Here is a 62,193-nt window from a genome sequence, read left to right as displayed (position 1 = left end):
TTTTAATTTCTTTGCTGCAGTCCCCATCTGCAGTGATCTTGGAGCCCAGGAAAATAAAATCTGTCACTATCTCCATTTCTTCCCCTTCTATTTGCCAGGAATTGAGAGGGCCGGATGCCATGATCTTTGTTTTCTTGATGTTGAGTTTCAAGCCAACTTTTGCACTCTCCTCCTTCACCCGCATCAACAGGCTCTTTAGTTCCTCTTCACTTTCTGCCATTAGAGTCGTATCATCTGCATATCTGAGGTTGTTGATATTTCTCCCTGCAATCTTGATCCCAATTTGTGACTCCTCTAATCCCGCATTTCTCATGATGTGCTCTGCATACAAGTTAAATAGGCAAGGCGACAGTATACAGCCTTGCCGAACTCCTTTCTCAATTTTGAAACAGTCAGTGATTCCATGTTCAGTTCTCACTGTTGCTTCTTGACCTGCATATAAATTTCTCAAGAGACAAATAAGATGCTCTGGTATTCCCATCTCTTTAAGAACTTGCCACAATTTGTTGTGCTCCACACAATCAAAGGCTTTAGCATAGTCAATGAAGCAGAAGTAGACGTTCTTCTGGTACTCCCTAGCTTTTTCCATGATCCAGCGTATGTTGGCAATTTGATCTCTAGTTCCTCTGCCTCTTCGAAATCCTGCCTGTACTTCTGGAAGTTCTCGGTCCACATATTGCTGGAGCCTAGCTTGTAGGATTTTGAGCATAACTTTGCTAGCATGAGAAATTAGTGCAATGGTGCGGTAGTTTGAACATTCTTTGGCATTGCCCTTCTTTGGGATTGGAATGTAAACTGACCTTTTCCAATCCTGTGGCCATTGTTGAGTTTTCCAAATTTGCTGGCATATTGAGTGTAGCACTTTTACTGCATCGTCCTTTAAGATTTTGAATAGTTCAACTGGAATGCTGTCACTACCACTAGCTTTATTGTTGCTCAGACTTCCTAAGGCCCATTTGACTTCACATTCCAGGATGTCTGGCTCCAGGTCAGTAACTACCCCATTGTGGTCATCAGGGATGTTAAGCTCGCTCTTGTATAGTTCTTCTGTATAATTTTGCCACCTTTGTTTAATCTCTTCTGCTTCTGTGAGGTCCCTACCATTTTGGTCCCTTATCATACCCACCTTTGCATGAAACGTTCTCTTCATATCTCCAATTTTCTTGAAAAGATCTCTGGTCCTCCCCATTCTATTGTTTTCTTCTATTTGTTTGCACTGTTCATTTAAGAAGGCATTCTTATCTCTTCTAGCTTTTCTCTGGAATTCTGCATTCAATTGGGTGTATCTTTCTCTTTCTCCCTTGCCTTTCACTTCCCTTCTCTCCTTAGCTATTTGTAAAGCTTCCTCAGACAGCCATTTTGATTTCTTGCATTTCTTTTTCTTTGGGATGGTTTTAGTTGCTACCTCTTGTACAATGTTGCGAACCTCCGTCCATAGTTCTTCAGGCACTCTGTCTATCAGATCTAATTCCTTAAATCTATTTGTCACCTCTACTGTGTATTCGTCGGGGATATGATTTAGTTCATACCTGAGTGGCCTAGTGCTTTTCCCTACTTTCTTCAATTTAAGCCTAAATTTTGCAACAAGAAGCTCATGATCTGAACCACAATCAGCTCCTGGTCTTGTTTTTATTGACTGGATAGAACTTTTCCATCTTTGGCTGCAGAGCACATAGTCAATCTGATTTCTGTGTTGACCGTCTGGTGATGTCCATGTGTAGAGTCGTCTCTTGGGTTGCTGGAAAAGAGTGTTTGCTATGACCATTGTATTCTCTTGACAAAATTCTACCAGCCTGTGCCCTGCTTCATTTTGTACTCCAAGGCCAAACTTGCCTGTTATCCCGGTTATCTTTTGGCTTCCTACTTTAGCATTCCAATCCCCCATGATGATAAGCACATCATTTTTGGGCGTTGCTTCTAGAAGGTGTTGTAGGGCTTCATAGAACTGATCAACTTCATCCTCTTCAGCAGCAGTGGTTGGGGCGTAGACCTGGATCACTGTGATGTTGAATGGTTTGCCTTGGATTCGAACTGAGATCATTCTGTCATTTTGGGGATTGTATCCCAAGACTGCTTTTCCTACTCTCTTATTGATTATGAAGGCTACTCCATTTCTTCTGCGAGATTCTTGTCCACAGTAGTATACCTGATGGTCATCTGAATTAAATTCACCCATTCCTGTCCATTTTAGTTCACTGATTCCTAAAATGTCGATGTTCAGTCTTCTCATTTCTTGTTTAACCACGTCCAGCTTGCCTTGATTCATGGATCTGACGTTCCAGGTTCCTATGGAATAAAAATCTTTACAGCATCGGACTGTCTTTTCGCCACCAGTTACTTCCACAACTGAGCGTCCTTTCGGCTTTGGCCCAGCCGCTTCATTCATTCTGGCGCTACTCGTACTAGCCGTCTGCTCATCCCCAGTAGCATATTGGACACCTTCCGACCTGAGGGGCTCATCTTCCAGCGTCATATCGTTATGCCTATTGGAACTGTCCATAGAGTTTTCATGGCAAAGATACTGGAGTGGTTTGCCATTTCCTTCTCCATTGGATCACCTTTTGTCAGAGCTCTCAGCTATGACCTGTCCATCTTGGGTGGCCCTGCACAGTATAGCACATAGCTTCACTGAACTACGCAAGCCCCCTTGCCACAACAAGGCAGCGATCCTTGAAGGGGGAGACTTCAAGGACTACAGACTCAGAATTTGTGTGTCTTGAACAGCTGGAGATGGAAACGCTGGCAGGGAACATGAGAGGCAGCTTCAGGTCTCCCGTTTTTATGCAGTAGCCTGTTACCCTGACAATCCATGCCAAGGGAAAAAGGAGGAGAACCAGGCTGTACAGTATCCTTCGCTTTTTAATGTCATGATTATTTAAATTGGTTTAAGTTGGCAGCACTGTTCATAATTTTTCAAGAGGTCTATACCAGTGGTCCCCAACCTTTTTATCACCGGGGACCGGTCAATGCGTGACAATTTTACTGAGGCCAGGGGGGGTAGTCTTTTGCTGAGGGACGTCGCCGCCGCCTGAGCCCCTGCTACACTTGCTTTCCCGCTGGTGCCCCTGACTTCCCGCCACCCACTGGGGGGCGCTGCCAGCAGCAGCTGCGCAGTGCCATGCTGAGGGGAGCCCCAGCCATTGCGGCCTCTGGAGAGCACTAAAGGTGAGCCGGCAGCAGAGTGGTAGGGCAGCCCCCAAGGCAGCAACCGGGGAGGAGGATGAGGAGGAGCCATGGCCCAGTACCAACTGATCTCCGGACCATTACCGGTTGCGGGACCAGGGGTTAGAGACCTCTGGTCCATACAACAGAGTTGTCTTTTTGCGAAGTGCTCTTAGGAAACTTAACCAACCTGCAACTCCCCATGTCATCCAGAAGCCCAGAAGACCATGGTGCGAATATAACCTTTGGCCCTTTTTAAGAGAGCAGAAATTGCTTGGGGGCCTTAGAACGCCAAGAATGCCCCATAACCCACTCAGCTGCCACTCAGCAGCCTAACATCAAAGTATCCAAACAATTCTGATCCACTTCATGATCTGAAGAGTTCCTGTGATGTTCAAAATGCATTCTGCTCTATACTGATTAGCATTGCCATCCTAAACAGAGTAAGAATGAAACTCTGCTTTAAATGACACAGTTCGGGTTACCAGCCCTGGGATGGGAAATACCAGGAGATTGGGGGGGGGGGGGAAGTATGGGAAGTATGAGGGAAAGCTGGGACCTCAGTAGATATAACACCATTGAGTCCAAAGCAGCAATTTTATTTCATGGGAACTGATCTTGTTCATTTGGAGGTGAACTGGAATAACAGGAGATCTCCAGGTGCCACATGGAGGTTGGCAATCCTAATTTACCTAGATTGACTACATGAAGCTACCTAATACTGGTTCAGGCTCTTGGTCCATCGATGTCAGTGTTGTCTGACACTGGCAGAAGTTCTCTAGGATCTTATGCAGAGGTCACATCACCTACTGCTAGATCAAGGACCTTTGCATGTCAAGCAGATGTTCTACCACTGATCCACAGCCCTTTCCCATTTCATAGAATCATAGAGTTAGAAGGGACTTCCAGGGTCATTTAGCCCAACCTCCTGCACAATCCAGGAACTCACAACTACCTGCCCATGCACGGTGACCCCAATTTCATGCCCAAGTGATCCCTCCATCAAAAATCTCCAGAATTCAGCCTGACCTGGAAGAAATTCACCTACCCTCCCACAGTGGCAATCATCTATTCCCTGGGTATGCAAGGAAGGGCCATAAGAGACAAACTCTGGCACATCCCTTTCTGCCCATCCACTCATAAACTGCCTAAGTTCATAAAATCAGCATTTCTGTGAGATGACTAACTAGCCCAGTGGTTCTCAACTTTCCTAATGTTGCAACCCTTTAATAATTACGTAATTCAGCCCTCACTTTATCAATGTCACAATGTCACAAACTGTTACATTGTCACTTTCTGGACCCTGCAGTGGTCCTACCATGTCTCTATTCTTTTTCTTACTTTGACTATATCTAAACAACCCTTTCATGTTGTTATTAGCATTTCTTGCTAGCCTAATACTGAGGGGCTTTTCGCACGCCTTCAAAATCGCACAATGGTTGCCAATTGAAAACGCTACTGATTTGCCGTTATGCACAACGTCGTTGACAATCTGCCACACACCTGAAAACGATCTGCAAAAAGCGCTTCCTTGTAGCACTTTCAGGGAAATCCCCAAAAGTGGATTCACCCTCCGGAAAGCGATACACTCCTGCAACCAATCTGCAACACTAGCGAAAAAGACCTGTGCGTTAACATTGTTGCGGTTTCTACAAAGTCCCTCCCCCTGGTTCTCTCCTCTGATCTTCCGGTGAAGCGATCGCCATTTTTTTTTTCTCTGAGCGAGCGGGGATAAACGCACCAGCGAGCCTCTGTTTAGAGGCTTCCCCGGCTTCAGTCCCTCCCCTTCAGTCACTAAGCACAAACAAGAGAAGCCCGTTTGCTGATGTATTTTCCCTTTATTTGTTACACATTCATTCAGCCGAAAATTGGGCCGTGAGAGGGGGGGGGTTCACTCGGAGGGAGCGTGGCAACGAATAAATGACAGCTCAAACACACCAGGCAGCTGGATGGGTCTCTCCGTTGCAACGAATCAACATAGATTCGTTGCAATGGGTCTGTTTTTTTTTTTTTTAACTTTCTTAAAGGGAAAGGGGCTGTTTGGAAGCATGCTAACGGCTGCCCATTGGATTTTCAGCCGAAAATCAGGCCCGTGAGAGGGGAGGGGAGGGGGGGATTTTTTTTTTCACTCGGAGGGAGCGTGGCAACGAATAAATGACAGCTCAAACACACCAGGCAGCTGGATGGGTCTCTCCGTTGCAACGAATCAATACAGATTCGTTGCAATGGGTCTGGTTTTTTAAAAAAAAAACTTTCTAAAAGGGAAAGGGGCTGTTTGGGAGCATGCTAACGGCTGCCCATTGGCTGCTTGACGGCCAGGGGCGGGACGAGCTTGGCAAGAGCACTTCCTTTCTAGCGATTTTTGCCGAGACCGGAAGCCTGTGGGAAACGCTACAAAACGCAACTGGATTCCACTACAAAGGCAGGTATGCATAACGACGAATTCCACTATTTTAAATGGCGATTTTTCATTCAGCAACCAATTTGCTACAAAGATCCCGGTGCGAAAAGCCCCTGAGCTTTAGCTTTTCTAACACTCTCCCCAACAGCATTAGTTATTTGTTTATATTCCTCCTTGGTTATAAGGTCCCCCTTCCATTTCCTAATTGAATCTTTTTTATTATTCAGTTCTTTTGAAAGCTGTTTATGGAGCCATCCTGGTTTCTTTAGGTTTCCCCCAGTTTTCTTTCTCAAGGGAATTGTTAGAGACTATGCCTTCAGTATTTCACTTTTGAGAAACTACCAACCGTCTTGGACTTCCATCTCCTGAAGTTTTTCTGACCACAGGATTCTAACCAACATAATTTAAATGTTGTTAAAATTTGCTCTCCTGAAGTCCAGCCTGTACATGTAACTATGTACAGCTTTTCTCTTCCCCGAGATCATAAAGTCCAAAATCACATGGTCACTACTACCAAGCGCACCCAGAACTTTTACCTCATCAACCAGTTCTTCCCTATTGGTAAGAATAAAGTCTAAAATAGCAGACTCCCTTGTTTCGCCTTCCAGTTTCTGGGAAATGAAGTTGTCAGCAAGACAAGTCAAGAATTTATTGGACTTTTCATTTTTAGCAAAGCTGGTCTTCCAACAGATATCTGGGTAATTGAAATCTCCCATGACTACTAGGTCCTGTCTCTTTGAGAACTTTGTAATCTGGTCTAGGAGCATCTCATCCAAGTTAAGTTCCTCTGAGACCTCAGTTTGAGGAATCAAATCCAAGCAAAGTAAATGACTAAAGTAGGCTCTTTTATTCTAGTCTGTACTTTTTCATTCCACTTATAGTTTTGTTTTGTTTTTTAGTACAGCTTTAGTTTTCTGTCTTATGCACAATACTTTGTGTGGAAATTGCCACTGAAATTGTCTTATGCACAATACTTTGTGTGGAAATTGCCTCTGAAATTGCCACTGATTTCCATGCAACTGTCCTGATACAGCAAATGCTGTGTGCATACTGGAACAGGTCCTGACTGTTACTGGAACTGACAGGTACTGGAACTCTGTCTGACAAGGCCATGCCAAAAGAAGTGCAGTCTCATATCTCAGATCCATGAAACCTACTGGGTGATCTTGGGCCCATTACCTACTCTGAATTGTAAGTACAAAAGGGCAGCAGTGTGGGATTCACAGGGCACATTATATACCACTCTGAACTCCTTGCAACTGAGAGTGGTTGGCCCTAGGTCCCAGAAGAGTTTTAATTTTCCTTGTGTACATGGCTTGCCATTAGCCACAAGGTGGTACTGTTAGCTCATCTTTTTGGTTGTAGCAAGAAACTTATTGCAGCTGACTGTGGGTTACAGTTTTGTATCAGTAAATTTGCTTTTTGTTCCATGGCAACTGCATGGTTGGCAGGTGGGGGTGGAGTGGATTTCTTGCCTTTCATTGGTGTACATAAAAACAGAAAGAAAAAGCAAAGACATGCAGCCCAAATTATGCTGCAGCAGTCAGGCAACTGTGCCTTGGCAATCATCACACAGCTTTCCCACTGGAGGAGCATCAAGATGGGGTGCTAATCTGAGGGGTATTCCGCACAATGACCAATGTTGCTAAATGTTTGCAGTATGCAGAAACACTATATTTAATAGTGGAATTTCATCATTCCACACACCTTCAATTCTAGTGGAATATTGTAGTCCCAGTAGCGGTCTATTCATTCCCCACAGGTTTCCGGTCTTGCTGGAATCGCAACAAAGGAGGCGATATTTTTTCGCTCTTCTTCCCACCCCTGGCCATCAATCAAACAGAACAGCCAATGAACTGTTGTGTTTGTGCCCCCGAAAAGCCCCTTTCCCTTTAAAAACTGTTTGTTAAAAACCTGAAAACACCAGTAGCAACGAATATTTGTTCATTTAATGTCTCAGAAAGACCATTTCCACTGGCGTAGGAGCTGGCGCTTAATAGTTTACACGCTCTTCAAGTAAAAAAAATTACAGGCAGTGTCAAACAGGGGGCTGTGTTGTTCTCGGAAAATTTAAGGAAACTTGCAGAAGGGAGTTTTGTTTTACTGTTAAGCACTTCTGTGGTGGGGCTTCAGCCGATGAAGCCTCACTTATTCGTTGCTTTTGCAGTTTAAGGGGGGGGGGAAATGGCGATTGTGTATCCAGAAGCTCGGGGGCGAGAGCTAGGGAGGGACATTCTTTCTATTTTGAGAACACACATGTTTTTGCTGATGTGTTGCAGCTTGTGCTCAGAAGTGTAGCGTTTTTTTCAGGGGGAATCCACTTTTCTCGATTTCCACCTAAACACTATAAAATTCCGATTGTTGCTGGAGTTTGGCGGGAGTTTTGTGGTTTGTTTGCGACATCGTGCAGAACGTTAAATTAATAGTGTTTACAAAAGGTAAGACTTTGGCTACATTTAAGTTGTGCAGAATGGATCTGAGAGATCCCTGCGAGTGCTTCAGCTGCCCTATGTATCTGAGCCTGTTAAATACTCTCCACATTTCCCAGGGAAGGAGGAATATTTGTAGATTTTAGAAATTGTATACTAATTTGCAAATTGGGTCTGTAATGTTTCCATTCCTGAATTGCCTTCCCATACAGTAAACATTGTTGATTGTGGATGAGATATGCAACTCCTAGGTGACGGGAAGAGTCCTGAAGTCTATAGCAAAATGAAATGTTATTTTCTACAGCCTGCTGGCTGCTTTTAAATCCTAAAACGTAACTCTCGGTGTACTAGACAAAGTCGTGGAGGGGGGGGGATCTCGAGGGATACTGTGATAGGATATTGTGAGTCCCCAAAATTTTTTGGGAGTGTGTCGTAAGTCAGTAGCTTTTGGCTGGAAGCAACTAAATAGCAACGAGAATTTCAGGTATTGATACTTTTATTTCTAAGTTTCCTTTTCCGGTCAACTTCAAATGTCATATATTTTACTAAAACATCGCGGAACTCTTAAATGATACTTTTGTCAATGCGGGCTCTTTCGAATAAATATACTATTCGGTGGCTCGCTGAAAAGGGGAAAGCGGCACTTCGTGGGTCTGTGCAGGCAAGAGAAGTGGGAGTGGAGGCGGTGAGCAGTGCCCTAAACAAAGATGGCTACCGTGGAGCCAAGGGACTTCGAATCGGGTCACCTGTTGAAGCGGCAGGCAAATTGTCATTGGCTTCGAGCGAGCCTCTAGGCGTCAGCGTTGCCAATTACGGCCAATCCAGCCTTGGGGCTCGGGTGGCGGAGAGGAACGGGTTAATCCAGAGTCAAGGGCGGATTGGTCCCTCTTTCGAACGCGGCGGAGTCCGACTGCCGGGCCTTGTTACTCTCTTCGGCTCCTCCCCTCAGCTGCCCGGCATGGAGGGCCGGGGGGCCGGCTGGAGGGACGACGAGAGACCCTGCGCAGGAGAGGAGGTGGCGGAGGGAGCGCGAGGCGAGGCGGCGGCGGCGGCCGTTGCGGGGGCCGGGGGGGCGGCGCCGGAGTCGGACTGGTCCTTCATCGACTGCGACATGGAGGCGGTGTCGCTGCAGGATCTCCCCAGCGCGCTCATCGCCTGCAACCTGCCTCTGGGAGTCTTCTTCCTCGACGGCCCGTGCAGGGTGGGTGGCTCGGCGAGGCTTGGGAGGGGAGCGTTGATCCGCGCGGGCTGTCCGAAGGAAGGCAGCGGCTCCTTTTATGGAGTTGCCTCTCCGTAAGAATCGGTGTCCCGGGAGCCCCGTGGACGAGTGGCATGGTGGAGCAGTGGGCAGCAGCTATATGGTGCGTGCCTAGTTCGTGGTGCTGTTGGCGGGTTGAGGTTCCAGAATGGGCAGCCGTCTTCTGGAGTTGTGCAACCCGCGCCCGTCTTTTACATACGCGTTTTCGCTCTTGAAGCCTCTCGTTTAGCATCTAGGCTTACTAATAATGGCTGGTAGTTTTATTTGTGTGCTCTTAAAGCCAGAAATATCAGCCTCGAAACCTTTAAATGCACCTGCCCCTGCTCCTTGGTTGGACATTATACCATCCATTAGAAACCTCCTGGAGTAATTAATATTTTCTTGCTTTCTTGGTGTGGAATGAATGTATTAAAGGAGGACAGCTGGGCGGGACTATATGCCCAGGTTATCCTGACTATCCCAGGGCTGGCAGACCACTGTGGACTTTTTGTAAAAAAATTGTTCATACTGTGGAAGTGATGTGGACTTGCTCCGTTTGTCTGGGCCCTTGACCTGTATCGATGTTCCCTTAGCCTGAAGTAGTGAGAACACAGAGACGGGACAGAACATATCTGTTAGTTTAATATTAGTTTTTGTACACTCTGTCCAAAGCAAGTAGAGTGGACACAGCCGTTTGGGATTCTGATGTAAATTATAGACTGGTTATTGTTCGTGAGTCATTGTGTCCTCCAGAGCATCGTCTCCTGCGTGTGACTTATCATTTGGCCATCAGTCCTGGCAGATGAAGAGGCAGTTGTGTTGCATTTGAAAGACGCACTTAGATTCTCATTTCTTTAGGATCCATGGAAACAAAAAGCTGCAATGATGATGTCTCGGGTGTGAGATGCTACTAAGTAATGAGCACATCGGTGGTGTTATATACATAAGGATAGAACACATGCATGCTAATGGGGACAAGTGCTTCTTCATTCTTGTTTCCGTGTGCACAGTGCAACCAGTGTTTCTCTCTCTGCAACTGGATACTAGTTTGACCCACAAAGGGAAAATTGTGATGCCTAAAGCGCCTTAAAGTAAACTTGTTTTGCTTTTAGTCCTTTGATGTCCAGGTTCTTATTTCTGCAGCAGAAGCATAAACTGTATGGGCAAATTTACTAACACTTTTAAAAGGTAAAATAATGGTAATATATTTCTAGATATGAAGAGTTGTTGTAACATCTATCTTTTCAGTCTTTTCAATAATAATTTGGAGTTGCCATAACAGCTTTCTTATTAAACAACTTATTAGATTTCACAAGTACCCCTAATAACACAAATCTCTATTTTCAAAAATGTATTCTGTGCTGTTTTACTTTAAATTTTAATTAAAAAATCTGACCCCCTTAAATGACCTCATTATCTATAAAAGCTTTGTCAAAGGTTACATAAAACTATTGAAAGTTTAATTGCAGTCAGTTATAGAAACTGATTTAGGTGATCAGTTTGTAATGCAGATTTTACATGAGGGAGTCATACACAAATTTATAATTATTTATTTTATGATTTTGTTGTTGGAAAAATTCTTCCCTATCTAGTGTATCCCTTTAAGTTGGTAGCTGTGTTGTTCTGAAGTAACACAACCAAAATAGCACCTTTAAGACCTACAAAGATTTATTCGTGTGAGCTTCCTAGTGCATGCACTCTCCCTCAGACTATCATAACTGTATCATAACAACCATTATAACTGTGGAGGTATGACAAAAGCAAATAGTGGCAGATAGTAAACTGTATCATAATATCCAAATTAAGCCATAAAATTTGTTGCTAAAACAGCTAATCAGTCCGAGTTCAGTTGTAGTTCACAAAAACATTGGAGAAATAAAACTGTCCACAATAGTAATTAATGCTAGACACTTTCCCAGTTGTGAAAAGAAATAATTAAAAGAGACTAGTTACTGGCCCCATCCGTCTCCACCCAAGCCTTGAAGCATCCCTGCAAGTGACAAGCTGTGCTGACAAGTATCTTGTCCTGAGACCAGAGAGTTAATTCAAAATTACATTACATATTACTAACATCACATTGCAGTCAAATTATCCCAAATAAAATGAATTTAAAAGAAGAGGAGATTGTAAAAAATCTGGATACAAGAGTTGAATGAGGTTAACATGCATAGTGAGATAAAAAATCTATGTCCTTGTTCAGTCCTGGGTTTGCCATTGTTCTGAGTGTTGTTGTTGAATACTTATACTTGCGTGGCAAGTGGTTGTGCCTGCCAGTGTCTATTATCAACAGTGGTGAGTAGAGAGAAACAATTTTTGAAAATGTACCAAAGAAACCAGAAATTTTGGGGAAGGATGAAACATGCAAAGCTTTTTTCCCTATCAAACCATAATTGAAAGCTAAATCAGGATTTATAGCTTAGTATCTAAAATTGTGCTACATAGTATATTTATGGGAACCGAAGTAGAGTTACCCTGGTTTCGGGGAACTTTGAAAGGTAACTTCTATGTAGGATGGCACTGTACATTTTCATTTTCAACAAGTATATTTGTGAATATATCCAGCTCCTACAAGCCATATGTTTCGGTTCTGCAAACAGCCCTAACCCGTGGGAACTCTTAGCATGATCCCACCTCGGTTGCTTGGTGATGACGCTGGTGTCTACTGAACTGGCTGGGGCTGCGCCATTTCCTGATGCCTCTTGTGAAGTAGCCATGTCCTTGCCCTCCACATGGCAGTTTCAGATGTAGGGAGTCACTGATCAAAGTAGACCCCCAAAATTGTATCCTTGAGATTTATCATGATCTAATTTGATTGTCTTTGATTGTCTTATCTGACAGTTTTTATGCTGCATATCTGTTTCTAAGCACAAATCAAAATGCTGGTTCTCTTACCTTTAAGGCCCTAATTGGCTTAAGGCCAGGTTATTTGAAGACTTAGCTCATCCTTTCTTGTCCAGCCTGCCAATTAAGATCTGTCTATCAAGCTCTGCTCACCATGCAGACGTGTGCCACAGGTGGGTGCCAACCAGAGACAGGGCTGTTTCAGTAGTAGCACCTTACCTATGGAATATCATCCCCCACTTGAGGCTCTTCTGATGCCAACGCTACTCTCTTTTAGCTGCTAATTTAAAACATTGCTCCTTACCAAACTTTTAATTATGGCGTTTATCTTCTAACACCAGTTTTATAGAGTGGTTTTAGCCTGAAAACTGTAAACTTTGTTTTAAGTTGTTCAGTGCTTTTTTATTTTATGCAGTTTCTGGACATTCAGTGCTGAATTTTAATATATTTTAATCTTTTTTATTGTGCTTTATTCTGTGAGGTATCTTGGGAAGGTTTTCCATTCTTTATTGATTTTACTCTAACCCTAACCCTCAGAATATTGCTACACTCCTGCCAACAACCTGCAACACTTGCGGAAAAGACCTGTGCGTTCTAAATGTAGCGGCTGCAACAAAGTCCCCCCCCCCCCGGCGCTCTCCTCCGAACTTCCGGCGAAGCGATTGCCATTTTTTTTCCTTGGAGCGAGCGGGGAAAGCAACGAACCAGAGAGGCTTCTCTGGCTACAGTCCCTCCACAGAAGTGTTTTAAAGCTCCCCTAAGTCCCCAAGCACAACACAGCCCCCTGTTTGCAAGTTCCCTTTGTTTTTGGCCGAAAATCACGCCTGTGCGGGGGGGGGGAGGTTCACTCGGAGCATGGTAACGATGAATCGCCAGCTCACACGCCTGCTAGATGGGTCTCTACGTTAGGAAGAATCAAGGCATATTTGTTGCAACGTGTGTGTTATTTTTTTTTAACCTGTGCTTAAAGGGAATGGGGCTTTTGGGGAGCATGATAACAACTGCCCATTGGCTGATCGTTTGATTGATGGCCAGGGGTGGGAACAAGCACAGAAAAAATTGCTTCCTTTCTAGCGATTTTTGCGAAACCAGAAACCTGTGGGGAACTAATGAAACGCTACTGGATTCCACTACAAATGCAAGTATGCGGAACGCCAAGTTTCCACTATTTAAAATAGCGTTTCCGCTTTGTGAAACCAATTAGCAACATTGGTCCTTGTGCGGAAAGGCCCTGGGAGTGGAGCCTGAGGAGGGTGGAGTTTGGTGTAAGTAGCTCAGCAGAGATGTGATGCCATATAGTCTGCCTCTGCCCTTTGAAACTGCCATTTTCTGTTCCATGTAAACTGACAGGCAGTTGTGATTCTGAGAGAACTCCAACTCCTGCTTGGAGGTTGGCAACCCTAAATATAAATGACATGGCACATATAATAATGCAATAATTCAAAGATGCCTAAAATTTTCAGATGTTGTTAGAATCCTCTTCACTTTATTAAATGTGCCCTTCTGAACTCTTTACTACATACCTATTTTCTCTGTAAAAATGCTGCTTTATTATCATTAGCTGTCACATATATTTAGAAATGAAATCTTGCCAGAATCAGCCACAAGGGGGTGCAGTAGCATCACAGTTCTTTCTGCCTTTTCTTGAAACAGGTGGATTTTAAAACTCCGCTTATACCAAATTTAACATTTTGCTATGGCTGAATTTCCCCTCCATAGATATGTATAAACAAAGAAACCTTTTCTCACTCCAATCTCAAGCAGTGAAGAGTAGCATGGGGGGGGGGGGACAATTGTTTTTGCTAAAGACAGGTGGTGTATTCATCCAGCTTACCTCTAGAGCAGGTCTTCTCAACCCTGTGGTTTCCTGATGGCCCTGGAAGGGCTTCCCAGATGAGTGGGAGTTAATTTTTAATTTATTTTTTAAACATCAGGTGATAGGATCACATATAATCATTTTGACCTCCCTCCCCCTCCCAAAATGGCCAGTGATGGGCTTGGAGGAAATGGGAAGGGGAGGGGCCCCATGTATTCTGTACAACTGCGCCACTTCTGGGGTTCCTTGAAGCCTGAAGAATGTTTCAGTGGTTTCTCAATGGTAAAAATGTAGGGAAAAGCTGCTCTAGAGATTGACCAGGTAGGACAGCTTTCCTTTAAACAGCAACCCCCAAGGTCATTAGGCATAAGGTTTCAAAAGAAGAATTTATATTTTGGGAATCATCTGTTCAGATCTAGCATTCCCCTTGCATTTCTGTCATGTTATCAGATAACTAACAGGAGTTTTCAGAAAGTATTAGCTAATGAAACAACGCCATATATAATGCACAACTTCCAGTGTAGTTGTGTTTCAGTGCTATCCTAATAGCAGTCACTGGATTTAAAATGGTGTAACTCTATTTAGAATGGCAGTGTTAGTGTTGTGACAACTTAAAATACAAGTATATTGTTGCTCAAGGTTTTTGGAGATTAGACTGAGCCAAGTGTTCATTACATCAGATTCAGGTACGGTACATACCTGTAGAAGTGGGCCCTAGCCTTTACAGTGTCATTCCACAATAAATGTATCAGTCACCATGATATTGTTTTAATGTACAAATCTGAAGAATTCTGTGGTAATATTGTTTTACAAATGAAGAACGGATGTAGCAAGAGGCTTTATGCATTGGTAGTTAAACAGTTTCTTTAAAATATATTTTGCTTGAAAATTTTAAGACAATAAGATAAAAGTTCAGAAAAAGAGAACTGATAAAAAGAAAAAGAATGAAAAATAAAGTTAAATGATAATTAAACTTTTCAGTTTCTCAATAACAAAAACATACAATTACCAAGTAGCCCAAACTAATAAACTAATATTATTTATGTATACTAAAATTATTGCAAAGTTATAATGATCTTTGTTCTCTAAAATTCTCTCCGTTATCATCAGATCCAATCTAAGAAAATATTTTCTTTTTTTCCTTAGTCCTCAAAACCTCAAAATACAAAATCTTGTATTCCTTTCATGCAAAAAGTCAATGAGCTTCCAGTTTACAATGAGTGGAGTTATTATCTTTTATCAAAGAAGTTAGTTTAGCCATCTCTGCAAGTTTCAGACATCTTAAACAGCTAGTCCTCTACTGTAGGAATTTTCAGAGTTTTCCAGTTCTGAGCATATAGCTGTTATATTTATATATGGCTATTTTCAAGCTGTTTATCAGTCCTTCCAAAAAAGTTTCTGATCCCATTTACAGATTTTTTAAAATCTTATACACTGATGAATGTATTTATATCCCCCCCCTGGCTTTATTACAAATGTGATAAAATATCCCGTCATGTTGATACATTTCCAGCACTTAGGAGTGTTTTTATACATCTTATCCAATTTATCTACTTTACATAATTTGCTAGGGCAGTGTTCCCCAATCCCCGGGCCGCAGCGCAGCGCTCACTACTCCGGGAGCGATTGGCCACTTCAGCAGCCGAATTGCTCAAGCCTAGGGGAGAGGGAGGCCCGGGGAATGGGGAGAGAAGAGGGAGAGTGGTGTTCGCCGCGAGGTGCTCGCCGGCGGACACAAACGTGCAGGCACAGCAGCTCCACGCCTACGTGTTTGCACCCGCTGGTGAGCACTGGCCAGCGAGCGCCACTCTCCCTTTCCCCCCCCCTGCTCCCCAGGCCTCCCTCTCCCTCACCGGTCCCTGGCCTGAAAAAGATTGGGGACCACTGTGCTAGGGGATAAAGTGCATTGGCTACCAATTTGCTTCCAGATTAAGTTCAAGGTATTGGTTTTGACATTTCACATCTTACGCAGTTTAGGCCCTACTTCCCTACAGGACTGTCTGCCTCCTTAGGCCCCCACTGCAGGGCACTACGCTCTGTGGGTATGAATCTGCTAAGGGTTCCAGGGCCCCGGGAGGCAGGCTTGGCCTCAACTAAGGCCAGGGCATTTTTGGGCCTGACCCCTACCTGGTGGAATGAGCCCCCAGATGAGATGCAGGCCCTGTTGGAAATCTCTGAGTTCTACAGGACCTGCAAAATGGAGCCTCTGGGTATGTGATCAGGTCTCCCCCCCCACACACACACACACACACCTGCTCTTGTGCACGGTGCTAGACCGTACCGGGAGCTGTTTGTTAACTTACCTGCCAACCTAATTTCATTTCATTTGCACCAAGATTGATGCCTGGAGCATGGGGAGGGACCATAAATCTAAGCATAGATTTATTTTAATGAAGATCATTTTAAATTCCTGTTCTCTCATTCAGTCTGTAGGAGAGTATTCATGGACTGTCTTTTTCCTTGTCTTCGCACATTTGTTGTTGTTGTTGTTGTTAGGTGTGAAGTCGTGTCCGACCCATCGTGACCGCATGGAAAATGATCCTCCAGGCCTTCCTGTCCTCTACCATGCCTTGAAGTCCATTTATGTTTGCACCAACTGCTTCAGTGACTCCATCCAGCCACCTCATTCTCTGTCGTCCCCTTCTTCCTTTGCCCTCAATCGCTCCCAGCATTAGGCTCTTCTCCAGGGAGTCCTTCCTTCTCATGAGGTGGCCAAAGTATTTGAGTTTCATCTTCAAGATCTGGCCTTCTAAGGACCAGTCTGGGCTGATTTCCTCTAGGACTTACCGGTTGGCAGGGTGATGTCTCTGCTTTTTAGGATGCGGTCTAGATTTTCCATAGCTTTCCTCCCTAGGAGCAAGCGTCTTTTAATTTCTTTGCTGCAATCCCCAACTGCAGTGATCTTGGAGCCCAGGAAAATAAAATCTGTCACTATCTCCATTTCTTCCCCATCTATTTGCCAGGAATTGAGAGGGCCAGATGCCATGATCTTCGTTTTCTTGATGTTGAGTTTCAAGCCAACTTTTGCACTCTCCTCCTTGACCCGCATCAACAGGCTCTTTCGTTCCTCTTCACTTTCTGCCATTAGAGTGGTATCATCTGCATATCTGAGGTTGTTGATATTTCTCTCTGCAATCTTGATCCCAATTTGTGACTCATCTAACCCCGCCTTTCTCATGATGTGCTCCGCATACAAGTTAAATAGGCAAGGCGACAGTATACAGCCTTGCTGAACTCCTTTATCAATTTTGAACCAATCAGTGATTCCATGCCCGGTTCTCACTGTTGCTTATTGACCTGCATATAGGTTTCTCAAGAGATGGATAAGGTGCTCTGGTATTCCCATCTCTTTAAGAACTTGCCACAATGTGTTGTGCTACGCACAATCAAAGGCTTTAGCATAGTCAATGAAGCAGAAGTAAATATTCTTCTGGAACTCCCTAGCTTTCTCCATGATCCAGCATATGTTGGCAATTTCATCTCTAGTTCCTCTGCCTCTTTGAAATCTTGACTGTACTTCTGGAAGTTCTCGGTCCACATATTGCTGGAGCCTAGCTTGTAGGATTTTGAACATAACTTTGCTAACATGAGAAATGAGTGCAATGGTGCGGTAGTTTGAACATTCTTTGGCATTGCTCTTCTTTGGGATTGGAATGTAAACTGACCTTTTCCAATCCTGTGGCCACTGTTGAGTTTTCCAAATTTGCTGGCATATTGAGTGTAGCACTTTTACTGCTTCGTTTTTTAAGATTTTGAATAGTTCAACTGGAATGCTGTCACCTCCACTAGCTTTATTATTGCTCAGACGTCCTAAGGCCCATTTGACTTCACATTCCAGGATGTCTGGCTCCAGTTCAGTGATTACCCCATCGTGGTTTTCAGAGATGTTCTACTGTATAATTTTGCCACCTTTTTAAAATCTCTTCTGCTTCTGTTGTGTTTATCACAGCGATCCCCAACCTTCTTCTGGTCGAGGACCGCCTCCGGGGGTTGGGGAGAACCGGTGGCCCAGGCGTCGCGCGTAAACGCGCATGCACGTTTTCACCAGCAGTGGGCGCAAATGCGCATGCGTAGCAGCTCCGCGCATGTGCGTTTGCATCGCTGGCATGCCGACGGCTGCGCCTGCCTGTTCCCCCCTCTCAGCGAGCAGCTAGCCAGGCTGTGAGCGAAGCGGCCGCTTCGCTCATGGCCTGGCAAGCATCTCGCTGCGGAGGGGAGGAAAGTGCAGCCGGCGGCGGCCTGGTACTGTGGCCTTCGTGGCCCGGTACCGGGCCGAGGACTGGGAATTGAGGACCCCTGCTTTATCATACCCATCTTTGCATGTTCTCTTCATATTTTTTTGAAGAGATCTCTGGTCCTCCCCATTCTATTGTTTTCTTCTATTTGTTTGCACTGTTCATTTAAGAAGTCATTCTTATCTCTTCTAGGTATTCTCTGGAATTCAGCATTCAGTTGGGTTTATCTTTCTCTTTCTCCCTTGCCTTTCACTTCCCTTCTCTTCTCAGCTATTTGTAAAGCTTCCTCAGACAGCCATTTTGCTTTCTTGCATTTCTTTTTATTTGGGATTGTTTTAGTTGCTACCTCTTGTACAATGTTGCGAACCTCCATCCATAGTTCTTCAGGCACTCTATCAGATCTAATTACTTAAAACCTATTTCTCTATCATTGGCTGCAGAGCAAATAGTCAATCTGATTTCTGTGTTGACCATCTGATGTTGTCCATGTGTAGAGTTGTCTTTTGGGTTGTTGGAAAAGAGTGTTTGCTATGACTATTGTATTCTCTTGACAAAATACTACCAGCTTGAGCTCTGCTTCATTTTGTACTCCAAGGACAACCTTGCCTGTTATCCCGGTAATCTTTTTGCTTCGTACTTTAGCATTCCAATTCCCCATGATGATAAGCAAGTCATTTTTTGGTGTTGCTTCTAGAACTGGTCAACTTCATTCTCTTCAGCAACAGTGGTTGGGGCATAGACCTGGATTACTGTGATGTTGAATGATAAAATCAGAGGCCAGTAGCACCTTTAAGACCAACGAAGATTTATTCAAGGTGTGAGCTTTCGAGTGCAAGCACCCTTCGTCTGACTATGATCTTCTTACATGGCAGGGAATATATAGCAAAAATCAATTGTTACATCTGTGTCACAACCAAATACAGCCAATAATAATTCTTTGTCAAAACAGCCAATCAATCTCCTATTCAGTGTACTTTACAGAGAAATGTTGTGATGTTGAATGGTTTGCCTTGGATTCGACCTGAGATCATTCTGTCATTTTGGGGATTGTATCCCAAGACTGCTTTTCCTACTCTTTTATTGATTATGAAGGCTACTCCATTTCTTTTGAGAGTCTTGCCCACAGTAGTATACCTGATGGTCGTCTGAATTAAATTCACCCATTCCTGTCCATTTTAGTTTACTAATTCCTAAAATGTCGATGTTCAGTCTTGTCATCTCTTGTTTGACCACTTCCAGCTTGCCTTCATTCATGGATCTGATGTTCCAGGTTCCTATGGAATAAAAGTCTTTACAGCATCGGACTTTTCGCCACCAGCTCCCTCCACAAAGTCCTTGTGGCTTTGGCCCAGTCACTTCATTCATTCTGGTGCTACTCGTACTAGCCATCTGCTCATCCCCAGTAACATATTGGATACCTTCCGACCTGAGGGGCTCATCTTCCGGTGTCATATCGTTTTGCCTTTTGAACCTGTCCATAGAGTTTTCATGGCAAGGGTACTGGAGTTGTTTGCCATTTCCTTCTCCAGTGGATCACCTTTTGTCAGCTATGACCTGTCTGTTTTGGGTGGCGCTTCGCCACAACAAGGCAGTGATCCTTGAAGGGGTTTTCGCACATATGCATATACAAAAAATTTACCTATTATACTATTCAAGAATTAGCTGCAAAATCTCTTTACAACTGTGGATTTATAAAAAGTTGTGTCTCATATGCTTTGGGGGAAGGGTTGCTTTTCCTTCTGACTTGAGGGATGCTAGATGACTAGAAGATATTTTATTGTCCAGTTGAAGGAAGAAACTTGCTTGGCTTCCATAAATAATTTCTACAGAATCTGTGGGAGTTTTAAAGCCATGGGAAAATGTTTTTCAGGGGTTCTTAGAGTTGGATGAAATATCTGCAATATTTAGATTTTTTGTTAAATAAGTTGGGATCTTAGGACTTCCTTCTGCTCAATGAGGAACTGTATGAAAGCAACTGTTTTAAATACTGGCATGCAAACTAGTATTTGGCACTTTTAATCACAGATATCTGTTTGAAGGCTGATTTAAGAATAGCCTTTCATACTTTTCACAGTCCCTCCCCCTTTTTTCTTTCTTTTGAGGTATAAGAGTATTATGTTTGTGATTTACATTTTAGAATATTTTTTTACCAATGTGAGTGTTCGAATATAATCAATGTCACCTTCTGCAATAATAGTTCTTTAATGATTCTGTAACGGTGTATTTGGAGAAGTGACCTGCTAAAAATCCAGAGGGTGGGATTCATGAAAACTAAAAATAAATAGAGCAGCTTGGAACTGCTTATAGCAAAGTAACGGGCAGGCAGTGAAGATGCTGATTATAAGCTTGTCATTTGGTAATCATGAGGGCGTTCCCCTCTTGCATGTGTGAGTGAGATGGACTTTTGTTTCCACATACTTTGCACATTTGTGGAGAGATCAGGATGCTGTCAAATGAAGGGCTATGGATAGGTGAAGAGATCTAAGAAACCTGACATTAATCATTTAATGTAACTAGCATTCTTTTACTTTAAAAAACAACCATTTATATATATAGTTTTTGCATTTCACTTGCTTCAGATGTTCCTTAAAGTATTCAGGAAGTATTACATTAAAAGGTTGTTGTGCTGCCCTGTATTGGGTAGCCTTGATCTCTGGAGGAACAGAGCATTTCTGGTGACTTTTAAATCTGATTAATAATTTTTAAAAATGGCAGTGCTGTGTGTGGAATATTGAAGTTATAAACTTTTTCTGGTTGCTGTGGACTGGGCAGGAGAATCTCAAGCCTTGAAAAGGACAATAGTGCTAATAATGAATAGGGAAAAAGATACATTGTGTGCATGCTGAATGGTTTAAGTCAGTTTTTACACTGAGTCGATTGTTCAGTTCTTTTTACTCAGCCAGTCAGTGACCTGATGGACTGTTTTAAAAGATAACACCATCACCAAACAATTCCTTTGTCCATTTTTTCTGTTAATTATCTAAAAATGGCAGGAACAAACAAGATATGAAAAACCTGAACATTAGAACTGGTAAAAATCTCCATCTTTGGAACCCTTAGGAGGTGGTGGGTTCTCCATCTTTGGAAATTTTTAAACAGAGGCTTGGATAGTCATCTGACAGAGGCTGATTCTGTGAAGTTTCAAGGAGGTGGCAGGTTACAGTGGATGAGCAATAGGGTTGTGAGTGCCCTGCATAGTGCAGGGGGTTGGACTAGATGACCGAGGAGATCCCTTCCAACTGTATTATTCTATGATTCTGTGAAAATAAGTAATTGGTCAGGGGCATGTTGTTTTCTGAGAAATCTTCACTTTTAAAAGATGAGGAATCTGATTTATATACAAAACTAGAAAACAAGCCCACTGTACTCTAAATACAGCAGGCGCTAGCTGTTAGTCCTGCCCCCCCGCGGCGTGGCCTACCTGTCCGACCGGAGTCCGAGCGGGTCTGTGTGTGGGGGTGGTGGCTGCTGCCGGCGCCTCCGCCACCACCAGGAAGGCCAGACAGGTAATGCCGGGGGGCGGGCAAATGTGCGGAGAGTGGAAGGGGTGCAAATCGGGAGGCGCAAAGCGCCTCCCGATTAGTCAGTCCGGCGGCAAGGGACCAATTGCGAGCCGCGCTGCACCTGCTGATTGGCCCCTTCGATTGTCAGTCCGGGGGAAGGGGCCTATCGGCACCCTTCCTCATCCCGGACAGGGCCCACCCTCGGGGCCCTTACAGTTTTATTTAATCCGCTCCGCTAGGAGCGGTTAAAGAATAAGAGCTATGGGCAGTAATAGTGGAAGACTTCATTGCCTGGGAAGATTGTTAATATGGAGATCCTTGGATTCTCATGTTCCCCTTGGCTTAGAAATTAATCCCTTCTGGTTTAATGTCACCCTCATACTTCATTAAGCTTCAAGGCATAAACTGCTTTTGTTCTTTTTTAATTATTTAGCAGAAAATGAGAGAACCTGTCCCAGGCTATCAAAATCAGTTAATAATATATTTATATAATCTCTATTTTAATGATAAATGAAACAACCAGAATGGACTAGATTTTGTTCCGTTTTCAAAGTACACCTTTCATTGGTGGTTGTTTCCTCCTGTGATTTTGAAACTTATCCTAGAAGTTTTCAATATTTCAACCAACACCAAGTTGTAATCAAAATTCTGTGCATATAATACCAGCCTTCAGCTTGCAGGTATGGGGGAGCTTTATTTTTTCGTGTTGCTTTTTAAATTTTCTTCAAACTATCAGAAGTTCCAGGCTTCTGCCATATATTTTAGCAAACATTAGAAATGTGGATGTTAGGAATTTTTGTCTATGCTAATTGCTTGAATTGCCTGCTCTGGTTTCTGTCTGCCTTCTCTCCATTCATCTCAGCCTGGCTCCAGGAATGCGAATGAGTGTCCTTGGTCATCCTTGGTAATCATGAAGTTTGGGCTGTGTTTCCTGGGTTCTCACAGAAGGGGGATTGAATGTGGGGATATTTGCTAAACCCTTATTGCTTTGCCTCAGTTCTGACAAGGAATTGTTTAGGTTAACTCGTTTGCTTTCAATAAACTTGATCTGTTGCACCAAGTCAAAGATTTGTGTATTGGGCAATCTGCAGAAACTTTACACACACTATGGTTTGGATTCCTAGTTTAAAGAGAAGACAGGATATATTTGAACATAACAACAAGCAGGACTTTCTTAAAAAGGGAGATAAATTGATTTTTGACCTGTAGATAAATGTGTGTGTGTGTGGGGGGGGGTATACAGAGCATGAGGGATGTCCCTGTGCTCACATTTGAAGAACAAACCATTTTTAACACATAAATCATGCCAGATATGTGATTTAAAAAAAAATTTCTATATCCTCCACCTCCTGCCAATACATTCTTGTATGATTTTAATTCTTGAAACTGAACTATCCCAGAAATGGTATTGTAAAGACTGTTGCTTAGTGTGCTGCCCTAGCCTGGCACACGCAGGGTTAGTGCAAGGGCAAGCACAGTTACAAAGTCAAGCAAGTTCAAAGTGCGTACCAGAGAGTAGTCAAAAGTCCAGTCCGGGTCTTATCAGGAATTGCTAGTGGAGAACCGAAAGAGTTGTCGTTTATCTTTACCAAGGTCAAGCCGGGAATCTGTGGAGCATTCAATCAAAGCGTAGTCTAGTTGGGTGAAGCAGGGAGTCAGTCAAGCAGAGCTTCGCCGAAGCGTCGGGGAGCAGGAAACCAGTCAAGGCAACGGGTGGACATATGCACAAAGTTGCAGCCACACTGGGAAGCACCTTGGCTGTGCTTAAGAACAAGCTGAGCTGTCACACCAAGTGGCTGCACCTGGCACTCAGCCTTCCTCCGATGAATGAGCCCCACCTGAGCCCAACCTAGCCTGTTGCTGTAGTCTAAGCCGAGCACTTTGCCTGCGTGTTGCCAATGTTGTCCTCCTGCATTCCCTCCTGCGCTCTGGAGATGAGTCTGGGCTGTTCAGGGGTGTTGCTGCAGGCTGAGGTAATGCTGGCGTAGAAGGCATGGTGCTTGTCCGGCTGGGACCTGGTTGTGGCTCCCTATCGGGACTTGCCTCTCTAAGCAGCACCCTGCTGCTTTGCTCCAGCTCCTCCACTTCTTCCTCCGAGGGAGCTGGCAGAATGAGCTCAGGCCGTGGTGCAGAGGCACCCTCTGGAGACGGGGCCATGACACTTAGGCAACCTCAAGTGCTGTGTTGCAGAACACCTGTGTATAAACAAATTATTGGCTGCACTGCAGCTTGCTGATATCCTGAGTGCAGTATTGACATTGTTTTATCTTACTAGTAAGTAGATGAGAAGCATCTGTATGAAAAGCACTCTAGCACATATGAAAGTTCCCATCGACTGAGTATGCTTCTCCAAGATGTACTGCTTTGAAGAGAAACAAATACTTCTGGATATACTTACTAGAGAATTAATAGTGGGTGACAGGATTACTGTGCATCACGACATGCTTCTCTTTGCCTTTACTTTTGTTAATTCTGCTTTGCACAGAAGGTGGTGCCATACAAAGCATGTGGCCTGCACTGAAAAGCGAGTTGGGATTTTTGGAATGTCATCCAGTTTTTCTCTGTCTCTCACTGATAAACCTTCGGAGCGGATTAAATAAAGGAGTAAGGGGAAGGGCGGGCTCTGTCCAGGATAAAAACTCGGAGGGGCAAATCAGGAGCTGCAAAGCGGCTCCTGATTCGCCCCTCCGAGTGTCAATCCTGGACCAAGGAGGCAATGGGGAGGTGCGCAAAGCGCGCCTCCCCATTGCCTCCTTGGCCGCCATTGACTGCATGTCAATGCGGGGAAAGGGCCCTCCTTCTTTCCAGCTGCACACCCTCCCAACTTGCTGGGAAAGGAGCAGGGACGTGGCGGCCCTGCTCCTTTCCAGCCGCACACCCTACACACTTCGACGGAGACCTGGCAAGGAATCCCACGCCTCCCACGACTCCTTCCGCCTCCCAGCTACCTCCTGCCGACCTTCAGGACCCTGCCGCTACTGCCAGGATCAGGTCAGCCGCTGCCCCCGGTTCTACCCACCCCCTCCCCTAACTACCCCCCCCAACATTTCCCCCTTCGCCCTTCCTTCCCCGCACCCGGCAACACGCCGCCACGACCGACACTCCCCAACATCCAGGCCTCCTCCTTCGCCAACCACGCAAACACCCCCTGCTACAAGCACCCCCCAACCCACCGCGCTTCCCCGCAAAACCCTACCCCCCCCCACACACCATACTTCGGCCCGCCACCCGCCCACACGCACTAACACAACACCTCAATCACCCCCTCGAGGACTGGCCCGTTCTCCCCCGCAGCGCTCCGGCCCGCCCCGACGCTGCCGCCAGACTGTGCGGCTGGTGTACCTCCAACACATTGAACCACGCATGCGCCAAGTCCCGCGCATGCGTGGCTCCCTCCCCCCACCCACATGACCACCAGACACCACGCATGTGCCGGATCTAGAGCATGCGTGGTTCCCCTCCCACTCCCCCCAACCGCCCGCCAGCATCCCGCTGCCCACCGCCACCCAACCCGCCTGCCCTCAGCATCCATTCCAGCCCCGAACCTGAGGTTTCATCATCGATCGACCGCGCGCCCTTCTCCCGCCCTAACAACCTCCTTCCCGCGAGGCTTCTCGCCTCCCCAGCACCCTTCTCCGCGTCCCCAAAGCAGCCTCGCCGCGTCTGCCATGCGCCTAGGCTCTCCCCGTCCCTGGGACCATGCCCCATGTCCCGCACCCCTGCCTACTCGGACCCGGGAAGCCTTCCCCAGCCAGTGGTCGCTAGCGCCCATTTTATTTCCGATTAAAATGGGCTTTAGTTCTAGTGTTTTTATAAAGAAAGTTCTACAGGAAGTAGATGAGGAAAAAACATTGAAAATATGATGGGAAAAATAGGGACACTAGTAGTATCTGAAATCAGTCTTCACTGTTTAACTGTTCCATAAACATAGTTACATTCTTCAGAATTTACAGTTTAGTGGAATACTGGATGAAATTTGTATGAACCAATTATTCCATTGCATTTTGAATTACATATTTAGAAAGCACATATATTTTAAAATTCACAAACAGTCCAGAATCTGGTAAGTTGAAATATTGTTTATTTTCTTAAAGGTAACAAGTAAGGGTTTTTTTTTTTAACAATATAATATAGCTTTTGTGGAGGAGCAGTGTAAAAAGGGTTCTGTAGAGAAGAAACTGAAGAAGTATGCACTTATAACAATAGGTGACTGGAACTTGCATTTATAAAACTTAATATGGTTAACGGTACCTTAACCTGGAACAAGTCAGGAAGTGGTATTTTGCGTTAAAGATGATCATTTAAAAAACCTTTAATACCATCATCCAGATAATAATGAAAAAACGTATTTTGTGAGAGATGAGGCACCAGAGCTCCAAATTTGAAGCTTTCTGGAACAGCACTTGATAAGGTTATTACAGATATGAAAGAGAAGCAAAGGTCCATGCCAAAATTCATTAGGAAAAATGACAAAAGACCATACTCAAATTATTCTTTTCGTTCCAGTAGTTACTTCCCTAGGAACCGTCAGGACAGAAAAGACAATTGATCACAAGCTAGGCAGCAATTTCACAAGGGGGGCTTTTCCTCCAGATCAGCAAGGGCAGTCGCTCAGATAAAGAGGAAGAGTTGGTTCTTATATGCCACTTTTCTCTACCCAAAGGAGTCTCAAAGTGGCTTACAGTCGCCTTCCCTTTCCTCTCCCCACAACAGACACCCTGTGAGGTGGATGAGGCTGAGAGAGCATTGATATCACTGCTCAGTCAGAACAGCTTTATCAGCACAGAGGCAAGCCCAAGGTCACCCAGCTGGCTGCATGTGGGGGAGTGCAGAATCGAACCCAGCTTGCCAGATTAGAAGTTCGCACTCCTAACCACTACACCAAACTGGCTCTTGAGCAAAACAACAAGCCAGCCAAAGACGGACTACAACAGGGGTGGGGGGAAGGCTTTCTTGATTATAGATACTCAGTAAGGAATATTGTTCAAGAGGGCAATGAAAACCAGGGAGATGGGGATCCAGGCCATTTGGAGCAAGTCAGTCTCCCTGATATTTTTGGCGAGCCTATTGGATCTCATGGTCTTTTACCTAGAGACAGTGCAATGGGCATGTCTACATTCAGGACAAGTACAAGCCTTCTTAAGACCTCAGCTGCTGAGCATCATACAAGATGGACAAATCCTTGACACGGCAGTGAAGCAGAATCTCCAGTGTGGACGGTTATCCCCAACTTGACAGCGAGAAAAATGTTTTTTTCTACAGCAGGAGCTGGAGATCTTCACAGATGCCAGCCTTCTAGGATGGGGTGCCATTTCTCAGGGTAAGTTAGTTCAAGGAACATGGTCTAATGTCAATAAATCCCTTCCAAGAAACCCTTTGGAATTGAGAGCTGTATTCCTAGCTCTTCAGCGTCTGAACTATTAGAGGTAGGGCTTGGTCCCTTGGCCCCAGATCATCCTCGTCGCTCTCCTCTGTACCCTTTCCATTTTATCTACGTCCTTCTTGAAGTGAGGCCTCCAGAACTGCACACAGTACTCCAGGTGTGGTCTGACCAGTGCCGTATACAATGGGACTATGACATCTTGTGATTTTGATGTGATGCCCCTGTTGATACAGCCCAAAATGGCATTTGCCTTTTTTACCGCTGCATCACACTGCCTGCTCATATTTAGTTTACAATCCACAAGTACCCCAAGGTCTCATTCATACACTTATCTTTATTAAATTGCATCTTGTTCTCATTTGCCCATTTTTCCATTGTGTTCAGATCTCGTTGAACTCTGTCTCTTCCGGAGTATTTGCCAGTCCTCCCAATTTGGTGTCATCTGCAAACTTGATGAGTAGTCCCTCCACCCCCTCATCTAGATCATTAATAAATATGTTAAAAAGTACCGGACCAAGCACTGAAGTACCCCGCTATTCACCTCCCTCCAGTGTTATGAAACACCATTGACAACAACCAGTCTGATGAACCACCATTGACAACAAGTGATGTTCTTTTCAGCAAAGGGTGGGGCACTGCCTCTTTCAGTCCCTTGGGGAACTCTCCTGATGTAAGGGAGAGGTTAACAATGTCCCTGAGAGGATCTCCTATCCTCTGGCCGCTCAACTTGAGCAATCAGGAAGGATCAAGGAAGCCCTTATTGATCCTAGCAACTTGCCCTTATTGATTGCCCTTATTGATCCTAGCAACTTGTCCACTTTGCATAAAGAGAGCCACCTGAAGCCATTAAATGTAATCTTCAAAGATGGCCAAGGGGGCTGTAGTTCAGCATATCAATCATGGCAGGAAGAACTTACTGGATAGAGTATATTTTTAGCAGGTTCCTATTGCTATTTTGTTTGACTAGTATCTCTTCATTCTATATGTATAGTAAGATGCACAATAGCCTATGCTGCAAGATTTGTCTATCTCCCCCTCCCTGTGGCAGCCCCAAATGTCCTGATAACTAGTTCCTGAACTCACCATTCTTTAAGAGTAGGATTTTGGTGCATTTGGGGCTGTGGAAATGTCTAGTCTGTGACTAGAATGTTTTGTGGCTTAAATAATGTCAACTACGGGGACAGCCAACTTGTTCTCTTTTGTGCATGGTCAGTTAGCAATCCTTAAAAAAGGAGTACACCTAGGGCCTGGTTTATTACAAAGCCAAGCCAGTAAATTGTAGGATATACTAGAGATCTCCAGCTAACAATAACTAGTAATCTGGAACATATTTTTTCATAAACTGCACTTTTAACAGCAATAAATGTCCAACATGTCCACTTGTTCTTATGGGAAAGATTTTCTCCCCCCCCCCCCACTATATATTGAGAACAGCCATTGTGAAAACTGTTCCAAGTTACTGGGAAGAGGAATGGAACCATGAATCACTTATGGAAAATGCTATGCAATTTTTCTGCTATCAGGAACTAGTATGACTTTCCATAGTTTTAAGAGGTAGTTGTTGTGGCATAATAGAAACTCACAGGCAGTTATGGCACAAGCCTTTCAATTTAGTCAGAATTTTCCAGCAAAATGCTCTTGGTTGCAACTTCCCATGCTTAATTCTTTCCTCAGATAGGAAACTTTTATGAACGTATAAAGAAAAACCACTTGCAGAGCTTGTTTTAGTCCTAGGAAAATAGCAAACTTAGGCGGGGGAGGAAAATATTTTTGAGAATGCATTATCTACATCTTAGCAATTCTGTTTTCACATGACCTTTTTAAAAATGTATTAAATATCGGTAAAATCACATGTTGTACATGCTTGCCTTTGAAGGAGAAAAGAGCTTATATGCCACAGCTGAGAATAAATACAGTTTTGATTTTCTAGAAAACTGTAACCTTGTATGCTTAATGGTGGAATTTTACTGCTCAAATTGTGGCCTCCTTTTCTGTTAACTCCTTTTACCATTTATACACTCCCCCCATGTATAAATGCAAATACACATACAAAAACTGGCTTTACAGTATCATACTTCATTCATTTGACAAAATAGACACAATAACTTTGTTCCTTCACCATTTTAACTTCTCCCTTATTTTGGCTGCAATTTAGAATTTTGAAAGGGAGGACGAATATCCATTAACTTGCAGAGAAATTGTTGTTGTAGGGAGCTTTAGTCTCTAGTGGGAGATAGATTTCCTCTTTAATGTTGAATGATACAGTGCTGGTGACATTATTGCTGTGTTTGCCGTTGAGACCTTGTCATTTTGCACCAGCACTTCAGTTTTTATTCACCATTGGGAAACAATGCAGACTAATATCTTCCTTGTGCAAACCTGAACAGTTACACCCTTCTAAGCCCTCGTTTTTAGATGGGTGTAGCCCTGTTTAGATTGCATTGTAATTTACTAGATTTAATTGATTGCATGTCATCATCTATCAGTGAATTTATCGCTACACCAGTTAGCATCACTGTAAGGCCAGAGAAGGGGGATAGCTAAACTTTCTGGTTGTGTTATGACCCCCAAAATAAGGCAAGATTGCTTGTAGATGTCATGAAAGTGGAAGAATTTGCTCTTCTAAGAATGAACATTTATTGTATGATTTGACTTCAAAAAAGCATTTTCCAAGGTGCCACAAGATTCTGAATAAAGTTAACACTCTTGGAATAAGATGCTGTGTGTTTCTGTGGATTTGTACCTGGTTAAATCAGAGCATTGCAACAAATGAATAGCTTTCACAGCGGAGGACAGTGAGCAGCGGAGTTCTTCTGGGATTCCTGTTGGGACCTGAATTATTTAACATATTTATAAATGAGCATGAACTGGGGAGAACAGTTAATGGAATTTGTAGTTGCCCCAAAATTATTTAGGATAGAGGGGGAAAGGTGGGTTGTGAGGAGCTCCAAACAGGTAATTGAGCAATGAAATGGCAGATAAAATTCAATCTTATTAAGTGTAGAGTGAATCCCATCAAGGCAAAATAACCCTGATTTTATGTGTAAGGAGATGGGAGATGATTCAAGTGAGTAGCTGTGTTGGTCTGAAGTAGCACAACAAAAATTGAGTCCAATAACATCTTTAAGACCAAGCAAAATTTTATTCATGCTGTGAGCTTTTGCACTCTTCCTCAGACAATGGAACAACGTCATAAGATAAGAGTACAGATATAAGGCAAAAGTAAATTAGTAGCAAATTAATAAATTTGGAAGTAATGCACAATTTACTATTTTGCTACTAATTTACTTTTGCCTTATATCTGTACGCTTATGATCCTTGTTCTGTTGTTTGAGGAAGAGTGCCTGCACGATAAAAGCTCACACCTTGAATAAATCTTTGTTGTCCTTAAAGGTGCTATTGGACTCAATTTTTGTTGGGATGAGATATGAGATAATTATGACTTCGAGTGGTGGTAAAATTGGTAGTCATAGTGATTGCCCTTTGAGGCAAGGTGTTGTGCCCCCGCCACCAGAGACCGCCTACACCAGGAGCTCTCCCACTACTCTCAGAGCGTAAGGATGAGGAAGAGCTGGGGTAGATGCCCTCTGTGCCAGCATTACCCCAGCCAGAGACCATACTCCTCCCCAGCCCATACAGCTCACCAGAGCACAGGAGACAACACAGTCGGCGTAACTTGACAGTTCGCCGCCAGAGTGACAGGCTCAGAGCACGCTATTAAATGAGATGGGGCAGTCAGTGGACAATGATTGAGTTCCCAGGTGCAGCTGCTTACTCCTTAGCCAGGCTGCATTTTAGCAAGTCAGAGACAGCCTTCAGTGTGGGTGCAACCTGTGCACGAGCCCACCCATCACCTTGATTCCTGACCTGCTTTTGCTTCAGCGAAGCTCTGTCCTACTGATCTTCAGTTTCCTGACTTACATTACGGCTTCTTAAACTACAATTTAGGTATTTGGACTAGCTACGGATTCTAGACTACGATTTAGGTATTTGAACTTAGTTTTGGCTTTGGATTCTGCTTCCCCGATTCCTGACTTGCTTCTTGACTCCCCTTTCTGCTCTCCCTTGGACTTTGTCTACCACAGCTAATGCTATGACCCAGACTGGACTCTGACTCAACTACTCGGTATGCAATTTAGGCTTGGCTTACCAACCAAGAACGTAGCTATCTGCCCCTGAATGTGCCCAGCTAGGACAGCACACAAAGTAAAGCACCTGGGGATTTTCTGTTTAAAAAAAAAACAATTCCAATGACATGATAAGAGGTCTACAGAAATCTGCATGGTATAGAGAAGGTGAATAGAGATGCTTCTCCTTCCTTCTCTCCTATTATAGTAATACTGAAGGTTACCTGAAACAGGTTGGCAAGATTCAGGAACACCAGAAACTACTTTGTGTTAATAGTTAACTTGTGGATCTCACTGCTATGAGATGTTGATGGACATCTCATCCCCACAAATGGGCGTTGGGCAGATTTACAGAGAATAGGTTGTTCATTGATCCATTCATCATAACAGCTGAAGAGGGGTCTTCTGGGTTCAGAAGCAGAATATCTGTATTGTCAGCTGCTAGGGAGTGTCAGGCTTCTTCCAGTCATATCTTGGAAACAGGATGTTGAATTAAGTGGCCACTCATGTTTTTGACTTGGAGTGGTGACATACTCTTCCTTTCAGTCAGTTTTATGATTTCCCTCTTTCTATTCCTTTCTTTCTTTCTTTTTTTTGTGCCTGAGTCATTTTTTAGTACAGGATCTGAAAAAGAGTTGGATGACGATAGCAGAACCCAGCACTTTCTAATGGAAAAACTGAACAATATGTACAAACATTTGGAGTAATTTAAAATAAATGACCTTAACTCTGGGTGAAGTGGAAACTTTTTATTTTTGACAATGCTTCCCCCTCCCCCCAGAAGCCTATCTGTAAAGCTTTACATTCGTAAGGTTTCTGAGCCAGAATATATTTTCGTTAAACATTTTGCCCCCACCCACTGCATATACCAGCAATTGTATTGCACCATGTGTATGAATTCAGCTCTGGTGGTAGCTATGGTCAACATGATAATTGCTTAAAGCATTTGTGCTACCATGTCCATGTTTCTGCCAAGAATATGCATGACTACTACTAGAGGCCGCAAATGGTGTTTGCCCTTCAATTTAGGATTGCAGATAATGTGAGCTCCCTGATCATATTGTTGTGTTAAACCCTTCCCCCCATATTTAGTTTGTGGTGTGCTGGGAATATTTTTGGCTTAATCAGGAGACTATGAGTATTCACATTCACTGTATTCAATACAGCCCTTTAGCATGGGTCCCCCTGCTGTTTTTAAGGCTATTCATCCTGCTACCTATCCGGTAGTCTCCCTACCTGTACAGTCAGAAATGGTCTCAAGAGTGGTGTTGAGAACCATAGGCTGGTTGTCATGGGGAACTTCAACATTGCTACTGAAGCTGTCATCAGGAGCAGCTCAGAATTTCATGGCCTCCATGACTATAATGGACCTGTCTCCAGTAATAACTGGTCCTGTATATTGTGCAGGTCATACTCTTGATCTGTCTAGCCCCCACCCCCCATATTTTTAATTGAAGTGGAAGTAGCTTTTAAGACAGTTTTAAAATTTAACCCTAAATTTGAAATTGATAAATTGTTTATATGTACATTTTGTATTGATTTTTAAAAACCTGTTGTTACTCACCCTGAGGCAACTAGGGGAGGGTAGGTTATAAAAATAAAAATGGCTGATTGGTTGATCTGAGGATGGAGGAATTAATGACAGTGCTTTTGTCACGGACAGATAATTACTTGGTTGGATTTAGACTCAGCGGGATACCAAGACTTTGCCAGGGTGGGGGATCTATTGATCTGCCCCTGGAGTCAGATGGATCCAAATGGTTTTCTGGTGGCTATAGGGGATTTTCCTGTTGCTACGGTTGGTGCTACTGTTAATTCTCTGCTTGATCTCTAGAATGAGGAAATGACCTGGCAGTTGACCCAGGAGACCTCAATTGCCAACCAATCTAAAATATTCCATTCTTGAGCAAGATGATTGAACAGGCAGTGGCTGGACAACTCCAAGGTTTCCTAGATGAGGCCAGTTCTTTAGATCTCTTCCAATCTGGTTTCAAGCCAATGTATGGGACTGAAATATCCTTGGTTGCCCTGGCGGATGACTTGTGCTGGGAGATTAGCAGAGAGAATGCCACTGTTGATTCTTCTGGACTTCTCAGTTGCTTTCAGGGTGGCATGCTGTGTTCTGTCTACATTATCCTCACAAGAAAAAAAAGCAAGTTGAGGACATGTAACGGACCTAGGATCATCTAAGAACTTTCACCATTAACAAAGATTAGCACTGATTCTCTGCAATCTTAGACCAGTACTCAAACCACTACATTTGAACAACAGTTGTGATTGCAGAGCCTCTTGTGGCGCAGAGTGGTAAGGCAGCAGACATACTGTTCAATCCCAGCAGCCGGCTCAAAGTTGACTCAGCCTTCCATCCTTCCAAGGTCAGTAAAATGAATACCCAGCTTGCTGCGGGGTAAACGGTAATGACTAGGGAAGGCACTGGCAAACCACCCCGTATTGAGTCTGCCATGAAAATGCTAGAGGGTGTCACCCTAAGGGTCAGACATGACTCGGTGCTTGCACAGGGGATACCTTTACCTTTACTGTGATTGCAGTAAAATCCTTCTAAAATTGATTTTGTAGAAGAATTGATTTTGAAAGCCTAGAATAAAGGCAGAAAACCTCAGCAGGTACAACCTGAACTAGAGAGAAACTCCTCCTTCATTAAGGTCTCTTAATCAGTGAGAGCACAGGATTAATCACAGGAGGGCAATATACAATTTAAAATAAGTAGATAATATTTAAGATGCTGGATTATAAGCATTTGGAGTCTCTGGCCAGCTTAATTGAAGGTTTCTGTTACTAGGATGGAAATGTGTGGTGAAACACATGTATTAATGTGTAAGTCTCATGGAAGAGTTTAGGTTTAAAGTATAAACTTTCTGGCTAAATAAAAGAAGTAAAGCAGGGCAAAGCTATGAAGCTTTGATTTACATGCTTTTAGGCAAAAGACTTCCTTGTTCCTTCCCAACCCATACCCACATGTTAGTACTTTTAGCCATTTTGTAGTGCAAAGTGTACAAAATCTAGTTTATGATTCATTGGAAGGAGAATTCAGGGCACATTCTTTGAATTAGATGTCTTGATTTTTTAGAACCGAACAGTGTGTGATTTGTGATCTGTAAGGATGATTTCGCATAGTTTCTCTTGTATTTTAAAATGTAAAGCAGGATTGTAAGAAGTGGGTTGAAGAAACGGCATGTACCTTTTCCTTAGTCTAAAATCTCCACCTTTCTTTCTGTTTACTCCACAGAAAAGAATGTATGCTCATACATTTTTTCAATTCTTTTAATTATACCCACCTGTTTTGTGGTATTGTACAATACAGTTTCTCAAAATTTCCATTTTGGAGATGCAGTTAGCAGTCCGGAAAGCATTTTTTAAAATGATTGCTACATATCGTTCCATCTTCTCTCTTGTCCAAGGCCTGTCTGAATAGACTGTTAACAGGAGTATTAGAAACAGTAGCAAAGGTGAAATAGAAAAGATTGCTTCAGAGCTATGAACTGAGTGAAATGTTAGTGTGGTTAATTGTGACATTAATTTTTGAAATGATTCATTTATATACTGATCATGTTGTATACAATATGGAGTAAGATATTTTTGAAAAGTGTTATGACCAAGTATCATGTGATAAAAGACTTCAACATATGTATTTCTGAAAAAACTGGCTTAAACTGTTAAATCAGTCTGGTAAACTGGAATCTAGTGCTGACTCCTTTTTCTGCAGTTTGGTTTATAGCTTTATCCTCCTATGTCAACATAGACTGATATCAAGCAACACACTTGATCCATTGAGATATGCTGTTTTGATGCTATGTGGATCTACAAGAATTAACTTATATATACATATGTATGTACATATGTATGTATGTATGTTGGTGGATGAGGTGAAGGAGGTGGGGACCCTAGGGGGAAGTGACCATGTCCTCATAGAATTCCTTTTGAGATGGGGAGCCAAGAAAGCTTGTAGCCAGACGCGGATGTTGGATTTTCGTAGGGCAAACTTTAATAAACTCAGAGACATGATGAGTGTCATACCATGGATGAGAATGCTGGAAGGGAAGGGAGCATGTGAAGGGTGGGCGCTACTCAAACAAGAGCTATTGCATGCTCAATCAATGACTATCCCAGAAAGACGAAAACACTGCAGGAGCTCTAAGAAGCCTATTTGGATGAACAGAGAACTTCAAGAGGAACTGAGAAAGAAAAGGAAAATGTTCAGGAAATGGAGGGAAGGACAGAGCTCTAAAGAAGAGTACCTACTGGTTACTAGGCACTGTAGATCAATCATCAGAAAGGCCAAAGCTGAGAGTGAGCTAAGATTGGCCAGGGAATCCCATTGTAACAAGAAAAGATTTTTCAGTTATGTGAGGAGCAAACGTAAAGTAAAGGAGGCAATAGGCCCACTGTTGGGTGCAGATGGACAAACTCTAACGGAGGATGCAGAGAAAGCAGAAAGGCTTAGTGCCTATTTTACATCTGTTTTTCCCCCAGGTCAAAGTGTTTAGGCACATCTAGAGATGGCCATAGCCAAAGGATAGTGTCTGGGTGGCAGGTTAACATGGATAGAGAGGTTGTTGAGAGGGATTTAGCTGCACTGGATGAGTTCAAATCCCCTGGTCCGGATGAAATGCACCCAAGAGTACTCAAAGAACTTTCCAGAGAACTTGCACAGCCCTTGTCCATCATCTTCGGAACCTCTTTAAGGACTGGAGATGTCCCGGAGGACTGGAAGAGAGCAAACGTTATTCCGATCTTCAAAAAAGGGAGGAAGGATGACCCGGGAAACTACAGACCAGTGAGTCTGACCTCTGTTGTGGGGAAGATAATGAAGCAGATATTAAAGGGAGCGATCTGCAAACATCTGGAGGACAATTTGGTGATCCAAGGAAGTCAGCATGGATTTGTCTCCAACAGGTCCTGCCATACCAACCTAGTTTCCTTTTTTGACCAAGTAACAGGTTTGCTGGGTCGGGGAAATTTGGTTGATATCATTTACTTGGATTTTAGTAAAGCTTTTGACAGGGTTCCCCATGATGTTCTGATGGATAAATTGAAGGACTGCAATCTGGATTTTCAGATAGTTAGGTGGATAGGGAATTGGTTAGAGAACTGCACTCAAAGAGTTGTTGTCAATGGTGTTTCATCGGACTGGAGAGAGGTGAGTAGCGGGGTACCTCAGGGCTCGGTGCTCAGCCCGGTACTTTTTAACTTATTTATTAATGATCTTGATGAGGGGGTGGAGGGACTACTCATCAAGTTTGCAGATGACACCAAATTGGGAGGACTGGCAAATACTCCGGAAGATAGAGACAGAGTTCAACGAGATCTGAACACAATGGAAAAATGGGCAAATGAGAACAAGATGCAATTTAATCAAGATAAGTGTAAAGTTCTGCATCTGGGTCAGAAAAATGGAAAGCATGCCTACTGGATGGGGGATACGCTTCTAGGTAACACTGTGTGTGAACGAGACCTTGGGGTACTTGTGGATTGTAAACTAAACATGAGCAGGCAGTGTGATGCAGCGGTAAAAAAGGCGAATGCCATTTTGGGCTGTATCAACAGAGGCATCACATCAAAATCACAAGATGTCATAGTCCCATTGTATACGGCACTGGTCAGACCACACCTGGAGTACTGTGTTCAGTTCTGGAGGCCTCACTTCAAGAAGAACGTAGATAAAATTGAAAGGGTACAGAGGAGAGCGACAAAGATGATCTGGGGCCAAGGGACCAAGCCCTATGAAGATAGGTTGAGGGACTTGGGAATGTTCAGCCTGGAGAAAAGGAGGTTGAGAGGGGACATGATAACCCTCTTTAAGTATTTGAAAGGTTGTCACTTGGAGGAGGGCAGGATGCTGTTTCTGTTGGCTGCAGAGGATAGGACACGCAGTAATGGGTTTAAAATTCAAGTACAACGATATAGGCTAGATATCAGGAAAAAAAATTCACAGTCAGAGTAGTTCAGCAGTGGAATAGGCTGCCTAAGGAGGTGGTCAGCTCCCCCTCACTGGCAGTCTTCAAGCAAAGGTTGGATACACACTTTTCTTGGATGCTTTAAGATGCTTAGGGCTGATCCTGCGTTGAGCAGGGGGTTGGACTAGATGGCCTGTATGGCCCCTTCCAACTCTATGATTCTATGATTCTATACATTTAAATACATTACACAACTAAAAGAAGCAGTTCAAGATGGGAAATTGTGGTAGCAGTTGTGTCATAAGATCGCCAAGGGTTGTGTGTATGTGTGTGTATACATACATACATTTATATGTGTGTATCCCTTACCGACAGTGCTTATAACCCTTTATATCAGTCCAAAATGCAGCCCAGCATGGTAATCTACAGATGTAATTTTTACATTAAATTTGGTATTTCATACTGAAATTGAAATACTGCCTATTCCTGAAAATATGATGTTCATCATCAAGTTTCTTTGCAGTCTCATGTGGGACTATGTGATCCCACACAGCAGTATCCCTCCTCACCTTCAGTTCCTCATTTACTGCTGAAGAAGATCTTGCTTGGTGACTTCCTAAGAGCTTTATGTGTGACAAATTGTTTGCTTAGTTAGCTAGGTTATTCAGTCCTCTAGCCCTCGTGGCTCAGAAGGCAGTTTTCAAATAATTGATCCACTGAAGGACAAATATCCACATAGCATGCTCCTAGATGTTAGAAGGGCCATTTTATTTTACTTCAAAAGAACCATGGAGTGCCATCAAAACAGGACTTTATAGGTTTTGCTGGTCCTAAGTACAAGCCTAACAGGATAATGTTGTGAATATGCTTCATTGAAACCAGTAGGACTTGTTTCTGAGTACATGTGAATTGGACTGAGCTCTAGAGTTTGCTAAGACATCTCAGTTTTCCATCTTTGTCCTCCCCCCCCCCCCAGCTGCTGGCTAATTACTGTTTACTGAGTAGACCTTGGTCCTACAACAGTAACTTTTTCCATCTTGAAGTGGGTTGTCCCAATCAATGGAAGAGCCTGTAGTCTGAGTGCTAAATGGAATTACTATCAATGGAAACTATGCTGCAAGAGGAGTTGATAAAGCAGCTGTCTGTGCTAACCTCAGCTGTTTTTTCCATCCTCCAGAGCAGAGTTAATTAGCGTAGGGAAACTGACTAATGTGCTTACGTCACCTCTTTCCAGTTGAAGCTTACATTTTGTCCCTGACTGCTGAAAGCATGGGACAGGACTTTGTTCAGGAATTTGCTGTCGCATACAGGATGCTCTGAAAAACGGGGGGGGGGGGGGGGGGCTGGGTTGGGCTGGGCCTTTTATAAAGCCTGGACAACACATAACAGCTTCTTCAAAAAAGTGTTTTCCTTGGTCTTGTGCTCTGCTGTTAGCATTCTTTTAAAAGAATTCAAGATGCATTTTTGGAACTTTGATTACATTTTTGGCTCCTTAATTGCCTGTGCTGTGGACAACAATGTCTTCAGTCAACCTGAAACCAGGGTAAGGTGTATTTTGGTGTGGGGGAGGAGGAATAATGAGAAATATAGATGTATCCAAATCATATCAGGAGTACAAGCCATATAGATGCTGCAATGTAAAATTAATTCCATAGTGCCAAGCCTGATGTGCTTTTGTGGAGGTTTTGTGTGCTTCATAAATTCTTAGAATGCTATAGGATTGTTAGGTCTTTATATGTTATTTTAATTCAATTTTAAATGTAAAACCTACACTTAAATTAGATTTGTTGTTGTTGTTAGTTGCGAAGTCGTGTCCAACCCATCACGACCCCATGGACAATGATCCTCCATTAAATTAAATATGTATCCATAATATTCTGCACTATTGGAATTAAAATTATATAGTATATCTCATTGTGTAAGTAGCTAGGTTTGAATTTAGAATAAGTTTTTCAATGAGTGCAGTGACTTCTTGACCAGCATGAAAGGCTGATAGAGTATATTTCCCTGGCAAACACAAAGCAAAGAGAAAAAGGACTGGTTACATAAAATATAATGCTTTCCATTCAAATGAAGGAAATATTTAAAATATTAACAAGATTTTCTGAGATCAGCATTACTTTATAAAGTAGCCTTGTGGTGCCTTAAACAAGAACAGATTCATTGTGGCTTATAAGCTTCTGTGGACCAGAGCCTATGCCTGTTCAAAGCTGTGCAACAATACATCTGCTAACTTAAGTTGCCACATCTTTCCTCTATATTATTTTTTAATTTAATATTACTGTTCTTGCCATTTTTATACCTTTTGAAATGTAATTATCAAAGGAACAGAAACCCAACCTTGCCTCTTTCTAATAAAGTGCAGACTTTAGTTGACAATTTTGGGTTTAAATACATAATTTCCCAAACATTTATGTATTTATGTTTAAAATATTTTTTGTTCTCCATGCTGAACTTGCTATTCTACAAACTGGTTACATGAAAGCTATAGCATTAGAAGTTAAAAATAAGAAAAGTCTATGATCTTTGGGAAGATTTTTAGCTGTAATAGAGAAATGAAACTGCATTTGATATTTCAATGTATACAGATCTATCAAGTTTTACAAAGCAGCATTATGAAAAATTCAAAAAGGGCAAATTTAAAACCTGTCTGCTTGCAAAATTTTGTTGCTTGTGCCCCCCACATTAATTTACAATGTCACCTGCCCATGTAAATAATTTAAAAAATAATTTGGGGGTTGGATAGACGCATGTTCCAATAGCATATACAGTAAATATCCAGCACCTCAGTTTGGGATTGCCAGTTGTTGGCAGACTTATCATGCCTAAAGTAATTGGTTGGCCCACAGACCAATAAAAGCATGCTGTGTGGGCCGGAAGCCATTATCCCATCCCTTTTCAAAAATGCAAACATTCCAGTTTGGTAGGGAGGCAATGTTTAGTTGATACTCTGCTGGTCACTTTCCCTGAGTGCAGTTTCATGCCTGTAACAGCTGTGTGAGGCAAATTCCCCTGATGCAGATATTTCCCAACAATGAATGGTGGTGATGGCTGCACCTTTTGAACTACTGTATGTCTTACATATAAGCCTCTTGAGGCACAGAGTGGTAAGGCAGCAGGCATGCAGTCTGAAGCTCTGCCCATGAGGCTGGGAGTTTAATCCCAGCAGCCACCTCAAGGTTGACTCAGCCTTCCATCCTTCCGAGGTCGGTAAAATGAATACCCAGCTTGCTGGGGGGTAAACGGTAATGACTGGGGAAGGCACTGGCAAACCACCCCGTATTGAGTCTGCCATGAAAACGCTAGAGGGCATCACCCCAAGAGTCAGACATGACTCGGTGCTTACACAGGGGATACCTTTACCGTTTATGTCTTACATAAAGATGCAAATGTCTCTAAGGGCTTTACTTTTACTTTTATTGGTAAATTTGAAAGTGTATTGCTTTCATCAGTTTACTTCTTTGACTTCAGTATAGCTACCTGGCCCAATCTGTGGAGACTTAAATCTGGAAATTGGTGTCATGAACAGACACCACAAAAAATGCCCAGGTTTGCAGAAAAGTCTGACATCTACGAATAAATCATCTGAAAAAATTGAAAACCTCCCCAAGTAAAACAAGTGGTGCCTTTAGCTTTAAGATATGAAGGCCCTCAGTGACCATTGCTAGGCAGTCATAACAGAATTGTCAGCATTCAAACCGGAGGGGGGGGGGTTCTAGGCCTGTTTTGAACATTGAGAAATGATTAATTGGAACCAGGCCCATTAGTAACCACTAGATCCCATGCAACTTGCATGATTCACACAGAACTGGCTGCTTGCTACTTTTCCACAGCAGCCATCCTATGGAAGACTGTGTTTTATACAGGTTAGACTTTCAGATTGAGATCTAGGAGACCCAGGTTCAAATCCCAGCTCTGTCATGGAAGCTCTGTCATGGAACCACTGTGTAAAAAGGTAGGGTATAAATGAGGTACGTTGAAGGGGGAGGACAGAAAGAAGCAGGGAAAGTTAAGGATATGAGTGCAGCCAGGAGGAGAAAAGAAAGAAATAGTGTAGAGAGTAGGACACAGGAAAGTGAGGTGACCCCCACTGTGCAACTGGACTTGGTTTGGCTGGTGCTTTACAACTCCTCACAGCTTGGTGATTGTCACCATGCAACTCTGCCAGTGTTGCTGGGGAGAGGCTGCCAGGTGGAGGGAAGAAGGAAAATGTGAAAATAGGGAAGATAAACGTAGGTTGGCTGATGAGTGGGAAAGAGAGAAGGAAGCAGGGTAGGTGAGAGATTATAGGGCAGTGGTTCTCAACCTGGGGGTCGGGACCCCTTTGGGGGTCACATGACCCTTTCACAAGGGTCGCAGCAAGGCAAGCAGCTTGGCCCAGGGGGGTGCCACTGTTGCCACTCCTCCTGCAGGTCTTAAAGGTGCCCCTGGACTCCATTTTTGTTCTTCCAAATAATTGGTTTTCATTACTCAGTTCGTACCCTGCTCTTCTCTCCAAGGGGGTCCCAGAATGGCCAACATTGTTCCTCTTCCATTTTATCTACACAACAGCCTCTCGGGGTAGATCGAGATAGTGTGTTCCACTGTCTGGAGCAGTGGGAAAGAGTGAGATCGGCATGGTGGGACAAGAGGCAGAACTGAACTGAGAAATCCAGAAAAAGAACAATTTATATACAATCGTGAACAATGGATCTTCACACCATTGGTCAGTTTCAGTTTAATTTCTGTGAAAGAACACTTGCATAATTTTATGGTTGGGGGTCATCACAACATGAGGAACTGTATTAAAGGGTCGCGGCATTAGAAAGGTTGAGAACTACTGCTATAGGACCTTTCAGGAAACGGGAACCTATAAGTCTTTGTAAGTCCACTGTTTGTTTATTTACTTATACCTACTCTGTCCCTACTGGGACACTTGTCCCTACTCTTGACATTCTCACCATTATAACATAGTGACTCTCCAGTTATTATTCAGTGTTATTACTTTTAATGTAATAGGATTTGTCTGTTAAACAGAACCACACAGAATCGTAGAGTTGGAAGGGGCCATACAGGCCATCTAGTCCAACCCCCTGTTCAACGCAGGATCAGCCCAAAGCATCCTAAAGCATACAAGAAAAGAAAACCTTTTGGTTGCAACTGTTTTCTAAATAACATTTCAACAGCGTTTGTAGCTAATTTCTCAGCCCTGTAAAATTAATTTTGTGGAGAAGATGAAGAAGAGGTGGTTCTTATATGCCACTTTTCTCTACCAGCAGGAGTCTCAAGGTGGCTTACAATTGCCTTCCCTATCCTCTCTCCACAACAAGACACCCTATGAGATAGGTGACGCTGACAGAGCCCTGAGCAACCCTAAAGAGATTGGGGGGTAAGTCCCATTTTATTCAATGGGATTTCCTCTCAAGAAACTGTTCTTAGGATATCCTCTTTGGATGACAAGGATTGCCTCTTAGTAGCTCTTGATTTGTCACATTGTTATAATCTGTAACAGCTTTCGCTGTTAATATTTGAGCAGAGGCCTCCTGGGTGGAGACTGTTCGGCCTTCACTTCTTGTCTGCAGGCCAATTGGCCTGGCCCCGCGGGCACCTGCCCCCAGCAATCCAGCAAGGGACAATCTGGTGCGATTGTTGCCGGTCTGCCCCTTACCACTGCTGGGAGAAGAGGTCAGTAGGGCTGCCAGGGGGAGAAATAGAGGATTGGACAGGCGATGCCAGTCCTGATCGACCCAGGGCTGTCCTAACTGTCACGGCCAATAACTTCCCTCAGATCGCTGACAGAGCTGGCAGGTACCTGGTGAGTGTTCTCCCTCCCCCCTCCCTTCAGGCCTGCTGTGAAGAAGCCTCTAACAGCCCTCAACTGAGGTGTGGGAGGTGCTTTCTTCCGAGAGCAAAGCAGGGGAGTCTGTATGGGTATTTGTGCTTTCCTTTTGAGGTGGGGGGAGCTTTCCCCTTCTGCCAAACATTTGGCTGACAGAAAATCCCCTTCTCACTTAAAATACTGCTCTGGTCGGCCTCACTGCTAGAGGGAAGAAACAGGCAAGCCATGCGTATTTCTTCTTCGCGACTCTCTGTAGATTTGAGGCCTACTGCACAGGCTTATTGTACAGAGGAAACTGGATGCTATTGTGGAGGTTCTTTTATCTCCTGTTTCATCTGCACAACAACCCTGTGCTGTAGGCCTCAAGTATTTCAACTCCACAACAACCTGCATGGGAGGTCTTAAATGTCTCTTCTCTACAACAACCCTGTCCAAAGCAGCCCTTTCTGCCTGGGGAGTTGATCTTTATAGTCTGGAGATGAGCTGTAATTCCAGGAGCTCCACAGGCCCCCACCTGGAGGTTGGCTGTCCCTGGTCTGAACATATTCCTTGAAGTCTGGAAGTGGGGCCTCAAAAGTGTGTAATGCCCCCACAGCCACCTAGCACCCCCTGACCTATTTCAGGTCAAAAAAAGTTGCAGAGAGGAGGTAAGGTTGCCAGATTGGCGTATGTTCATGTTCTGGAATTCCACACTACCTAGGTATGCATAAATGTGACTAAGGCTAAGACTGCTTTGAAACACCTGAAGCCTGCTGGGTCACTGCGGCCCATTCCCAGTTCTCTCAGACCTCTCACAGCCCCACATCCCTTGCAGGTTGTCTATTGTGGGGAGAGGAAGGGTAACATGTTTGTGAACCACTTTGAGACTCCTTTGGGTAGTAAACATCAGGGTACAAAAATCTAGCTCTTCTTCTAAGGAGCAACTGTGAAAGAAGCATGTGGGCACATAACATTTTATCAACAGTAAAAAAAATTAATGGACACAGAAGGATCAGGACGGACACCTGTGTACTGTGACTGTCCCATGTGGCCTAATTCACACAAGAAGGGAAATGATGTTGAACGCGGAACTGGGAGGAATTGGTTGCCATGTAATCTTCCCCTAAGAAGAGTCTGCAGTCTGATTTTCCCTGATTTTCATATGTGAAAGACATGTCTCTGGAAAGCTCATCTGTAACCACTATGCCACAATTCCCAAAGGTCAGTTCTCTCCCACACTCAACGAACATTCCAAACCACAAGTTCCTGATACCCATCTTTTCACACCCACCGCCTCATTTGTCACCACAGCACCACAACCCCCCTCACAACATACACATTCAACCCTATTCCCTTACAGACTGGACAACTCCTCCACTTCCTGTTCCCACCACTAAGCTCTAGCACCCATTGTAATCCTGGATACAACGGCTTTGCCCCTAGTTTGGGAATAAATCTTACTGCCTGTGCATGTTACCGAAGAATGGTAGCTGAATTAATTACATTATAGAGTGCTCACTTTCTTGACCATAATGAGGAATTGTTTCCCCTGCTCTGAACAGCTGCCTCAAGTGATAAATTTGGATTTCACAGAATTAAAGGCCTTGTAAAAAGAAAGAAAAATTAGGAGCCATAGTTAAAAGGTAATTTATTGTCGCTTTTATGTTAGTCCCCCAAGCTTGCATCAGGAGTGCAAATGGTGTTTTGTAGTAATTAGAACCTACTTTGCCTTGATAGTTGGAAAGAATCTAGTGATACCTTAAAATAAAGTAGATGTGCTAGAGGAAAGCAACTTTTCCCTACTGTTACTCACCATCCCCATCCTTCCAGGCCATTGTATGTTTATCATTTATTTATGGTGCATTTTTTAAAATGCAAAAACAGTGAAGGCTAGGCAGGGTAAGAATAATTATCAACCTCTCCCTGTCAACAGGGAGATTCCCTGAGCAGCTAAAGGGGGTGGTGGTTTGTCCTCTCCTTAAAAAACCATCTTTGGACCCGCGGGACCCAGCCAACTACCGCCCAGTTTCGCATCTTGTGCTTCTGGGTAAGGTGGTTGAAAGGGCTGGAGGGGACCAGCTCCTAGCATTTTTGGAAGAAACTTTGGTGCTGGATTCGTACCAGTCTGGCTTCTGTCCTGGCCACGGGGTGGGGACAGCATTGGTTGCCCTGGTGGATGATCTCCGGCGCCAGCTTGATGGGAGCGGTTCGGCCATTCTCGTGATGCTTGACCTGTCGGCTGCATTTGACATGGTCGACCACGAGCTATTAGCCCACCGCTTTGCCATGACAGGGATATAGGGCTCAGCCCTTGGCTGGTTACACTCCTTCCTCCACAATCGGTCCCAGAGGATAGTAGTGAGAGAAGAGCTATTGTGACCTTATTGGCTCCCTTGTGGAGTTCCTTGGGGCGCGGTGCTCTCTCTCACTCTTTTAAACATCTTTATGCGCCCTCTGGCTCAGCTGGTCCGGAGCTTCGAGCTGGGATGTCATCAGTATGCTGATGACATCCAGCTCTATCTCCTCATGGATGGCTGCCTGGACCCCCCCCCCCCCCGGATCGATTCGCCAGTTGTTTGAAAGCTGTTCCTCGGTGGCTTGAGCAGAGTCACGTGAAACTCAGCCCCTCCAAGACGGAGGTCCTACGGCTGAGTAGGAAGAGAGCAGACCAGGAAGCGCGCTTGCCCACCCTGGCAAGGACGCAACTGACCACCGCGCCCCAGGCCAGGAATTTGGTTGTGACCTTGGATGCCTCACTTTCCATGGAGGCACAGGTCAAGAAGGTAGCCCGCTAGGCATTTTCCCACCTTCACCAGGCAAGGCTACTAGCACCCTATCTGACCTCCAAGCATTTGGCCATGGTGATCCATGCAACGGTCACCTCCAGGATTGACTTCTGTAACTTGCTCTATGCCGGTCTACCCTTGTCTCTCACCCGGAAATTGCAATTGGTGCAGAATGCAGCTGCTAGGATCCTGACAGGAACATCTTGGAGGGCCCATATCCAGCCTGTGCTGAGGCAGCTGCATTGGTTGCCAGTTACATCCCAGATCAGGTTCAAAGTTTTGGTATTAACCTTTAAGGCCTTACACAGTCTGGGACCCACATATCTGTGAGACCACCTGTCACCCTATGCTCCCCAGAGAGACTTGCGCTCTGCGGGTTCCAACTTATTGGTGATCCCTGGCCCCAGGAAGGCTCGTCTGGCCTCAACTAGGACCAGGGCTTTTTCGGTCCTGGCCCCTGGAATGAGCTCGCGGAGGAGCTGTGGGCCCTGCAGGAACTTCCAGTTTTCTGCAGGCTCTGAAAACAGAGCTCTTCCACCAGTCTTATAGTTGAGGCCAGGGCGAAGAGAAGATCTATGGGCTTCCCCAAAGGTGGAGTATCCCACCATATGCCATTGGTGGGGGTCATCCTCTCCCTGATTTCCCAGTGAGGCAGGTAGGTAGGTAGGTTGCTGCCGGTTGTTGTTGAGTAATTTTTACATGTTGGTTTTAAGGGAACAAGGGTTTTAGGGGGGTATATTTTTATTCTGTAACCCGCCATGAGCTGGCTTGCTGAGAGTGGCGGGAAATAAATATGAATATAATAAATATAATATTAATTATAATATAATAATAATTTCAATTTCATTGCTGGGTAATGCACAGCAGAAGCTTGTTTGAGGGTGGAGGTGGGGAGAAGAGCCTGTATCTCCTGCTTCCAAAGAGTAATCCCTTATGGTGACCTTTTTGATATCCCTTTTTTCCTAGAAGAGAGAACAATATTAATCAGGTCTTTAATTGTTACAACTGCAGGCCACTAAAGTCACTAATCAGGATTTTAATATTTTCTTTCAGGCCAGATTTGAAACGCTGTTTAGAACATATGACAAGGATGTCACCTTTCAGTATTTTAAGAGTTTTAAAAGAATAAGGATAAACTTCAGCAACCCTTTGTCAGCAGCAGATGCTAAAATTCAGCTACACAAGTCAGAGTTTCTTGGCAAGGAACTGAAACTGTATTTTGCTCAGGTAAGATACAAAGACACTTTTGGTAAAACAGCTTCATTGTTGCATGTATTAGTTTCTATTTTCCTTACAGTCATGATGTAGTCACATAATAGCAAGTCTTATAGCTACAATGAAGTTTGAAATTTTATTTTCTGTATATTCATGCCAAGCTTGCTGTAGAATCATTACGTCTGTCTTTCAGAGACCTACTGTATAGTTATTTGTATGACTGATTTGGGAGACCACAAATTGGTTGTGTCTGATTTCTCCTTAAATGTAACTTTTGAGAAGGGATGAGAAGGGATGATGTTTCATGCCTCATCTCTGCTTTTCCAAAGAAATTGGATTGTGTTTTATGACCCCTATTCAGCTAAGTATGAAGCTTTCCTTCACAGGAACCACCTCACTCACCAGATAAAAGGTCATTATACTAGAAAGAAATGCTATGCTTAGCTGAGTGGGGTGTTAGTGTACAGCTCAGTTAGAAAGATCCATATTATCTCTTTGACAGCATAGCCATGGAAGCTTCTGGAAATATTTTGAAAAAACGTGAGAGTTGAAGTAGGCTTGATTAGGCATCTACTGCTCTTTCCCCAAGCAGGATTTACTGCACCATAAGTATCCTTTTCAGGTGCCTATCCTTTCTTTACAGACGAATCTGAAAAACAGCCTTTATATATCCTTGAGACAGCTCTTAAAAAATATTTGAACTCAAATATACCAGTGTGCTGCATAGGTTCCATGAAGAAATCTTGGCCTCTTTCTCTAAAATACGAGCTAAAAGGCGGATACACTTATAGATAATTTGAAAAGGGAGGAAATTGTGTGCCTGCTGTACATATTCTGTTATCTGTTCACAAATTACCTTCTACTGAAGGGTCGTTTAGTCTTCAGTTGTTCTAATTCTGAGGAAGCTATATTTAAAAAGCTTCTGAAAGTATTTGTACAAATTTAAGTATATGCTAAAGTGAGTCCTCACCCAAAATGTAGTTGTCTGACAGTGTATACAATTTTTAAATCTTCAATAAGAGCTTAAGAGACATTGCCTGAATGGCCACTACCTATTTCTAGAATTACTGCATAAATATTGGTGTCACTTGATTTTGGTTTTTCTCCCTCAGTGGGGGAAGATATCCGAAATGGGTAGGCCATGCCTTCACCTGCACCAGGCAGGGCTATGTAGAGTTTTGCAAGGACCCCTGTGGGAAAGATCGAAGACTGATCTGTCTGGATAGCTCTGCAGCTCCGCAAAGCCAACCACCTGCTCTCTAGATCCATGTCCATCATGGCTGCTAAAAACATCTGACACAAGAGTAGTAGCCCCCCTCCGGGAGATAATCAACCTCTCCCTTTCTACAGCAGAATTCCTGGAGGGTCTAAAAGAGGCAGTGGTTCACCCACTACTCAAAAAATCTTCTCTGGATCCACGACAGCCATCCAACTATCGCCCTGTCTCGCACTTAGCGTTTCTGGGGAAATTGCTTGAAAAAGCGGTCATGGACCAAAAGAACCACTGTCTAAAGCAGGGGTAGTCAACATGTGGTCCTCCAGAAGTCAATGGACTACAATCCCCATGAGTCCCTGCTAGCATTTGCTGGCAGGGGCTCACGGGAATTGTAGTCCATGAACATCTGGAGGACCACAGATTGACTACCCCTGGTCTAAAGAGAGTAACCTTCATAAAAAAAATAAAGAGCAGCTGAGTTTGCTTCTGATGCCTCACAGGACACCATCCAGATATTTGCAAGAGTTCAAGCAGCCTGTATTATAATCATTTAAAACATTGGAAAATGAATACTCCATACAAAAGTAATTTATTTCTGGAAGGCTTCTCTTTTAGGGAATCCACTGTAGACATAGTATTAGCCAAAATGACAGAGAAAAAAGGAACTGTGCCTTCAACATTAGAAGTACGAGATAAGGTCAGCAGATCTAAACTCCACCAGTCCTTTACTGACTGTAGACCCATCCCTCTGAGTAAGAGATGCCAAGGAAGAAGAAGAAGAAAAGTTGGTTCTTGTATGCCGCTTTTCTCTACCTGAAGGAGGCTCAAAGAAGCTTACAGTCGCCTTCCCTTTCCTCTCCCCACAACAGACACCCTGTGAGGTGACTGAGGCTGAGAGAGCCCTGCTATTACTGCTCGGTCAGAACAGCTTTATCAGTGCTGTGGCAAGCCCAAGGTCACCCAGCTGGCTGCATGTGTGGGAGTGCAGAATCGAACCCTGCATGCCAGATTAGAGGTCCGCACTCCTAACCACTACACCAAACTTGCTCTCAGGGATTTCAGAGGATTCAGATCCTTCAGCTTCAGACACAGACCTCTCCGAAACCTTCTAGCACCTAGACAGGACAAGGATGCTATGGCAAGAAAGAATGCTGTCTATTTAATAGGAGGCTGTCTTTACATTTTTGTAGAGACATGGTAGATATCAATGCAGGATAAATGGGTCCTATCCTATCCATAGAGGAGAACTACAACATAGATTTTTTCTAACTCTTCCTCCTTACCAGTTCATTCCTTCTCCAGTCTCAAAAAAGACATTGTTTGCTGCAACATGCAGATTGGGGTGATAGAAGAAATTCCCAGAAATCAACAGGTAAAAGGTGTTTCATTCTATGCTACTAGTGGTTCCCAAGAGGTCAGAGGTCTGGAGACCAGTTCTAAATTCGAAATGTCTAAACAACTGGATCAGAAGACACTAATTCAGAATGGAGTCCCTCAGACATAACTTGCAATTGATACAAGAGAACAATTTTTTAAATGTCTTAGATGTGCACAAAAAGGTGTCAAAGTCATCCATAGCCTTCTGGGTAAAACAGTGCATCCACGAGGCACATGAGATGTGAGATCTGTCTCCACCTAGTAGCATGACAGTTCACTGAGCCTGAGCAGCAACAACCATGGCAGGTTTTTTCTACCAGAGCATCCGTGATGGAGATCTGCTGAGCAACCGCTTGGTCTACTTTTTTTACATTCATCAAACATTATTGAATGTTTTCAGCAGGTCAAATTCAGCAGTTGGTTGAAGGGTGCTAACCCATCCCTTGGCATAGCTTGGGTGCTGCTTAACCATTTTGCGTGACTTGGAAGATTGAAACATTGGAACTAACCTGAAGGCTTCTTTTTCTCAGTGGGGTGAAGTCATCCACCCACAAAAAAACCCTGAAGAAATATTTCAGACCTTGGAGAGCTGGGCTTTGGCAGAACTAGAGGATCACCTTTCAGTCTCCCCAACAGGTATCCTTGCCAAAATTTGCATAGCTCTGCCTGGAGCAAGTGGAAGCGTGACCTAATCATTTTGGATGATTTTGCCCCACTGAAGAGAAGAAGCCATCGGGCAGATTCCAACATTTTTTTTCATGGTAGGAGAGATGGTGTGGTCATTAAGAGCCAGTTTGATGTAGTGGCTAAGAGCAGCAGCCTCTAATCCGGTGAACCAGATTTTTTGCCCATTTTCAGGATGGTACCTGCAGAAGGCCCTACTGGAATGAGTAACTCTTGGTGATGCAAAAGACCCCTATTTCATTAATAGTTTGCCAACTTTGTCTGCCCTTACTCTTCCCTTGAGTTATGTTACTCACTGACCCTTGAATGCCATTGCCCTTTTCCTGTTCCATTGCTGTATTTATTTGTCAAAATAAAGGCACATGGCTTGTTTTTATCTTTCCAGACACTGCAAATTGGAAACCCACACTTAGCACCACCAGATCCAGAAAAACAATTCTTGATTTCTCCTCCAGCTTCTCCCCCTGTTGGCTGGAAACAAGCAGAAGATGCCACACCAGTTATTAATTATGATCTTTTATATGCAATCTCCAAACTAGGCCCAGGTAAGAGGCTTCTGTGGCCATAGTGCAATAGTCAAGTTTATTTTTGTCATTACAATTCCTTATTTACATATGGCTCTCTTGCCTTTGTTATTTCCCATGCCATTTCTCTTGAAATTTTTCTTCCTTGTAGTTTTTAACTGTCAGTTTATTATTCCAAGTAATCATACTGGATAAAGCTTCTTAGTAAAGTCTTTATAAGATCAGTTGGTTAATGTCTAGTATGTATAGAACTTTAGAAGGTTTTGGAAGACAGGAGACGCTTACGGTCTAAAATCTTGAGACAAGGGTAGTGGGAGAGGGTCTATACAAAGTGGAAGAATGTTTGTTTCAGTTACATATGGTTTTAGTTAAGGATGAGAATAAAGGGGCTGTTCTAAAGACATCAGGAAAAGGGTGGGCTCTTGAAGGGACTTGAAGGATGTTAGAAGTAACATTGCAAAATGTTCAGGAGGCAGAAACAGGCCGGGGAACCCAGTCCAGCTAAAGCTTTCAAGTTTGCAGATAATTCAAATGCTGATTCTGAATTATATCTGCTTATTAATCATAACTTTAACTTTCTGAAGAAGCAAGTTTTGAAAGGAAAAGAAAGTGTCCCCTGGCTCTCCAGGAAAAAAAGGAAGCTGGTACTAGAATCATAGAATAATAGAGTTGGAAGGGATCTCATGGGTCATCTAGTCAAACCCCCTGCACAATGCAGGACACTCACAACCCTATCGCTCATCCACTGTAACCTGCCACCCTTGAACCTTCACAGAATCAGCCTTTCCATCAGATGCCTATCCAGTCTCTGTTTAAAAATTTCCAAAGATGGAGAACCCAGCACCTCCCAAGGAAGCCTGTTCCACTGAGAAACCACTCTAACTGTCAGGAACTTCTTCCTGATGTTTAGACGGAATTTCTTTTGAATTAATTTCATCCCATTGGTTCTGGTCCATCCCTCCAGGGCAAGAGAGAACAACTCTGCTCCATCCTCAATATGGCAGCCTTTTAAATACTTGAAGATGGTTATCAAATCCCCTCTCAGTCATCTCTTCTCCAGGCTAAACAGACCCAGCTCCCCCAACCTTTCTTCAAACGTCTCGGTCTCCCTCTTCAACTGTGGTGCCCAAAACTGAACACAGTACTCTAAGTGAGGCTGAACCAGAACAGAGTAAACGGTACCATCACCTCCCGTGATCTGGACATGATACTCCGTTTGATACAGCCCCAAATCCCATTTGCCTTTTTAGCCACCAAGTCACACTGTTGACTCATGCTCAACTAGAAATAAAGCCCATTTTATTCTGCAATAAAATGGGAGCTAGGAGCCGGTCTTCTCTCGGCCCCGGGAGCGGCATCACCGCAGCGAGGCCCCTCCCGGGGGCGAGAGAAGGCCGGCTCCCGCCCCCCCCCCTCTCCGAAGTCCCGAACGGCATTCTCTCGCCCCCGGGAGCGGCCTCGCTGCGGCGAGGCCGCTCCCAGGGGCGAGAGAAGGCCAGCTCCTGCCCCCCCTCACCGAAGTCCCAAACGACGTTCTCTCGCCCCTGGGAGCGGCCTCGCTGCGGCGAGGCCGCTCCCAGGGGCGAGAGAAGGCCGGCTCCCCCCCCCCCACTGTCCCCGAAGTCCTGAACGACACAAGTGCCGGAGCAACACTTGACTGTATATTGGTGGGGATTTGAATTCAGAACTAATCCAACTCTGAAATAGGGGAAGCCCTTGGATATAGGCTCTAGTTTTAGCACATGCATTTTCTGAGAAAGATGAACAATACATGTCTTAACCATCTTTGCTATTTTCCAAACACATTCTAGGAGAAAAATATGAACTTCATGCAGCAACTGACTCTACTCCCAGTGTTGTTGTCCATGTTTGCGATAATGATGAGGAGGAGGAAGAAGAAGAAGAAGAAGAAGAGGATGCAGTCAGGAAACCTAAACCAAAAATTATTCAAACCAGGAGGCCAGACTACACACCTTCTTACCAAAGCTGAATAGTAGATAGAGCTTTCTCATGTTGTAAAACTGACCTGCTCAGAGGAGATGTTGGGGAGCTGTGGATGGCTAAGACTGGATGGCATTAGATGTAGAAGTGGAAATTCTAATGTAAAGATACATTAAGAAAGGGAATGTCTTCATTTCTATGTTTTTAATGCTCCACAATGGCGGACAAGATAGATCCCAACATGTACTTTCTAAATGTCTTAGAGAGGGGTGAAGGCATTAAGTGGGGGATGGAAATTGTTGGTATGGTAGATAAATTTTCAGGTGACCTTAGTCTCTGTTACAAAGCAGCCTTCTCGGTTTATCTATTTAATGATTAATTTCTCTAATTCTTAGATTAGGCATTGTGGCTGCCATTCTAAAATACATTCACAGGTAAATAAGTCCCATTGGAACCAACATAGAAGTGCATGTATTTGGGATTTCAGCTTGTATATAGTATCTGAACAGTTTAAAGATGAAACAGGAGAGGATTAATTTTTGTATTAGGTTTGTGCATGCATATAGAACTTAAAAAGTAAGGTTGCTTGATTTTTTCCTGTCATTTCTAATTTTATATTGATGATAAAAACGACAAAAATATCCCAAGTACTGACTTCCTAGGATTGTTACTGAATTATGGTTGAATTGCTGTTCACTTTTCAATGGGAACACATTTTTAATTGATACCTTCCATTTTGGTGCAATATCCCATTTTGATGTTAACTGCCAATGTTTGTTTTATCTAGCAATTCTATGAAATGTGTGCATATTTAAACAGGAAGGTAACTTTAAATTCTGTGAAACTGCTATATTGGTTTAAGCCACCCCTGGTTTAAGCCATCTTGATTTCAAACAGAAATATATGAAGACCTTCAGGCAAAGCATTTGCTGTATTACAGTTCACAACAGTGAGAGAATGTAAGCTGTATTGTCCTAGCCACAAATCTGTATGTTCATAGCTATTGCTACTATATGTTGTTGGTGGTATTTGAACATGTTTAATGTATAAACAAATGGGAAATGTGGCATTTGAGAAGGATGGAGTGCTTTTTCCCCAGATATTCCTGAGGGGATTGTTGCACTAGCTGAAAGATTTTGCTTTTTGTTAATTGGCAGTGAATATTTATATCATTTTGTGTTCTGCTTAGGCATCATAGTATGGTGTAACTTGGTGTTTGATGCCAAGCTTTGCTCTAAGAGCAGCAATCAGCTATCTGCTGCTAAAGGAGAGCAGCAAACCTTATTCAATTTCTCTCTCTCTCTCTCTCTCTCTCTCTCTCTCTCTGGTATCATGTTTACAAAAACTAAACTAACTACACAGTGACACCCTACTTCAAGTGTTCCTAGGAATTTCCTTTGAATAAGAATGCTTGAAATGAATTTTAAAAGGGTTTTTTTTAAAAAATAAACACTATTCTCTATTTGTGATGACTTAGCAAAGGTGTTCTCTTTTTTTTAAGATGAGGGATTTCTTTAATTTTACAAGAATATCACCATGTTTGTAACAATTGTAGCCAATACTGTATAAATAATCACATGAAGTCACCAGTACATAATGTGTACTGTACTTGTAATACTTTGGTTTTGCCCAGACATGTTTTTTTTAAGCCATGAAGCCAATTCAATATAAGTACAAATAGCACACCTGTATGTAGTTTATATTCTTAAAGATCCATTATGCACCTATCTACAGGTGCCTGCTTGCAATGGATATACGTTTGTAGTTCTTGCACTGGGACTGCTCTCAGGACTTCTTCCTAGATTTCCCTGGTAAAACAGAGGAGTTTTGGAGAATGTCATGCTGCAAGTTGATGATATGATGTGTTTTCCTGTATTGTTAGTGTTTCTGTAGTTTTGTCTAAACTGCAGGAAGACCCTAGGGAGTTGGATGTTACTGTACAGTAGAACTTTGCCACCTGTAACTTCCCCATGCAGCCTGCTGCATTTTCCGTAATGCTGCTCCTAAGTCTCAGGAGCAACATCGGGGCGGGGTGGGGTGGGGTGGGGGAGATGTACACAAGCAGGATAAGACTTCTAATTCAGCCCAAACAAGATGTCTTACAGCTTGATCCTATCTAAAGATTACATAACATTTTTGGCTTTTTCCTTCCCAAAAGCTGCACAGATATTCAATGGAGTTCCATGGTGTACTCTAATTTTACTGTTGAGGTAGTCATGCATCATGTTCAGAGGTTGCATCTCTCTTCTTTAGCGGAACTGGAAAATAAATTGATATTTCTGGCATTATGTGAGAGAGGCTGCAGAACATTTTCCAAATTTAAATGTTCCAAAGATTTAAATTCATTAAATATTTGATGCAAGTTTATCCAACCTGAAAACGAGCAGCTTTCAATCTCAGTATATCTACTAAACACACTGGTTTATGATTAGATTAATAAAAATATTTGCATGTTTTAAAATTTGTTAAGCATTTATCAGGTCAATTCCCCCCACCCCCAACCCTTGATGGCCCTGGAATTGGGGGGAGCTGACCATATTCTGTATGTGCTGCTTCTAGGGCATCTGAAGAATGTTTCAGATTAATAAAATATTTGATATAAGTAAATATTTTAAGATTCTTTTAATAGCTGAAAGCTTTTTTAGTTTAGCTCTGAATGGCTATATCAGAATGACTTAATATAATGCCTTCTAATGGTATAAAATACACTCAAACAGGATAGCTTGAAGAGGACACACCCCTCAATATAGCAAAGTGACTTAGTTGTACCCCCTGAATGTATAGACGTATACATCTGTAAAAAGTCAACTATACCGGACCACCAGTTCTCAAAAGTCAAATAAAGGGCTTAACAGCTGCTTCAAACACAAATATTCTCATTTTTAAAGTTGGAATTGTTTTCTGGGCTCATTTCATTTTTATTGCTCAGTAGTTATCTAGTCCATGATTGTTATTGGGGATTTTCTGCTTTCTTACTATGGACCTCTTTAACTTTTTAAACAAAACAGTCTTTAATTTAACAAAAGTACCAGCATTTGCATAAAGAGCCATATAAATGGCAGGTGGGCATGAGTGTTTCAGTTGTTTATATACATATTATGATTGCTATTTTGTACACAAGGCAAAGCCTCTTCCATTTTAGTATCTCATTTCCATTTGTTTAGTTATGGCATGTGTATATGGCACATCAGTTTCCTTTCATAATTTAATAAAAATTCTGTTTTCAGTTTGCTAAACCTTTTAGTGTACATTAAATGCAATAAGTCTTAAGCATTAATTGTAGTTTGAGTTTTAAAAAAGAAAAACCCCAAGCTTTCTTCCAGCCCAAAATTTCAATATTATACATGTGAAATCAGAGATACTTCCTCTGTCCTGCAGAGGGAGCCGAATATCTAGTAATATACTAGAGTTCAGGACAGGACTTTTTAGTGTTTTGGGGGTGGGAAGGGTTAAGCCACCCTTCCTTCAAGAAGTTTAGGACTAGCATGTAGATTGCCTTTGTGTTTGCTATGTTACAGCAACAGCAGTTGTTTTGAAAGTTTTTATAGGGCAGCTTGAGAAGGGATAGTCTAAACAACTGATATTAAATAACTGCTCACATTTTCTAGTGTTCCGTCAAAAAAAACCAAACATTCAGGTAGCAGTTACTTATGGTCTTTGCTAGACTTCAAAATGACTACATCCTGCCCATTCAGCTCTAACTGTTTTCATGAGTTATTACAAAAAAATTAAGCTTCTTTACATACAGTCTTAAAGAAAAGGTTGGGTACCTGCAAGTTAAAATGGACCTGAAATGTTTAATATTCTTATTGTAGCACCCATATTGTTCTTGGAATAGTCAAAAAAAAAAGATCAGTCCTTTAAAATGCCTTAAATCTGCATTCTGGGGAAGTTCAGAACATCCGTAGGAAGTAAAATCCTAGTTCATAAAGAGAGCATTTATTCAGCAGGTAGCTTATTACAGAGGAACCTTTTAAAAAGGTAAAACTGTGAGGTGGTGACAGGGTAAGCAGAAAATAGTATGTATTATAATGCACATTGTACATCAGCACCTATCCTACAAATGTGTGCAAGCACTCTTGTGCATATGTAATTGTGTTTCTTTTACAAAAGCAACAGCTGTGTTGAAAACAGAATAAGCAGCTTGTGATTTATGAAGGTTTCTAGCTGGTCTAATTGTTTCTGAACAAAGTTGGAAGGAGCTGTATAGCACAATCCCCCATGTATAAAGGCACCAAAACAATGAACACTTCACCAGATTTCCAGGCCTGTTTCTGTTTTCAGCTTCCAGTAGATGGAGAGCTTGTGGCAAGCCATCAGTTACAGCTCCTGTGCTGCTATGGCATTAATAGTCCTGAATGTAGGCAAATTATGCTACACCCATTTTATGCTATGGATTGTATGAGGAGATACAACAGCTTGGGTATGACTGATCTGAGTTTGAAATGCACACGCAGTCCAAGGTATCTCCTCCACCTACACTGCAGTACTAGTTCACCAGGAATAAAGGAGAACTTCTCATAAGGTTTTCCTTCAAAGTGGTACCTGTTCATTAGTTGTATCAACCACAGTTGCTGCTTTTCTTTGCAGATATCACTTGGGCTGTATGTTAACATTGTATGTGGAGGAAGGATGGCTAGGAAACATTTAGGGTACTTTTCTAGAGAGAGAAATGAAGCTTAAGGGTACTTTTAGGGTACTTTTCTAGAGAGAGAAATGAAGCTTAAGGAATGACCAACAGAAACATAGCTGGAGTGCAGAAAAAGTAAATTAGACTAAGCTAATGAAAAAAGAGCCTCTTGTGGCACAGGGTGGCAAGGCAGCCAACATGCTGTCTGAAGCTCTGACCATGAGGCTGGGAGTTCAATCCCAGAAGCCGGCTCAAGGTCGACTCAGCCTTCCATCCTTCTGAGGTCGGTAAAATGAGTACCAAGCTTGCTGGGGGGTAAACGGTAATGACTGGGGAAGGCACTGGCAAACCACCCCGTATTGAGTCTGCCATGAAAACGCTAGAGGGCGTCACCCCAAGGGTCACACATGACCCAGTGCTTGCACACGGGATACCTTTACCTTTACCTTTAATGAAAATTAGCTACCCCAATGCTGAACATGGAAAGCCAATAGATTCAAGTGGGTCGCTGTGTTGAAACAGCAGAACAAATTGGCATCCATCAACACCCTTAAGACCAACAAAGTTTTATTCAAGATAAAAGCTTTCGTGTGCAAGCACACTTATTCAGATATGGCATGTTTAGTTACCCTGACAGGTAAATCCCATTCTTTATGGGTCAAATTGGTCCCCTGGTGCTTGCTGCTAATGAGAAGGAACCCACAAAATGATAGATTTTTCTTTGGGGATATTATGCACTGCACTGAAAATTTCTTAAAGTGTGTTTTTTAATTGTTGCACGACAACTATGCATGAGATCCAGGGTGAGTTTGACTTTGCTACACATTATCATGGAAACATGAGAGAAAAGGTCTAGTAAATAATATTGTGCATGCTGGAGGGGGAGTGACCATACCGATACAGCAACCACTTTATGTGCATACTAGTAATCAAGCCTGCTGTAATAAAAATACAGCAGGCGCTAGGCAAGGGAGCCCCCGGCAGTCGCGTGCGGCTGCCAGGGGCTCCCTTGGCCGGCGGCCTGACACGTCGGAGGCGCTTTGCGCTTCCCGACGTGTCAGGCTGCCGGCAAGGGAGCAACTGTGAGCCGCGCTCTGCGCGGCTCGCAGTTGCTCCCTTGTCGGCAGGACGGGAATCGGCTGGGCCGCCCGGCCGATGGTCTGTCCAGAGGAAGGGGCCAATCGGCACCCTTCCTCATCCCGGACAGAGCCCGCCCTAACTCCTCCCACTAAGCCCTTACGGCTTTATTTAGTCCGCGGCGCCCGAGGCGCCACGGGCTGTGTTAAGGTGGTCCTCGGTTTCATCAATTTAAAAGAATTAGGCAGTTGGTCATGTGACAGACCTCTGCCTAAGACCCTGGAAAGCTACTGCCAGTCAGAGTAGATGAGACTGACCTTTAGATGATGGTCTGGTTCATTGTAAGGCATTGTCAAGGGTGTTCGGGTTCCACACCGTGGTATCTGCAACATGCTGCTGTTTGGATCATATAAGCTCCATATTATTCTCTCTGTTCATGTCATAGATGAGGTGAAGAAAATTAGCGTGGTGATGATGATGAGACAAAACCTATTCTAAAACCATTGTAGAACCACTCTCATTTGTGTGGAGAGTGCTATGTGTACAGCAACCCAGAGAGAGCTACAAGTAAGAATTCAAATAAGTACCACTGCTTCTGAATGGTTTATTATTGTTGTTGTTGTTGTTGCAATTTATTTTCCGCCACTCCCCAAAGGCTCATGGCAGGCTACAGTTTCAGATAAAACCCAGAATCACATTAAACCCCTGACATAAAACTATAAAATACACATACACATATATCAAAACTATACCCCAACAAGGGGGGGAGGGCACAGATGGACTCGCAAACCGCCACTCCTATAGGGGGGCCATGATCTTCCTTGCTGCCCAGCCTCAGCCATAGACCTGACAGAAGAGCTCCGTTTTGCAGGCCCTGCAGAACGCTGAAAGCTCCCGCAGGGCCCACAGCCACTCCGGGAGCTCATTCCACCAGGTCAGGGCCTGGCCCTGGTCGAGGCTAGGCGTGCCGGGAATGACCAACAAATTAGAACCCGCAGAGCGTAAGGCTTAGAGGTTTAAAAAACACTTCCCAGAAGTACAGCAAATGAAACATGTGGATGATATAGATAAAAGGCATGATCTTCTAAATAACCCCAGTGTTGATTTGGTGTGGTGCTGAAGTGAAGATTACTTGCTGTCTTGAGGGATGGGAACGTCAAAGGAGAGTCTTCATAAAAATTAATATTGATAAACCTGATTGAATGTCTGAATAAATGTTCCATTTTGATATTTCAGAACTCTGTATTGCTTCTAAAGTGTTTACATTGTGAAATGTTGTAGTTTGAAAGTAGTTTGAAGGGAAACAGATCTTTATTTTTATAAATAAAATTATTCGGGAATTTAATCCTTATCTGCAATCATGATTTCCAGTGAACTGAAAGTGTCTGGTTTGAAAAATAGTTGTAAAAGAAGAAGAAAATATTTGTGAAGTTTCCTTAGAGGCAAAGAGTAGATGGACAAATTGCCCCCTTTTTGGTTATCTCTAAGAAGTTATCAGAACCCTGCAATTAGTGTTAGTAACATAGCACAATATCCCTTTACCACAGGACTAGGAGTGAATTTGTGTAGGAGAGATAATGCTATTCCAAGGGAATGGCCTGCACCTTTTAAATAACACTTTTTGAATTAATGTGATGTAGTTCTTTGAAGACTGTGCACCCCTCCATATATGGAATATATGGAGGGTAAACGCAGTTTTCAAAGAACTACATTTTGTATGATGGGAGAAGTGAAAAGACGATCAATAAATGGTAGGACAGATTTGTGGGATGCCAATTTTCTAGGTTTTTTTATTTTAAGAATTCTATATGTAACTTCTGTGTCTACATCTCTCAGAACAACTTTCATCACAAGGCCTTGGCATTTCATTTCAAAGTCACAGAGCCAGTTCAGACCTTCTCTGCTTAAACAAATCTGTCTCCCCAGTCATTCTCATCTCTTAAAGTATATGAGGATGATTCATGCTAATGTGCTAAGATCTACTAACAATTATTCCAGTGATCACTGTGGCTGGAGGGGAGGGGGGGGACACTTCTAAATTTCAATTCATTCCTTTTCCATAGCTTACAGTATCATGGCAGCTCAAATGTAGGAGAATCTGGTTGTATGAAACCGTCTATTGAGATGAATGATTACAAAGCCCTGGGGACTCAAAAGTAGGAGAAAAACAAAACAAAAAAAATGGAAATCTATTTGCAGTCTGTTAGAAGGGTGATATCAAGCAGTGCACATCTTTGGCCACAATTCTTTATTAGAATTATTTAATCAATTGGAAGAAGAATGGTTTTACATGTTAAAGTAGATTTGTTTGCTTTCTTTGTCTTATATATTTAATTATTCCAATGTTTTTAAAATTCAAACTTACAAGTTTTTCTCTATGCTGGAGAATACCTGGATGTAAGAAGTGTATAATTCAATCACTTCAGGCATTAATTTCCTATGTAACTTCAAGCCACTCATCACTACCATGTTATGTAGTATCAGAATTATATGATCCTAGAATACAATGGGTGCCAGGCCACTGGTGTAGGACAGTGTAGTGTAGCAGTATTCTTTGTGTGATGTAGATGTTAGCAGGGGCGTTTTGTGGCGACTGTGGTGGCATGAGTGTGATTTAGGGCAGTGGTCCCCAACCTTTTTATCACCGGGGACCACTCAACACCAGGGACCACTCGACGCCTTTTACTGAGGCCCGGTGGGGGGGTAGTTTACTCCTCTACTCTCACCCACTGCCCTAGCGCTCTCTGATCGCTATGGTAATGTTTAAACATCCCTTCAAAATAAGATACAGACACGCCATAACAATGAAGTGTGTTATAAAGAGCTGGGGGGGATGAAGTAAAGGCCTGGGGGGGGGGAGAAGGCGTCCTTCGGGGCCCACCTCCAATTAGTTGAAGGACCACATGTGGTCCGCGGCCCACAGGTTGGGGATCGCTAATTTAGGGTGTGTGCATGGACAGGTGGACACCCAGCATGCATAGTGTGTTGTATCTTGTGATGTTGGAAAGTCACTTACCACTATGATTTGCTTCATAGCCACCTGCCTTGCCATTTGCTGCTGCCCAGCACTGTAATACTTGGGCTGGCAGAGTCCTGCTGGCCCCCTGGCCACCTTCCTCCACATTGGCCACCTGCCACCACTGCAAAGCTGGGGCCACCAGAGGCCTCCCTGCCCCTGCAGCTGCCAGATGCAGTGGCGAGGTAAGGGCCGCCAGAGGTCTCCTGGCCCCTCAACCACCCACCTACCCATTGGCCACCATACACCACTGTAATGCCTGGGCTTCCAGAAGTTTTCTGGGCTACCTGGCTCCCCGAGATTGGAAAAACGTGTTCCCTCCAAAGTCTCACTGTTTACTTTCCTGCAAATTCTTTGTATGCAAATTCCCAGGATGACTGTACTGGAAATTCTGGGCCACTTATGCCTTCCCCCCCCCCCCCGTAGGGCCTTTGTGGCAAATATTGGTTTTTATTTATTAGGCGAGGCTTGAGCAAAGTCACTTCAGCCCCTATGTCTCTTGGTCAGTTGCGTGTTTACCATTTACAGGAACAGGGTCTAAATATTTAGGTCCATTCCGCACAAGTTAAAAGTAGCAGAAGTCTTACAAATGGTAAACGCTACAAATTTGACGTTCCGCATGATGTCTCACACAATCTGCAACACTCCTGCAACACTAGCTCTAAAATCGCTTTGTTATAGCGATTTCCAGGGAATCAGGAAAAGTGGATTCACCCTCAGAAAATTGCTACACTCCTGCCAACAACCTGCAACACTTGCGAAAAAGACCTGTGTGTTCTCAGTGTTGCGGTTGCAACAAAGTCCCTCCCCCTGGCTCTCTCCTCCGAACTTCCAGTGAAGCGATCGCCATTTTTTTTCCCTTGGAGCGAGCGGGGAAAGCA

General features: G+C 43.4%; 1 protein-coding gene across 3 annotated transcripts; it reads left to right on the top strand.

The window, feature by feature from the left end:
* The first annotated feature begins 8,935 nt into the window (after positions 1-8,935).
* Positions 8,936-54,058, top strand: RCAN1 (regulator of calcineurin 1). 3 transcript variants are annotated; one of them, XM_077342631.1, is made up of 4 exons: positions 8,936-9,193; positions 46,686-46,859; positions 50,510-50,669; positions 52,460-54,058. In XM_077342631.1, exons 1-4 carry the CDS (start codon positions 8,951-8,953, stop codon positions 52,636-52,638), a joined length of 756 nt encoding a protein of 251 aa, XP_077198746.1. In that variant the 5' UTR covers positions 8,936-8,950; the 3' UTR covers positions 52,639-54,058. The 3 variants fall into 3 exon arrangements, with proteins under 3 accessions (XP_077198746.1, XP_077198748.1, XP_077198747.1); XM_077342633.1 differs by lacking the exon at positions 8,936-9,193 and adding an exon at positions 9,255-9,353; XM_077342632.1 differs by lacking the exon at positions 8,936-9,193 and adding an exon at positions 38,386-38,592.
* Positions 54,059-62,193: the final 8,135 nt, after the last annotated feature.

The sequence above is a fragment of the Paroedura picta genome, chromosome 6 (genome assembly GCF_049243985.1).
Source record: "Paroedura picta isolate Pp20150507F chromosome 6, Ppicta_v3.0, whole genome shotgun sequence".
Lineage (NCBI taxonomy): Eukaryota > Metazoa > Chordata > Lepidosauria > Squamata > Gekkonidae > Paroedura > Paroedura picta.
This window is presented reverse-complemented; position numbering and strand designations above follow the sequence as displayed.

What these genes read in the sequence shown, in the direction of transcription:
- RCAN1 (XM_077342631.1), top strand. Translation starts at nt 8,951, where the DNA reads ATGGAGGGCCGGGGGGCCGGCTGGAGGGACGACGAGAGACCCTGCGCA. An exon ending in TGAAACTGTATTTTGCTCAG is followed by an intron (nt 46,860 to 50,509) that starts GTAAGATACAAA and finishes TTATCTTTCCAG; the next exon opens with ACACTGCAAATTGGAAACCC. An exon ending in AATCTCCAAACTAGGCCCAG is followed by an intron (nt 50,670 to 52,459) that starts GTAAGAGGCTTC and finishes AACACATTCTAG; the next exon opens with GAGAAAAATATGAACTTCAT.